Source organism: Solanum stenotomum, chromosome 1 (genome assembly GCF_019186545.1).
Source record: "Solanum stenotomum isolate F172 chromosome 1, ASM1918654v1, whole genome shotgun sequence".
Taxonomy (NCBI): Eukaryota; Viridiplantae; Streptophyta; class Magnoliopsida; order Solanales; family Solanaceae; genus Solanum; species Solanum stenotomum.
The window spans coordinates 51,079,655-51,151,743 of record NC_064282.1 but is presented as its reverse complement, the minus strand read 5'-3'; the positions used below and the strand labels follow the sequence as shown (position 1 = coordinate 51,151,743).

Below are 72,089 nucleotides of genomic sequence, written 5' to 3'. Positions count from 1 at the left end.
AGATGAGCTTAACTTTTAATGGATGACATAGATGAACTTTTTTTCAAAGTTCGATGACATAATTGAGTTTTTTTCCTATTATATATAATGTTCAATTTTTAACCTATGTATTTTACATATTTATATTTAAGTTCATTAGAATAACATAAGTTTGTTGTAAATAAAAAAGCTCATAGAATTTGTACAAGTCTAAGGGTAGATGAAAGGTCTTTTCAATTAAATTTAATACATAATTAATTTTAGAAATATTCTGTTGAAAAAAAAATAGAGTATTAATCCCTTTGTCCCTAATTACTTGACCACATTTTCTTTTTTAGTTGTCCCTAATTACTTGTCCGTTTTGACAAATCAAGAAATGATAATTTTTTTACCTATTATACCCTCAATTAATTACTTTGAAAAAGATAGAATTTCTTGAATATCTTAAGTTTTTAATTCATCTACTTCATAACTAATAGGGGTAAAATGGTAAACTTACTATGCCAATAATTGTTTTCTTTATAGGTGTGTCAATTCAAAAGTGGACAAGCGATTAGGGATAGAGGGAGTAAGTTTCAAAAATATTTGTCGTTGGTATCATATTGAGACAATAACTAACATGAATGGTCGATATCTTTATTTTACCAAGAATATCTCATACACAAAAAAAATGTTTTGAAGAAATTATCAGCTTTATCTTCTGATCTATATTATCCGAAAATTACTATAGTTAAAGTATACTCTATTATAAATCAAGAGTTTACTAATTTAAATACTTTTGTGTCTTAACATGATCGAATCGGTCATCCAATTGGATCAACAATGATGAAACTAGCCATTGAAAAGTTAAATGGGCGTCAATTAAAGAACCTCAAGATTTTTACAAGTGACGAATCTTTATGTGTTAATCATTGGATCCTCTAATTTTTAAAAATGTATTCATAGAATATATGTGGACCTATTCATCCATCTAGCGAGTTATTTAGATATTTTATGATATTTACAAATACATCATAAAGATGATCTTCTGTGTTTCTGTTATCATTTCGCAACTTGTCATTTAGAAAATTATTGATACAAATAATATGATTGTGATTGCAATTTTCATATTATCCTATTAAGACTATTTGCCTCGATAAAGCTTAATAACTTATATCCCAAACTTTACTTTTGATGAATATCGTTATCAATTAAAATAAAAATTGAGCATCTTGTAGGTCATGTACATATTCAAAATGCCTAGTAAAATCATTTATCAAGCACATGTACTTGATAGCGAGATCATTAGTAAGGAAAATTAAGTTGCACACTATAATTTAGAGTAACCCATCTTGTCAATTATCTAAGTTAATTTTATCAGAAAACCTTGCAATTAAATAAATTTGTAATTGAATAAATCTACAATTTAGAGTCACCCATCTTTTTTCTAATGTATTTATATCTTATAACACCTACAGATAAAAGAAATTCAAAGAGTATGGACTAGTATATTTTTTAATGGCACTAGGAATTTTTTCTGTAAGAAATAAAACCAACAAAAAAGCAAAGAAACTTTCATAAACACGACGGAAACATGTGACAGACAAATCATACAATTTCCACTCAATCACTACTTCTATATTTTTATTGTTTATTTTTCTGTTTTCATAGAGGATCTGTGTGTTACCTGGATTGACATGTTGAAAAATATTTCCGTGTCAGTGAAAAGGTGTTCTCTTCCTACTATTATTTACTAGTATACGTGCATATGCGTGTCACGATCCGAAACGAATTATGAGTGACATTTACACTTAACTTCCTAGGTGGGCGAACCAATGAATCCAATCCCAATTTATATTTATTGTTCAACTTACAAAATACTAACCATAATGCGGAAGCTCAAATCTATTAAATATCATTTCTCAAAATCTGAAAGTTATCACATCAAAGACATCTAATCCCCAAATCCTATGTCTAAGAGTATCAAAGACACCAAAATAAATTAACAAAGTAGGTTGTGTCAAATACTAAGGACATTGTGCCATGATAGAGAGAATCCAACACGAGCTAGAATTAATAGCTCACCTTGGGACCTGATGTGCTGGAGACTGGGTAGAGTTGAGGGCGAGTCGAAGTCGCTGGTACAGTACTAGTTGCACTCCACAAAAGGAAAACGAAGGAAAATACAAGTAGGAGTCAGTACATGGCAGCATGTACTGAGTAGATATCATCAGCAGACCCAAAATAAAAACTAATATGCAATAAGTAATAGTATAAAATCAACTATAACACTTAGCAGGTGGCAAGCAACAAACAACATGAACAAGTGACAACAACATCAGAGCAAGTATGTAATTGGTACAATATCAAGAACACACATGAGGATACATTCCTCCACACCATGCTCTTTTGAGAAATTTGTTCTTTGAGATGGAGTACATTAAGTTAATTTAATATGTTTTCCTTTAATGTTACCATGTTGAAACGTGACACTCGATCCAATAATATTTTGTTGGAACGTGACACCCGATCTAATAATATCGTGTCGGCTCGTGGCACCCGATCCAAATATATCGTGTCGGCTCGTGGCACCCGATCCAAATATATCGTGCCGGCTCGTAGCACTCGATCCAACAACATAGTTAATTTCTTATTCTTTATCATCACTTTACACTTCATGAACAATATTTCATCAAGCCTTCTTTATTCAAGACATCACTTTAATAGAAGAAATTCAAGATTATGGATTTCGCAGTCTTGAGATTTCAGACCAATCACAAACAACACATGAATTATCCAAATTAAACCACCACAATCAAGTACATAGAAAATTTCACAATATCACTCAATGAATATCAATCACTATTAAGAGACTCTCTATCACATAGAATAAACCATAACATACCTCCATCGAAGAATCGAAGTCAAGCAAGCTAATTCCCCAATGTTTTTCCTTTCATCAATGCATCAAAACGTTTTCAATCTATCAAGTATACATTATTCATAAGCAAACAAATTCGTAGACATATATTTAGTCTATATTCATTAACTCACCCAAATCTATAATCAAATTCCTTGATTTTGATATCAACTAATTAATATATCAAGTCTCATAAGTTCCTAATTTTTCGAGCCTACGGTTAACTCTCAATTCCTCCAATTACCATAACTTTAATGAAATTCGTATAGTACAATACACCTAATATTTAATTACCTATCTTAATGTATTAAAATTTAAATAGTAACGTGATAACTAAATAAAATTAATAAATTCCGAATATCAGTGGCATATCATAAAACAATTGGCATGCTATCATACTTCTAATAATGAAGCAATACCTAAACGATATTCTCATTCAATCTACTACCATTCTTAAGGCTAACTCATGATTGTCAATCATTAATTCACCACTCAATTTTATCTTTATTTGTATCCAATCAAATTTCACCAATTCATTTTCCTTTCAAACCAATATTATTAACATAATATTATCCATATAAAGAGCAATCAATGCATGCATATCCCAACATTAAAGTTTAGTTGAAAGATTTTTACTTGAAGCCTTTGTACTCTCTATTCCTCTTTGTGTCTATATGCCACTGATGCACGAGTGAGTTTTTGTTGTTCTCCATTTCTTGTTATAATTAAAATAATAAAAATCTTCTTTACTTATTCTAATAAATGGGTCATTGGTAAGGGTATTAAATAAATTATGAATTTAGCGTATTAACCACTAGTTAATAAGAAAATGTTATTTAATAAATACCACCAGCTAAAATACTGTAGTTACATAAATAGTTAAAGATTCTCATTTAAAATTTATGGGAAGGGTCAAAATAGTTCTAGTATTCAAAATGATCTAATGGTTCGTTACATTAGATACCAATTTACCCATCGTTTGTCCTCGAATGGTCAAAAGAAATCGAGGGTAAGAAAAGGTACCTGAATCGATAAAAAGATCTGGATATCTTCTATGCATATCAACCTCTGTCTCCCAAGTGGACTCTTCAACCGGACAATTCTTCCGCTAGACCTTGACATATGCAATCTCCTTTGACCTTAACTTGTGTACCTCCCTATCTAGAATATATATGGGGTCTCCAAGGTTTTCAATTTCAAATGATCATATTAGGGTTCTTCTTAATTCTCCACGGGTGCTATTCAATTATGATTCAATGATTGTTTTTTAATTTTCTATTGCATGATTAAATGTAATTCCATAATATTGAGTTGAAATCATATGAACCCTGGCATGATTCATGATTTTTAACTATGAACTTGTGAAGAACTCCTGAACTTATGAACTGTGAATTTTGAAGGATGATGCATGTCTAATGAAAATAATGTTTATGATGATAAGGTGATTTTAGATAAAAGTATTTATGTTGTTGTGAAAGTTTTTATGACATACGAATATAATCATGATTGTGAAAGGTATTTCTCACATATGCATTCACATTGGTAAAAGATTTTTTCTCACTAATGCTTGAATTGTGTTTTAAGGAGATATTCTATGTTTTGATTTTAAAGATGTGTATTAGTATTGATTATTGACTTTCCTATGTAATAATGATATTTAACTTTTATCTATTCTGTTGGAATTTAAACATAGCACCGAGAGGATTTGAGGTGGAGACTCAAATATGATAGTCTCTTTTAGCAACCTCTAGTACCTAACTATGTTCCTATGTACAAATGTCTTAAATGACCTACCTAGTAGATATACTTTAGCAAAATATGAGATGTACGGATGCTACCTTGGCAAGTAGGATCCCCTTTTTTTGTAATAAGGATATACCAGATTCCATGATACCTATCATGGTCTTATTGTTAGTTAAAGCTAATATCCCACAAAACGTGTATGTTTCTTCAAATGTTTTCTTATGTCTCTTATTTTAAATATGTTGACCATATTGTATAAGTTATATGTTTTCCTTAAAGCTTCAAAATGTTCAAATGTTGGTCATGCAACACATGTGTAAGCTACCTGTGTCATCATGTCTATTTATTTGTATTGCCCCATACTTAGTACATTCCATGTACTAATGCATATATTTGCCTATAATATTTCACTAATGTATGGTCCGACGCTCTTACTTCTCACAATTGTGGCTAGTTGAACATTCTATTAGATTCAAGAGTTGGTGAGCCCTCATGTTCCGAGGATCGATACACATTTACTTGATTTATTTATTTCTTTTGTTTCAAATGATATATATGGTGAATGAGTTACGCCCAACCACTTCTTTTGATGTTTAGATGGCTTGTTAAGACTAAGTTAGACTTCCATTTTTTCAAACTCTTTTTATGATATGAGAATGCTTCTTTTGAAATCTTTATTCCTATTATATTGTATGATGTATGCTAAATGGCTTGTATATGGCCTTTTAGGGTTCTATAGGCCATATTGCACCTAGGATATACTTTGGGTCATGACAAGTGAGTTTATTGACCTTTGTTAAGTTTATAGAATCTCGTATTCCGTTGTTGTATGTGTGAAGGAGTAATGGGATATGAGGATGGATTTGGTTTATTCATATGCCATGTTGCTAATGAGGAAACTGGTAATAAAAAGAGGAAACTTGATGGTGTATTGATGTATGATTGTTGAGAATGGTTTGGTTTAATTGTGGTGACTCATTTGATAATTTAACTCTATTATGTTGATGTGGGTTGTGTATTTATATGTAAATTGTCATTTTTCATATTTTTGTAAATAAGCATACTTGTATTGGTGCTAAAGCACTGTGATGAGATTGTTGTGATGAAAATGCCGATGGAAAATGGTTTTTACAAGTTCTATACTGAGGGGTCGAGCCACACGCTCCATGCATGTTCTATATTGAGGGGTTAGGACATGCGCTCCGTAGCAGATGCATGTACTGATAACTCTTCCATAGGTTCCGATCTGAGTCTAAACGGATGTGTATCGTAGGAAAGAAATGCATCACCTTACATTATATGTCATTTTGTTGCATTGCACATCATTACCATCTATGAACTTATGTGTGTTATTGAAGAACTTGTGATTGTTGATCATTGTATCTATGTTTATGACATCTTCCTAGTGAATGTGGCTATTGTGCTATATATTATACGAATAAAAAATTGTTAGGTTGGGATGAATTTTTATGCAGGTTGTAGTTATGAGGAGGTTCAATTAGAGTGTTAGGAGTACCCGTATTCTATAATACTTTGCTTTGCATTTAGGAGTTTGCTTGTTGAGTACCATTTTGCTTGTACTCATCCCTTGCTTCTACATTTGTGTAAGTTATGATCCAAGATCTTTGTGATTCTCTCCGTTCTCTCTTTGTCTGAGGCTTTCTGTGGAGATTTTGGAGGTAGTTGTTCATCATCCCAGCGGACCCTCTTACTCCCATAGATTGTTCTACTTTAGAAATAATGTCATTTGAGACTTATATTTTCTTTCTAATCAATTGTAACAAATTAGATTCTTGTACTCGTGAAAACCAGATTTTGGGGGTTTATGTCACGCCCGAGGCTAGCCCCTAGACATAACACGGGACCCAGGATCGCAAGTGACCCCAAGCTAACCCTGAGTCTAGCATATAACAAGCATAAGAAATAACTAAGTAAATCATGTACTTGTGAAAGCTAAAAATAGTGTTTATCTGGAATAAGGAAAAGCCAACTAGTCTGAATATATAAGATAAAAGTTTAATGATGAGTGAAACAACACTTAACAACTCGAGCTGACTCTACTACTATGTCTGAAAAAGCCTGTAACTGAATTGAGTTGTTGGGATATGCCCCTAGCTTACTCTAACAAGACTGAAAACTGAAATAAAGACTAAAAAGTAAGCATGTCTATTATCCTCGAAGTATGAGGACTCACCACTGAAGCTGTAGAATTCAGATTGGGGTTGAACTAAGCGTGATCTAGATTTGGAACACCTGAACCTACATAAAAAAATGATGTAGCACAAAAGTATGTGTTAATACTTTGAATGTACTGAGCATCTAGGAGATAGATATACTAAGTTGAACTATATATAAATACGCTGAACAAAGAAATAAACTGTACTAAAGTATAACTAAAAATTAAGCTGAATGCAATGATAAAGTACTAATCATGAAGATAACTTGTTGAATTGCATAGTGATGTAAATGCTGAAAACATGGTTAATGCAATAAGAGTATGACTGTGGGAGGTCCTATTAACCGACATAAACCACATGAGCTAACCATAGAGTTCAATGTATACGCCCCATCGAGAGGTCCCAATATAGCTTGCCAGGGGTATAGAGGAATGACTCTGGAGTGATCATTAAAACCGATACCCAATAGAGGGGACTTGTAAACCTACACGGGCATGTAGTTCTAAGACTTAAGGGTACGCTGAACCCTAGTCTAACTAGGTACAATGCCTACTCTCAACTGAATATGAAAAGCTAAAATGCATTGAAATATGGAGTAGCTCGAAGTACTAATATACTAACTGAGAATGCAACATATATATACCGAAGATATGACATTTGAATTTTGAAGCATGATTTTCTGTCTTATTTGCCTAGCTAGTATAATTCATGAAATATCATAAATTTACACAAGCTAGGGTTCTAAGTTCTATGCATGGAACTACACTAATTCACAAAGAAACAAGTTATTTATATCATAGAAATTATAATAGCTAAAATCACAACAAATCTTCAAAATGTAGAAACCCTAGGTATGAACAGTTTATGAGAAATCAAAGAATTGACTAAATTTTAGGGACCTAATGGATGAAAGGAACCCACTAGTTAAATCCCACATACCTGGTGATGAAAACTACGAAGAAATCCTTTGTATATCGGGGTTGAACTTGAAGAAAACCTCTGCTTGTTCTTGGGAGAAATTGTTGCCTCTTTCTGACGTTTTCTTTTTAAGATAGATGATTTTAGGAGAATGAGGGTTCTAGTTTGTTTCTGACTAGAATATTAGGCTAAGAACGAGTTAACCAACGTAGTTTAGGCATCAAATGACATAGTTTAAAAGCTCAACTCATAGGGGAAAAGACCAAAATGACCCTAACTTAAAACCTGACAGACCTCATTCACGGGCCCATTCACAGACCGTGTGAAGCACCACGGGCCATATGGGCAATCGTGGTTCCTCACAAAAGTTGGGGTGGTACTGGTCATTTTTCATGGGCCACTTAACGGCCCGTGTGGAGTTCCATCGACAGTCTAGTGGTCCGTGGTTCCTCACAGGGCATTGGGTGGTTCTGGTTTGTTTTCACTGTCAACGTGAAAGCCCATGTGGAGTTCCATAGCCTGTGTAGGGGTTCGTGGTCCTCCACCTTGTTGCTAGTTGTGTGCCACGATGAGGGTGACGAGTTGTGGTTCTATTATTGGTCTGTGGGCCCCTCTGTGGTTCACCCTTTTTCCTGTTTTTTTGGTATTAGTTAGATTTCTTAGGTGTAACAATATCTCCCCCTTGGGATCATTCGTCCTCAAATGAAGACTAAACAAGCTGAGTATGGAGGGAAAGAGCTACAATCCCTACCACTGAGCAATAAAAACATATATCTAACTTAAATGAGTTCCATGAACATGCAAAAATGCTGAAATGCAAGGATAATTGAGGGAATAAGTTAATGAGACCGAATTACACAAGAGTAAACTGAGAGACTGGAGAAGAACTATTACCTCAAATCTAAAACTTAATCAGAAGGAGTGAGGTGAGGATACTTGACCATTATGGATACGTTGGCTTCCCAAGTAGCTCCCTCTATGGACTGACTCTTCCACAAAACCTTTACAGAAGCGACTTCCTAATTTCTAAACCTACGAACCAGACGCACAAGAATTTCAACTGGAACTTCTTCATAGGTGAGGCTATCCTTCACAACAACATTCTCCAAAGGTACTATCAATGTCGGATGACCCACACAGTTTTTCAACAAGGAAATGTGAAAGACTGGGTGAACTGCTGCTAGTTTTGCTGGCAACTCTAACTCATAAGCCACATTACCAACCCTTTTCATGATTCTGCAAGGACCTACATACCTGGGACTGAGATTTACTTTCTTGCGAAATCTCATCACCCCCTTCATGGGTGACACTTTCAGGAAAACCAATCATTGATTTCAAACTCTAAGTCTATTCTCCTTACATTTGCATAGAACTTCTGACGACTTTGAGTCTTCTTTAGTCTATCTCTGATGAGTTGAACTTTCTTTATAGCCTCATGATCTGAATTTGGCATCATCAAGACTGTTTCTCCTACTTTGAACAAACAAACACGGGACCTGCATCTACACCCATACAATGACTCATAATGGCTCATTTGAATACAGGAATGAAAACTATTATTAGAGGTGAATTCTATGAGAGGTAGGTGATCATCCCAACTACCCTTGAAATTGATAATGCAAACTCTCGACATGTCCTCTAAGATCTAAATGGTACGCTCTACTCGACCATCCATCTGCGGATGAAATGTTGTACGTAGATTTACTTGAGTACGAAAACCTTTTTGAAATGATTTCCAGAAATGAGAGGTAAACTGAGGACCCCTATTTGAGATGATAGAAAAGGGAACCCCATGAAACCTTAGTATCTCACTGATTTAAACTTTGGTGAAATCCTCAGCTGAATTTGTAGTCTTGACATCCAAGAAGTGAGTTGACTTAATGACTCTGTCAACTATCACACAAATGGAGTCATGTTTCTGCCAGTACGAGGTGAACCCGTAACGAAATCCATGTTTATCACTTCCCACTTTCATGTAGAAATGTTAATATCTTGAGTCACACGTCCTGATTTTTGATGTTCTACTTTAACTTGTTGACAGTTAGGACACTTAGCCACAAAATCTGTGATGTCTCTCTTCATGTTGTTCCATCAAAAGACTTCTCATAGATTACGGTACATCTTAGTGGCACTTGGATTAATAGAATGCTTGGAATTATGTGCTTATGTAAGGATTTGCTTCCTTACCTTACCCAGATTAGGAACACATAAGCGACCCCGGTAACAAAGCACACCATCTCCCTCTTGGGAGAAAACCTCAACTCTTTGCTGATGAACTACACCTTTCAACTGAATTAATATAGGATCAATATCATGTTTTTCCTTAACCTCCGCTAACAATGAAGAATTTGACATATTCTGAACTATCACACCACTATCTTACGTATCCTTAAGTCAAATTCCTAAGCGAGCAAGCTAGTGAACATCTTTGGCTAATTATTTCTTCTCTTCCTCAATATGTGCTATACTATCCATTGATAGTCTGCTGAGAGCGTCAGCCACTATATTGGCCTTACCCAGATGATAGAACACATTCATGTCATAGTCTTTGAGGAATTCAATCCATCTCCTCTGACGAAGATTCAAATTTTTTGGGTGAACACATACTGGAGGCTCTTATGATCTATGAACACATACTGGAGGCTCTTATGATCTGTGAACACATCAACATTAACACCATACAAGTAGTGTCTCCAAATATTTAGGGAAACCATTACGGCTGCAAGCTCAAGGTCATGAGTCGGGTAGTTCTTCTTGTGGACCTTAAGTTTTCAAGCATAATCTATGACCTTACAGTACTGCATCAACACATAATCTAGGCCGACCCTGGATGCATCACCATAAACCACATAACCGTTTAACCCATTTGGTAAAGTCAAGACAAGAGTTGTCGTCAACACAATCTTCAGTTATGAGAAGCTTTTCTCACACTCATATAACCACTAAAACTTGACCTTATTCTAAGTCAACTTGGTCAATGGGGAAGCTATGGATGAAAATCCTTCAATAAACCTCCGGTAGTAACCGGCCAAACCCAAGAAACTTCTGATATTAGTCGGAGAGGTGGGTCTGGTACAATGTTGTACTGCCTCATTTTTTTGAGAATCCACTCGGATCCCTTCGCAGGATACTACATGACCAATCAAAGCTACAAACTGTAACCATAATTCACAGTTGTTGAACTTAGCGAATAGCTGGCGATCTTTGAGGGTTTGTAGAGCAACTCTGAAATGAGTCACATGCTCTTCCTCACTCCAAGAATAAATGAGGATATCATCGATAAAGACGATGATGAAAAAGTCTAAATAGTGTTTGAACACCCTGTTCATTAAGTCCATGAAAGTTGCGAGAGCATTTGTTAGTCCTACTAAAGACATAACTACAAATTCATAGTGACCATATCGAGTCCTGAAAGTTGTCTTCAGGATTTCACTATTTGTGACTCTGAGTTGATGATAGCCGAATCAGAGGTCTCTCTTAGAAAATAAACTAGCACCTTGAAGTTGGTCGAACAAGTCATCAATTCTAGGGATGAGATACTTATTCTTGATTGTGACTTTGTGCAAAAGCCTATAGTCAATGCACATTCTGAGAGAATCGTCTTTACTTTTCACGAACAACATTGTAGCACCCTATGGATAGATAATGGGTCTGATGAAGACCTTATCTAAAAGGTCTTTAAAATATTCTTTTAATTCCTTTAGCTTAGCTGGAGCCATTCTATAAGGATAAATCGAAATAGGCTGGGTATATGGAAGGATATCTATTCTAAAGTTGATTACCCTTTCGGGAGGGTTTCCAGGAAGATCTTCTGGAAACACTTCTGGAAACTCATTTACCACTAGGACTGACTCAAGAGTTGGGGTTTCAGAGTATTAATCCTTAACCCGAAAAAGATTATAGATATACCCATTAGAAATCATTTTCTTGACATTAAGGTAATAGATAAATCGACCTACAAAAAATTATTTACTACCCTTCCACTCAAAGACTAGCTCATTTGGAAATTGAAATTGAACGATCCTAGTTCTACAATCGACTGAGGCATAACAATAATGTAACCAATCCATGCCTAGAATGATATCAAACTCTACCATTTCTTACTTTACCTCACTGGGAAACTATGATAATGCAATTTTTGTATACCTATCGAGCCATAACTAGGTCACCAAATGGAGTAGAGACTGATAAGAATTCTGAGAGAGTTTCTGGACTGACACCAAAGTTTACTTCTATATAAGGAGTTACAAAGGAAAGTGTAGCCCGTGGATCTAACAATGCATAAAATTCTAAATGGAAGATTTGCAATGTACCAGTGACCACATAAGGAGAATCTTCTTGGTCCTCACGAGCTTGAAGAGCATACAACGTGTTCTGGCACTGCCCACCATCTATACCAGATGAAGCACCTTACTGATTGGGGGGACCCGCTGGAGCTGCTGAAGTTGTGACAGAGCCATGTTACCTCCTTGTCCTTTACTTGAAGAAGGGCAATCCTTCAACCTATGACCAGACTAACCACACCCAAAGCACCCCTCTTTGCCTACAAGACACTCTCTTGGATGATTCTTACCACACTTTGGACAAGTTGGAAAACTTTGGTTACCTGAAGCACTCCCCTATGACTTAGATCCTGATGCTTTCCCTTTCTGATCCTGTCGAAACCTGGGGGACGGAGCCCTAGCTTATGAAGGTGCTGGGGTTGTAGACCTCTGCTGAAACTTTGAGTGATTTCCACCACTCGACCTCTGCTGAAAGTATTCATAGTTACTCGTCCTAGCCTTTTTGGTATCCTTGGCCATTTCCCTAAGCTTATCTCCCTAAACCTGCTGAGCATGAACCATTAGTCTGGAGATATTCATATCTCCAAATAACATGGCATTCCTGCACTTAGTCTTCACTAGATCGGATACTTCAAACAATAACTTGCTCATTTGTGCTCTTAAATCGGCAAACATATGTGGAGCATACTTGGAGAGCTGAGTGAACTTCAACCTATATTATTGGACTGACATTGAACCCTCCCTCAACTCTCTCGGGAAGAACCTATCCAAAAAAGCTCCAGCATAATAGTCCTATGTCACAAGAGTTGCATTTGCACTCATGTTGTCTTTCCACTATATGAACTAGATATGAGCCACATCCTTAAGATGGTAGGATGCCAACTCCACCCTATCAGGTTCTATAACTTACATTACCTAAAGAATCTTTTTGGCCTCATCAATGAAGTTATGTGGTTCCTCACCTACCTGCGACCCTAGAAACTCACGAGGATTCGTAAGCACAAAGTCTCGAACTCTGGCTGTAGTTGATCAACCAGTGGGGTTTCCAGGAACTGGGTCTACGGATTGTTCTAGTTTGCTACGGTCTAAGCCAAAAGCTGGATCTCATTTTGGAATTTTGCATTTGTAGCCTCATGGTTCGGGACTGGAGGAACTGCGTTAGTATTTCAAGTGTTAGCTCTGCGAGGAGGCATGATCTGAAATGCATAACAACGGATTAGAAAAGAGAAGTTGAATCACACTTCACGCACAATAGGAATAACAAAAGAAGCGAAATCTTCTTAGAATACCTAGTAACCTCTCCCTCATAGGTGTGGTGCGCTACACACCCTTCAAATAAGCTCTGCTTAGTGCGACTCTCAGACACCCTAAGACTTTTGAACGTGATTCTCTCATATGAAGTTTGTCATGCCGCAAGGCTACCCCATAGACATAACACGAGGACCTATGATCATGAGTGACCCCAATTTAACCCTGAGTCTGACATATAACAAACATACTAAAAAAATAACTAAATAAATCATGTATTATGCAAAAGCTAATAATAGTGAAATGACCTTAAAAATGTGCTTCGGAAGTTACCGGAAACTTGTTTAGCTATATAAAAATAATCCGTTTTGTTTTTCAAAAATCCGACTTCATATTCTTGTTTAGGGGGTCAAATTGAGTGGGAAATGGGTCTAACCCAAATTTTAGAGCAACCGTATCAAAATCCGAAATTTCCAAGTGAAGCCTTTTTCGAGGGTCTACTTTGGAGGGTCATATCTCCTAGCACACAAATAATTGGGTGGCCCATAACATATCCATGGAAAGCCCTTTGAGTTAGCTACCTAACGCACTTCGTTTCACCTCATTCGGAGTTCGGACGAAGAAGTTATGCCCATTTTCGTAAAATCTGTCCGGCAGGAAATGCAATTTCCAGTGAGCGTTTTTACTGTTCACCCGCCTCATTTTTTTTTCTAAGTGTTGGACCATTTTTCCAAAGGGCATATGTTATTTCCTATATACCATTAGTTCAATTCCCATCTCTAAAACATTTCCCAAAACACCTCTCCCATACTTAGACACATTTTCTCTCAAGTTCTCTCAAGAACCCTAATCCAAAACCTTCCTCAAGATTGAAGAGACTCTTGCTCCAAGTTCCAAGCTTCCATTGAAGACACTCTCAAGACCTTCATAAGAACTCAAGGTATGTGGTGTTGAACTCATGGGTCCTTCCACCCATAGTGCCTAGACTCTATTCTACTCACTAATTCATGGTTTAAGTTAAGATTCATAAATTAGTCTTGTTCTTTGTAATAATTTCCTGCACATTGAATTTTAAACATGAAAAGTGATTGTTTTGAGCATGTTGTGACTCTAGAACTTGAATCTAAATTTGGAATGGATGTGGAGATTTTCATGTGGTATTGTGGGTGTTAAAAGGTGTTGTTGTAGGTTGTTCACTGGTTTGGCTGCATAATTACTACCCTATTTTCCATGCTCTTTGATTCCATTACATGCCTTCAAGGTGTTTGACAAAATGTCCAACTATGGAGAATTGATGAATCGATGCTTTAAAGCTTGAGTTATGAGATGTATGGCAATCCAGAGATGTGTTGATGACAAACTAAGCTTGTGTATATGTTCATTCCATACGTGAGATTGCATTAGAGCCTAATGGGAATTTCCTATATAAAGTGTTGCATGACCATGCCCGGTCCGGGGGAAAAGAACCGGACAACCATGTGAGAGGTTTATATCTCACCACCTAGGATGCTTGGGGTGTGACCAACATCAACCATGTGAGAGGTTTATATCTCACCACCTAGGATGCTTGGGGTGTGACCAACATCAACCATGTGAGAGGTTTATATCTCACCACCTAGGATGCTTGGGGTGTGACCAACATCAACCATGTGAGGGGTTTATACCTTGCCACCAGGGTGTCCGGGTGTGAACGGCATCCCCCATCCTAAGTTGGGGTTATAGATTGGTTGGATCATGCATACACATATGATATCTACTATTAGTATAGATTTACTTAAACATGTTTTGACTTCACTTTGATCATGCATCCTCATATTGTTATTCATAATGCCTATGAAACTATTTCTTGTATTTCGATTGTGTCCTTGTCTATTGTTGTGTTGCACCCCGCATACTTAGTACATTCCAAGTACTAACGCATATTTTGCCTACATGATGTCACCATGTAGGGACCGGAGCTACTCTTGATCCTTCTCTCCATTCACGTGGCTAGTACGGTGCTTATCCGAGTTTGTTGGTGCGTCCTCAATGATTCGAGGGCTATGTTATGTTTCCTACTCCTATGTTTTGAGACTTTAGCTTGCAATTGTATTTTGACTATGAGGGGAGCCGGTAGTATGTCATGGCCCCCGTCCTATCTATGTATGTAGAGGTGTGCGTTGGACAAGTATTTTGTAAATGAGCTTGACTCTGTTCTATGACGTCATTTTGAAATGGTTTGCCCTTAGTCCCTATTTCCCGTTAATTAATGTTGATTGTACTTTCGCGACCGATGAAGTGTGATGACAAGTTTGAGAGGCTTGTTTGGGTCCCCTTCGGGTTCCTCATTCGCCATGTCACGTCTAGGCCCTAGGCTTGGGTCGTGACAAATAGTGGATTTTTGAATGGGGAAAATCCAACTAGTCTGAATATATAAGACATTATAAGAGTTTAGTGATGACTGAAACAACACTTAACAACTCGAGCTGAATCTACTTCTATTGTCCGAAAAGCCTCTAACTGAATTAAGTTGCTGGGACATGCCCCTGGCTAACTCTATCAAGACTGAAAATTGAAATAGAGATTGAAAAGTAAAGAATGTCTATTGTCCTTGAAGTATAAGGACTCACCACTAAAGCTGCTGAATTCAGACTGGGAGGCGAACTAAAAGTGATCTGGATGCTGAATTTCTAAACCTACATCATAAAACGATGTAGCACAAAAGTATGCGTCAGTACTTTGAATGTACTGAGCATGTAGGATGTATATATTCTAAGTTGAACAATATATATATATATATATATATATATATATATAAAAGCTGAACAATGAAATAAATTATTTTGAAGTATAATTAAACTAAACTGGATGCAATGATCAAGTACTAATAATGAAGATAACATGCTAAACTGTATATTGATGTAAATGCTAAAATATGGTGAATGCAATAAGAGTCTGACTCTGGGAGGTCCAATTAACCAACACAAACCATGTGAGCTTAATATGGAGTTAAATGTATACGCCCTATCGAGAGGACCCAATATACCTTGCCAGGGGTATAGAGGAATGACTGTGATGTGATCACTAAAATTGATGCCCAACAGAGGGGACTTATAAACCTATGTGGGCACATAGTTTTGGGACTTAAGGGTACTTGAACCCTAGTCCAACTGAGTTTTAAGTCTACTTCCAGCTAAATATGAAAAGCTAAAATGCACTGAAATACTAAGTAGCTCAAACTACTAGTATGCTAAATGAGAATGCAACATATGTATACTGAAGATATGGTATTCGAATTTTGAAGAAAGATTTTTTGTCTTATTTGCCTTGCAAGTATAATTCATGAAGTATGATAAATTTACACAAACTAGGGTTCTGATTTCTATGCATGTAACTATACTAATTCACCAAGAAACATTTTATTTAGATAATGGAAACTATAACAGCTAAAATCAAAACAAATCTTCAAAATATGGAAACCTTAGGTCAAAAAAGTTTATGAGAAATCGAAGAACTAACTGAATTCTAGGTACCTAATAAAGTGAAATCCAACATACTTGCTGACGAAAACTACGGAGAAATCCTTTGAATTTCGGGGCTGAACTTGAAGAAAACCTTTGCTTGTTCTTGGGAGAAATTGTCGCCTCTTTCTAACCTTTTCTTTTTAAGTCAGATGATTTTAAGAAAATGAGGGTTCTAGGTTACTTCTAACTAGATTATTAGGCTTAGACTGAGTAAAACGACGTAGTTTAGGCATCAAATGACGTAGTTTAAGTGCCCAACTCATAGGGGAAAAGATAAAAATGACCCTGACTTAAAAGCTGACAGTCCTCTTTCATGGGCCCATTCACGGACTACCACGGACTGTATGGGCAACCGTGGTTCCTCACAGAAGTTGGAGCGGTACTGGGGTCATTTTGCACAGGCCACTTAACGGCCCGTGTGGGGTTCCACGGACCGTCTAGTGGTTTGTGGTTCCTCATAGATCCTTGGGTGGTTTTTGTTTGTTTTCAATGCCAACCTGTGGCCCGTGTGGAGTTCTATGACCCTTGTAGGGGTTCGTGGTCCTCCACCTTGTTGTTGGTTGTGAGCCACAATGAGGGTGATGGGTCGTCCTATTCACGGTCTATGCCCCCCTTGTGGTCCACTATTTTCCTCTTGTTCATTCTTAGTTAGATTTCTGAGGTGTTATAGTTTATTTAAGTTTCTTATGATTTTTGCATTACATTATGGTGCTAGACTTGTATTCTTTCTTTACTTTCGATATTTATCATTATCTTTGGTTTTAGGCACTCATATCTTGGTGGGATAAAAAGAATTCCATCAAACACATTTTTTGGTTCATGACAATGTTTACAACTATGTATATATGCATGTCGACTATTTCGTAGTATCATTTTTGCAATTCATGGTAGGGAGACATATGAAATGATATCATGTAGGTAATCTGATGTAATGAACTTGTGATTTTCAAGTGGCATTATGCTATGTGATTGTTGATGAATGTTTGTGATTACTGGTTGGCTTGGGCACCCTGCTGGTATGCTAACAATGAATGACTCGGGTACCACACTGGTAAACTAACTATGTATGCTCGGGTACCATGTCGGCACACTAACAACCAGGGTTTGGGTTCCGTGAGAGAACCATATATGTGATTTTTAGTTTCTTGAGATGATACGATATTTGCATTGTGATCATGTGGGACATGTAGTTATGCATTATTTGACCCAAGTGTTATTGTTTCATGACACGTGACTTAGAGTCTATGTGGTTGATAATTGTTGTTATGTTATACATTGTTCTATGTTACTAAATTGTAGTGACCATTTATATTCATATCTCTGGCTATGTGATCCTACCAGTACTCTATGGTTTGTGTACTGGTATTGCACACATTTTTCTTTTATGTTGAGTACAGGACATTTTCCGGTGGTTATTTCAAGACCTCTGTGGAGAGACATCTAATTTCGAGTCCAAGGGTGAGCTCCATCTTTCAGGCTACCATGGATTCTTATGCATCTTCTTGTCCATTTATTCAGGCATAGACTTATAGGTTATAGTTGATGTTCAGTTTCGGGGTTGCATCTCAAGTTTAACTATTTAGAGTTTTGGTATGATGACTTTGAGTTCTTGGGGTAATTTCCGCGTCACAATTGTTTTAATTATCTAATTGAGTTTATGACGATTCCAACAGCTCCGGAAGGGTCATTTTAGGCTAGTAGCATGGTCGACATGACTCCTGAGATTTTCAGTGTGAGTCGGTGCAATTAGGCATTTTAACTTTAAGTTTAAGCCTAAGTTTGACTTTGGTCAACATTCTGAGTAAACGCGCTCGGATGAAAATTCTGTCAGCGCGGTTAGCTCCAGAATGTAGAGTTTGATCTAGATTGACCCTTCTTTTGTGTTCCAAGATTTTTGATATCTTTCTGATCCCTTTTGTGTGTTTTGACTTAAAATGGCCTTTGGGAGTGGGACCCACTTTTTATCGAGATGACCTTTGATGGAAATTTCGACTGCACCGTTGAGTCCAGAATATCAAATTTCGTATGGTTTCATATCTCGTTTGCGTGCACGGGGTCCCGAACAAGTTCGGAGTACCCCGTCGGAGTTTTTAGTTTTGGAAAAAAAAATTGCAGCAAATCTGCTATTTAATGCAGAAAAACAGCAACCTTTTCCAAACCTTCAAACTCTCATAACTCTCTCATCTTTTATCCGAATTAGGTGATTCTAAGTGCGGGAGCTTCGTATTTTCGGTGGCTTTGCTGTAGAGTGTTCGGAAGTTGTTGGGTGCACGTAGTTCGAGGTAATTTCGTGATTTACCTGACTGCTGTACCCCTTTTTGAGACTTTGTTTTTAACATTCTTGTTTTGATCATATCTCTCTCATTTTAGCTCGATTTTGGGTGATTCCAAGTCTCACGTGTTGAGAATTGTCAGGACTTAGTCGTAGAGTGTTCAAAGAGTGTTGGGCACCTTTCAATTTTCATTTATTCCTTTTGGACTGCTGCTGCTTTCTTTTTTTAGTGATTAAAGTGTGGTTTCTTGCTTGTTGGTTTTTTCTATGTTTTTGAGCCTCGAATTGTGTTCCATTTTGGAACATAAGTTTGGGGTGCTGTGTAAGGTCTGTTGACGGAGTAAATTCGGAAACTTCGCTGCGGGTCCCACGATTCTTGTTTTGACTACAAAATTGACCCGTCTCCGTTTGTTGTGATTTTGGTTTCTAAACAACCGTACTAATGTTGTGACCCTATATTTGATAGAGTGACAACGTTCAAAGGTTGTTTGGGAAGGAAAAGCTCCGGTAAAGTAATTTGGAGAGCGCGCGATCGACCTTAAGGTAGGCTACAACTTCCTTTCTTTTAGATTGAGCTTAATTGGGTAAAAACATGTCGATTGGAGTGAATTGGAGGTGGGTACCAGTTTACTACCTTACTTTGATTAGATACCTCATGTTAGGATCGATTGGCCACATTTCGGGTATTGTATCAAGTTAACCGGCTTAGTAGAGTTGCATGCTTATGTGCTAAATGCTATTATATGCTTGTATGCTATGTATTGTATGCCTTGTTCATCCTTAACCGTAAGCATGATGTCCTTAGTCTAGGTTAGGCTAGCATTGCCTTAGACTTATGACCGTGTGGGTTGGATAGCCTTGACTTGCTGCCGATGTCGTTCGGATGACTTAGCTCCTTGTAGACTGGAAAAGCAGACTTGGGTCTGATAGTTTGAGACTTAGATTAGGCATTATCGCTACTTGCTGCACTTCGGTATCTTCTCCCACTCATTATGCAGTTTCGACGCATTTTCGAAGGTTTGGTGCATCACTTGAGGCGTGGGATTGAGATAGTATAGGCTTGGAGCCTTTTCTGTGATGTCTTAGAGTGGACGGCGTTCCGCAGTGGTTGTTGTTGGATTGAATCCTATTGGAGATACCATCACCCTCGGGGTCGTTCTTTTTAGCTGGGCTGGGAACGTATCACTGGCTGGGTAGACTCGGTGATATCGGCGATCAACCCCGGGTCTCTCTTTGTAGCTTGGCTGGAGTGTGCTGCTTGCTGGGTATCCCCGGGTCGCTCTTTCTAGCTGTGCTAGGAGCTGACTGGATGGTAGGACGACTCGCGATACCTACCTCACTCACGGGTCCCTCTTTCTAGCTGGGCTAGGAGTGGACTGTTTGGTTGGGTGCCCCCTAGGGTCACTTTTTCTAGCTGGGCTGAGAGTGCAATGCTAGCTGGGTGGAGTCTGATGGATTATCTTAGTTACTTTCGGTTGGGAGCTCGATTTTCTTCTTTATCAGTAGACTTAGCTTTTCTGTGTACTAGTCGAGCTTATGGGGGTTCGTTTAGGTTTTATTTGAGCTTGTGCACGAGTGTACCTTCTGGGCATATGGGGTCCAGTTAGGTTTAGTTTAGTTGTACTTAGTTTGTTTCTGTTATGCTTGAGTGCTTTCTTTTTTTATCCGCTTTGACTTCTCTGTGTCTAGATTCTATCATTTCTTATTGTTTTTACCCTTTTTGTTCAGTCAGCCTATGATGCCTACTGAGTACCTATTGTGTTGGTACTCATGCTACGCTCTGCATCTATTTCATGATGTAGGTCCCAGTACCAGTTACCAGTTACCAGCGGTGATTAGTTCCAACCTTCTTTTGCAGCTGTGATTCGGAGACGAGGGCGAGCACTTGGCGTTTTGGGGTTTGTTCTGTCTCCTTCTTTTGTTTTAGCTAGTCTTGTTGCCTTTGAGACACGCTCTGTTGTGGTCCACTTTTGGGACTTGTACTTTTTATTAGATACCTCTGTACTAGTGACCTCCAGGTTCTAGGAGGGATTTCTATATATATTTATTTTGCGTTGCTTCCGCCTTGTTATTCTTGTTTACATTATTGTTATCGTTAGTTTATGCCCTTTTGCTTATTACTTAATGTTTTGGGTTACGGGTTGGCTTACCTATTGGTAGGGTGCTGTAAGTGTCATCATGACTCGAGAAATCGGGTCGTGACAAGTTGGTATCACAGCCTCAGGTTCACCGGTCTCACTTGTATAGAGCAAACGTCTTGTAGAGTATTGCGGATCGGTGCGGAGACGTCTGTAACTTATCTTCGGGAGGCTACAGGATGTCCTTAGAAAGATTTCCTCTTTTGTTTCACTTTCGTGCAACATGTGTCTTATTGGTTCCTTAAGATCTCACTTGTTTCACTCTTTCGCAGGATGGCTCGCATGCGAGGTGGCACGACTGGGGGTGATGCACCCAGGCCTGCACATAGATCCCCAGCTTGGGGTAGACGCCGACCCCGAGGTCGAGATGGGGCCGCAACATCAGACAAGGAGAGAGAGGAGGATCCAGAGCCAGTGACAGACCCTTCAACACTTCATATACCAGATTAGCCGGTGGGGCCGGGGTTAGCCCAGCCGCCACCCGAACTAGTTTTGACTCCAGATCTCCAGGCTGCTATTTCTCAGCTCTTAGGTGTGCTTGGGGGATAAGTAGCCACCCGCCCCAGCTACACCAGCACTAGTACCGCAGGATCAGCCTACAGTGTGGGCACCTCAGGTCCAGGTACTACCTAAGGGAGTACAACCCTTGGCAGCGGATAGACCTATGCTGCTTGAGGACTAGAAGTTGCTTGGTGTGTTTCTCAGGTTTACACCACCAAGGTTTTCTGGGGCTGTGGGTGAAGATGCCCACGAGTTTCTTACTACTTGTCGTGAGAGGCTTCACACTTTGGGCCTTGTGGAGTCTAGAGGGGCCGACTTCATTACTTACCAGCTAGATGGGCCAGCCAGGAAGTGGTGGTGCACTTTATTCAGAACAGGCCAGTTGGATCTCCACCGGTATCGTGGGATGAGTTTTCTGAGGCCTTCATGTCCAAGTTTATCCCTCGTAGCATCAGAGACCACCTCAGGGATCAGTTGTGCAGATTGGAGCAGGGCTCCATGTCGGTGGCAGAGTACGAGACTAGGTTCCACGAGCTCTCCCGTGATGCCGAGATGATATTACCTATAGAGGAGGAGCGAGTTAGGTGCTTTTTTCGTGGGTTGAGATTGCAGCTTCGGCTTGAGACCCAGTCCTTAGTTTCTGCGGGTCGATCTTTTTTAGGCGTAGTTGACCATGCTAGTACTATGGAGCATCTTTGTCGCGAGGCCCAAGGGGTCAACGAGAAGAGGGCTAGGCATGAGGGCAACTATAGTGACTCCCGCCCCAGGTCTAGAGATTATGATGATAGGGCCGAACGACGGTTTCGATAGGGTCAGTCTGGCAGACCTACACAGGCCTCTCTTCAGGCATTAGATGGTGGTCGGAGTGAGGCTAGTTCGAGTCAAGGCCGCGAGGTGTTTCAGTCGGGTTCTTCAGGCCATGGTAGTCGTTCTTCTGGTAGTCGCCCTCGACACGGTTGCTATGAGTGTGGTGAGATGGGTTATTGGGCCAGGGACTACCGTCAGCATTGTCGGATTGCTTCCGCTCCTCATGCAGCTCCTCCAGCTTTACCAGCACCTCGAGTTAGAGGCTGTGGTCAGGGTCAGGACCGTAGAGGTGGGCAACAGGGTATAAGGGGTGGTCCCCGAGGAGGTAGGACAGGTGGTAGGTTTGGTGGTCACGATAGAGGCAGACATGACCATTTCTATGCAGCTTCAGTGAGGGCGGAGGCTGAGGCATCGGACGATGTGATCACAGGTACTATTCTTTTATATCAGCAGCCCGCCTTGGTTTTATTTGATCCAGACTCTACTTTTCTTATGTTTCTACATACTATGACTCTCGATTGAGTATGATGTCTGAGCCTTTGGTAGCTCCGTTGCGTGTGTCGACCCCCGTGGGTAAGTTTTTAGTAGTGGATCAGGTATTTCGATCTTGCTTAGTTACTATCCAAGGGCGTGACACCCGGGCTGACCTTATATTGCTTGACATGGTTGATTTCGATGTGATTCTGGGCATGGACTAGTTAACTCTTATCGCGCTATTTTAGATTGCTTTTCTAAGACCGTTTCCTTAGCCATTCATGGTATCACTCCGGTGTTGTGGGAGGGATCTCGTGGTAGCACACAAGTTGGGGTTATCTCTTTTATTCGTGCTAGGAGGCTAGTGGCTAGTGGATGCTTATCATATTTGGCCTATGTGCGTGATGTGAGTGGGGAGGTTCCTCTGGTTGAGTCAGTTCCTATTGTTCATGACTTCTTAGATGTGTTTCCTACTGACCTACCTGGCCTACCCCCAAAGCGTGATATTGATTTTCCGATTGAGCTTGAGCCAGGTACTCGACTTATTTCTATTCCACCATATCGGATGGCTCCTGTAGAGCTCAAGGAGCTCAGTGTTCAACTTCAGGATCTCTTGGGTAAAGGATTTATCAGACCTAGTGTATCACCTTGGGGCGCTCCCGTTCTTTTTGTTAAGAAGGAGGACGGTACTATGCGCATGTGCATTGACTTTAGACAGTTGAATAAGGTGACAGTGAAGAATCGATATCCTCTACCTAGGATTGATGACCTATTTGACCAGCTACAGGGAGCTTCAGTGTTCTCTAAGATTGATTTGAGGTCCGGTTACCACCAGTTGAGGATTAGGACATCAGACATCTCTAAGACTGCATTTAGGACTCGGTGTGGCCATTATGAGTTCTTGGTGATGTCATTTGGGTTGACTTATTCCCCTGCTAACTTTATGAACTTGATGACGCGCGTGCTCAGGCCTTATCTTGATTCCTTCGTCATAGTCTTCATTGATGACATTTTGATATACTCGCGGAATAGGGGTGATCATGAGCAGCATTTGAGAGTTGTGCTCTAGACTTTGAGAGATCAGCGGCTTTATGCCAAGTTCTCAAAGGGCCAGTTTTGGTTAGACTCAGTAACGTTCTTGGGGCATGTTGTATCTAAGGAGGGCATTATGGTAGATCCGGCGAAGATTGAGGCTATTCGTGATTGGGCTAGACCCACCTCAGTTACTGAGATTTAGAGCTTCGTCAGACTAGCAGGCTACTACAATCGATTTGTGGAGGGTTTCTCTACCTTGGCAGCACCTCTGACCCGGTTGACTCGTGTTGATGTTCCCTTTGTTTGGTTAGAGGAGTATCAGGCGATCTTTTTGAGGCTCAAGGAGTTATTGACCACCGCTCCTATATTGACTCTTCATGTTGAGGGCGAGGGCTTCACGGTTTATTTTGACGCATCCGACGTTGGTTTGGGTTGTGTATTGATGCAGTAGGGGCGGGTTATTGCTTATGCGTCGAGGCAGTTTAAGATTCATGAGCACAACTACCCCACCCATGACTTAGAGTTGGCGGCGGTAGTTTTCGCACTTAAGATTTGAAGGGACTACTTGTATTGAGTTCGATGTGAGATCTATACCAATCACAAGAGTCTTCAGTACATCATGAGCCAGAAGGATCTTAATTCGAGGTAGCGTCGTTGGATTGAGCTCCTGAAGGACTCTGACCTCTCTATTCTCTGTCATCCGGGCAAGTAGAATGTGGTAGCGGACGCCTTGAGCCGAAAGGCGGTGAGTATGGGTAGCCTAGCCTTCTTATCTGTTGAGGAGCGACCCTTAGCAATGGACATTCAGTTTTTAGCCAATAGCATGGTTCGGTTGGATATCTCAGATCCTAGACGTGTCTTGGCCCGTTTGGGAGTTCAGTCTTCCTTGCTTGATAGGATCTGTGGTTGTCAGTTTGAGGATGAGGCCTTGGTGGCCCTTAGAGATCGACTGTTAGCAGGTGATGGTGGTCAGGCTACCTTAGATCCTGATGGATTATTGAGATTCGCCCGCCGCATTTGTGTTCCGAGAGTTTGGGATTTGATACAGTTGATACTTTCTGAGGGCAATGAGTCTAGATACTCTATCCATCCGGACACAGCGAAGATGTATCGTGATTTGAGGCAGCATAACTGGTGGAGTGGCATGAGGAGAGATATTGCTGACTTTGTTTCCCGTTGCTTGTGCTGTAAACAGGTTAAGGCCGAGCATTTGAGGCTTGGTGGTGAGTTTCAGAGATTACCCATTCCGGAGTGTAAGTGGGAGCGTATCACTATGGACTTCATTGTGGGGTTGCCTCAGACTTTTAGAGGTGTTGACAACATTTGGGTTATCGTTGATCGATTGACCAAGTTAATACATTTCCTTCCTGTTCAGTCTTCACATAGCGCTGAAAGGTTGGCTCGTATCTACATTCGGGAGATGGTTCGACTTCATGGGGTGCCAGTTTCTATTATGTCAGATCGGGGTTCTCAGTTCACGTCTAGCTTTTGGAGGACCTTTCAGAATGAGTTGGGCACTCGGATTGGCCTTAGCACAACTTCCACTCGCAGACAAATAGCCAGTCAAAGCGTACTATTCAAGTCCCTGAGGATCTGTTGCGGACCTCTGTCATGGATTTCAGAGGTCAGTGGGACTAGTTCTTACCTTTGGCGGAGTTTCCGTACAACAACTACCACTCTAGTATTCAGATGGCCTCATTCAAGGCATTATTTGGTAGGTGTTGTTGCTCTCCAGTTGGTCGGTTTGAGTATATAGAGCCTAGGCCGCGTGGTACAGATTTGCTTTAGGAGACCCTGGATCAGGTGAGGGTGATTCAGGATAGGCTCAGGACAGCTTAGTGTAGGCACCAGAGTTATACGGATCGGAGGTGCCGACCTTTGAGATTCTCTGTTGGTGATCGGGTATTCCTCCGTGTGTCGCCCATGAAGGGCGTGATGAGGTTTGGGAGGCGGGGCAAGCTTAGCCCCAGGTACATTGGGCCATTTGAGATACTCCGGACAGTTGGGGAGGTTGCTTATGAGTTGGCCCTACCTCCAGCATTTTTAGCCATCCACTCGGTTTTCCATGTCTCGATGTTGCGGCGAGATGTTTTTGATGAGTCCAAAGTGCTCCAGTATGATATAGTCGAGTTGGATGATAGTTTGACATTTGTAGAGGAACCAGTTGCCTTTCTAGCCAAAGATGTGAGGAGATTGCGCTTGAGAGCCATTCCTATTGTTAAGTTCCGTTGGAGGCATCGCCCAGTCGATGAGGCTACCGGGGAGACCGAGCAGGAGATGCGAGAGCAATTTCCCAGCTTGTTTGAGCCTTCAGGTACTACTTGACCCTTACTTTCGCGGACGAAAGTCCTTTTTAGTAGTGGATATTGTAATGACCCTCCAGGTCATTTCTTTGTCTTGCCTTCTGTGTGTCGTTTAGAGCATTCCTGTAGCAACCCCAAGTCATTTATGATTTGCTGGGACTGACAGTTCGGTCACCTAGTAATTCGTTTGGTCTTGGTGCGAGTTTTTGTGTTTTGGAGCTTATGAACCTTGAACAATTATTTTCGATCAAAAGTTCAACAAGATGATAACGGATTCCAATTCTGACGATTCCATCAGCTCCGAAAAGGTCATTGTAGGCTAGTAGCATGGTCGACATGACTCCCAAGGTTTTCAGTGTGAGTCGGTGCAATTAGGCGTTTTAACTTTAAGTTTAAGCCTAAGTTTGACTTTGGTCAACATTCTGAGTAAACGCGCTCGGATGAGAATTCTGTCAGCGCGGTTAGCTTCGGAATGTGGAGTTTGGTGTAGATTGACCCTTCTTTTGTGTCCCGAGGTTTTCGATATCTTTCCGATCCCTTTAGTGGGTTTTGACTTAAAATGGCCTTTGGAAGTGGGACCCACTTTTTATCGAGATGACCTTTGATGGAAATTTCGACTGCGCTGTTAAGTCTGGAATATCGAATTTGGTATGGTTGCATATCTCTTTTGCGTGCACGGGGTCCCGAACGAGTTCGGAGCAACCCGTCGGAGTTTTTAGTTTTGGAAAAAAATTTGCAGCAAATCTGCTATTTAATGCAGAAAAACAACCTTTTCCAAACCTTCAAACTCTCGTAACTCTCTCATCTATCCAAATTAGGTGATTCTAAGTGCGGGAGTTCGTATTTTTGGTGGCTTTGCTGTAGAGTGTTCGGAAGTTGTTGGGTGCGCTTAGTTCGAGGTAATTTCGCAATTTACCTGACTGCTGTACCCCTTTTTTGAGACTTTGTTTTTAGCATTCTTATTTTTGTCATATCTCTCTCATTTTTGCTCCGTTTTGGGTGATTCGAAGTCCCACGTGTTGAGAATTGTCGAGACTTGATCGTAGAGTGTTCAAAGAGTGCTGGGCACTTTTTGATTTTCATTTATTCCGAGTTTGGACTGCTGTTGCTTTCTTTTTTTAGTAATTAAAGTGTGGTTTCTTGCTTGTTGGTTTTTTCTATGTTGTTGAGCCTCGAATTGTGTTCCATTTTGGAACATAAGTTGGGGTGCTGTTTAGGGTCTCTTGACGGAGTAAATTTAGAAACTTCACTGCGGGTCCCACGATTCTCGTTTTGACTCCAAAATAGCCCATCTCCGTTTGTTGTGAGTTTGGTGTCTAGACGATCGTACTAACGTTGTGACCCTATATTTGATAGAGTGATAGCGTTCAAAGGTCGTTCGAGAAGAAAAAGCTTTGGTAAATTGATATGGAGAGTGCGCGATCGACCTTAAGGTAGGCTACGACTTCCTTTCTTTTAGATTGAGCTTAATTGGGTAAAAACATGTCGATTGGAGTGAATTGGGGGTGGGTACCAGTTTACTACCTTACCTTGATTAGATACCTCATGTTAGGATCGATTGGCCACATTTCGGGTATAGTATCATGTTAAACGGCTCAGTAGAGTTGCATGCTTATGTGCTAAATGCTATTGTATGCTTGTATGCTATGTATTGTATGCCTTGTTCATCCTTAACTGTAAGCATGATGTCCTTAGTCTAGGTTAGGCTAGAATTGCCTTAGACTTATGACCGTGTGGGCTGGATAGCCTTGACTTGCTACCGACATCGTTCGGATGACTTAGCTCCTTGTAGACTGGAATAGTAGACTTGAGTCTGATAGGATGAGCATTAGATTAGGCGTTATCGCTACTTGCTGCACTTCTGTATCTTCTCCCACTCATTCTACGGTTCCGACGCATTCTCGAACGTTTGGTGCATCACTGAGGCGTGGGATTGAGATAGTATAGGCTTGGAGCCTTTTCTGTGATGTCTTAGAGTAGACGGCGTTCCACGGTGGTTGTTGTTGGATTGAATCCTATTGGAAATACCATCACCTCCGGAGTCGTTCTTTCTAGCTGGGCTGGGAACGTATCGTTGGCTGGGTAGACTCGGTGATATCGGCGATCTCCCCTGGGCCTCTCTTTCTAGCCGGGCTGGGAGTGTGCTGCTGGCTGGGTGTCACCGGTTCGCTCTTTCTTGCTGGGCAGGGAGCAGATTGAATGGTAGGACGAATCGCGATATCTACCTCACTCACGGGTCCCTCTTTCTTGCTGGGCTGTGAGTGCACGGCTGGCTGGGTGGAGTATGATGGATTATCTTAGTTACTTTAGGCTGGGAGCTCGATTTTCTTCGGTCTCAATAGACTTAGCTTTTCTGTGTACCTGTCGGGCTTATGGTGGTTCGTTCAGGTTTTATTTGAGCTTGCGCATGAGTGTACCTTCTGGGCATATGGGGTCCAGTTAGGTTTAGTTTAGTTGTACTTAGTTTGTTTCTGGTATGCTCGTGTGCTTTCTTTTCTTAACCGCTTTGACCTCTCTGTGTCTAGATTTTATCCTTTCTTATTGTTTTTACCCTTTTTGCTCAGTCGGCCTATGATGCCTATCGAGTACCTATTGTGTTGGTACTCATGCTACGNGGGCTGTGAGTGCACGGCTGGCTGGGTGGAGTATGATGGATTATCTTAGTTACTTTAGGCTGGGAGCTCGATTTTCTTCGGTCTCAATAGACTTAGCTTTTCTGTGTACCTGTCGGGCTTATGGTGGTTCGTTCAGGTTTTATTTGAGCTTGCGCATGAGTGTACCTTCTGGGCATATGGGGTCCAGTTAGGTTTAGTTTAGTTGTACTTAGTTTGTTTCTGGTATGCTCGTGTGCTTTCTTTTCTTAACCGCTTTGACCTCTCTGTGTCTAGATTTTATCCTTTCTTATTGTTTTTACCCTTTTTGCTCAGTCGGCCTGTGATGCCTACTGAGTACCTATTGTGTTGGTACTCATGCTACGCTCTGTATCTATTTCGTGATGCAGATCCCAGTACCAGTTACCAGTGGTGATTAGTTCCAAACTTTTTTTGCAGCTGTGATTCAGAGATGAGGGCGAGCACTTGCTATTTTGGGGTTTGTTCTGTCTCCTTCTTTTGTTTTAGCTAGTCTTGTTACCTTTGAGACACACTCTGTTGTGGTCTACTTTTGGGACTTGTACTTTTTATTAGATAGCTCTGTACTAGTGACTTCCAGGTTCTGGGAGGGATTTCTGTATATATTTATTTTGGGTTTCTTCTGCCTTGTTATTCTTGTTTATATTATTGTTATCGTTAGTTTCTGCCCTTTCGCTCATTGCTTAATATTCTGGGTCACGGGTTGGCTTACCTATTGGTATGGTGTGGTAGGTGTCATCATGACTCGAGAAATCGGGTCGTGACAAGTTGGTTTCAGAGCCTTAGGTTCACCGGTCTCACTTGTACAGAGCTATCGTCTAATAGAGTCTTGCGGAGACGTCTGTAACTTATCTTCGGGAGACCACAGGATGTCCTTAGAAAGATTTCGTGTTTTGTTTCACTTTCGTGCAGCATGTGTCTTACTGGTTCCTTAAGATCTCTCTTGTTTCACTCTTTCGCAGGATGGCTTGCTCGCGAGATGGTGAGCTGGGGGTAATGCACCCAAGCCTGTAGACAGAGCCCCAGCTTGGGGTAGACGCTGACCCCGAGGTCGAGATGGGGCCGCAACATCATTCCAAGAGAGAGAGGAGGATCCATAGCTAGTAGCAGACCTTCAGCACTTCGTATACCAGATCAGCCGGTGGGGCCGTGGCCAGCCCAGCTGCCACCTGAACTAGTTTTGACTCCAGATTTTCAGGCCGCTATTTCTCAGGACTTAGGTGTGCTTGGGGGGATGCAACAGCCACTCACCTCAACTACACCAGCACTAGTACCGCAGGATCAGCCTGTGAGGGCACCTCAGGTCCAGGTACCACCTGAAGGAGTACAGCCCTTGGCAGCGGATAGACCTATGCCACTTGAGGACCAAAAGATGCTTGGTCTGTTTCTCAGGTAGACACCACCGAAGTTTTCTAGGGCTGTGGGTGAAGATGCCCACGAGTTTCTTACTACTTGTCGTGAGAGGCTTCACACTTTGGGCCGTGTGAAGTCTAGAGGGGCTGACTTCATCGCTTACTAGCTAGATGGGCCAGTCAGGAAGTGGTGGCACACATTCATTCAGACCAGGCCAGTTGGATCTCCATCGGAATCATGGGATGAGTTTTTTGAGGCCTTCTTGGCAAAGTTTATCTATCGCAGCGTTAGAAACCGCCTCAGGGATTAGTTCTGCAGGTTGGAGCAGGGCTCCATGTCGGTGGCAAAGTACGAGACTAGGTTCCACGAGCTCTCTCGTCATGCCGAGATGATATTATCTATAGAGGAGGAGCGAGTTAGGTGTTTTGTTCGTGGGTTGAGATTGCAGCTTCGGCTTGAGACCCATTCCTTAGTTTCTGCGGGTCAATCGTTTCTAGACGTAGTTGACCATGCTAGTACTATGGAGCATTTTCATCGCGAGGCCCAAGGGGGCAGCAAGAAGAGGGCTAGGCATGAGGGCAACTACAGTGACTCCCACCCTGGTCTAGAGATTATAATGACAGGGCCGGACGACGGTTTCGATAGGGTTAGTCTAGCAGACCTACACAGGCCTCTCTTCAGGCATTAGATGGTGGTCGGAGTGAGGCTAGTTTGAGTCGGGGCCGTAAGGTGTTTCAGTCGGGTTCTTTAGGCCATGGTAGTCGTTCTTCTGGTAGTCGCCCTCGACAGGGTTGCTATGAGTGTGGTGAGATGGGTTATTGGGCCAGGGACTACCGTCAGCATAGTCGGATTGCTTCCGCTCCTCATGCAGCTCCTCCAGCTTTACCAGCACCTCGAGTTAGAGGCCGTGGTCAGGTTCAGGACCGTAGAGGTGGTCAGCAGGGTATACGGGGTGGTCCCTGAAGAGGCAAGACAGGTGGTAGGTTTGGTGGTCACGGCAGAGGCAGACATGGCCATTTCTATGCAGCTCCAGCGAGGGCGGAGGCTGAGGCATCAGACGATGTGATCACATGTACTATTCTTTTATGCCTGCAGCCCGCCTTGGCTTTATTTGATCCAGGCTCTACTTTTTCGTATGTTTCTGTTTACTATGCCTCTCAATTGAGTATGATGTCTGAGCCTTTGGTAGCTCGGTTGCGTGTGTCGACCCCCGTGGGTGAGTCTTTAGTAGTGGATCAGGTATTTCGATCTTGCTTAGTTACTATCCAAGGGCGTAACACCCGGGATGTTCTTATATTGCTTGACATGGTTGATTTCGATGTGATTCTGGGCATGCACTGGTTATCCCCTTATCGCGCTGTTTTAGATTGCTTTTCTAAGACCGTTACCTTAGCCATTCCCGGTATTCCTCCGGTGGTGTGGCAGGGATCTCGTGGTAGCACACCAGTTGGGGTTACCTCTTTTATTCGTGCTAGAAGGCTAGTGGCTAGTGGATGCTTATCATATTTGGCCTATGTGCGTGATGTGAGTAGGTGTAACGACTCGGAAAATGATAGAGTGAAACTAGAGCCTCACATGTGAGTTTAGAGTCGAGAACTTAAGGAAATGATTATATTTGAATTTGAATCAAAAGTTCTTAAAAATGTGCTTCGGAAGTTACCGGAAACTTGTTTAGCTGTATATTAAAAGATCCGTTTCGTTTTTCGAAAATCCGACTTCATATTCTTGTTTAGGGGGTCAAATTGAGTGGGAAATGGGTCTAACCCAAATTTTAGAGCAACCGTATCAAAATCCGAAATTTCCAAGTGAAGCCTTTTTCGAGGGTCTACTTTGGAGGGTCATATCTTCTAGCACACAAATTATTTGGGTGGCCAATAATATATCCATGGAAAGCCCTTTGAGTTAGCTACCTAACTCACTTCGTTTCACCTCATTCGGAGTTCGGACGAAGAAGTTATGCCCATTTTCGTAAAATCTGTCCGGCAGAAAAAGGCAAATTCCAGTAGCTGATTTTACTGTTCATTTACTGTTCACCCGCCTGAAATTTTTTCTAACTGTTGGACCATTTTTTTCGAAGGACTTATATTATTTCCTATATACCATTAGTTCATTCCCATCCCTAAAAACATTTCCCTCTCTACAATCCTCCATTTAAGAAGAAGAAGAAGTGGGAGCTAGGGCTTTGGATTCAAGGCTTTCTTCATCAAATTTCGTGGGAGATCATAGCAAAGGTATGGTGGTCTTGATCCTTGTCTAATTTTCCATTCAAGGAGCCAAATCCAAAGTTATTTCAAAGTATGAAAAATCTAGGTTTTCACTCAATCTCATGGGTTCTTCCACCAAATGGTTTTAAAAGGTTTCTAATGGCACTTTATGGTTATATTGTTGTTGTATTGACGATTTAAGATGAAAATACTCCATGAACCCATGATTTCTCTCTATTCCTAGTTTATGCCTTTATGAAGTGGGTTGCTAGATAATGAATGTATATGAATCAAACTTGTTTAAAGGTCTTTAGATTGTTGAAGTATGTCATTACCCATGCTTATTTTATGGTGTATTGTTGGTGTATTGGTATGTGAGGCTTATGGCCTTAAAGGCATAGTATGAGAAATTGGAGTGTTATCATGACATTATACGAATGAGAATTCAATGAAGATAATGTGATCATGTTATGAATGTAAAGGTGTTGTTGTAGGTTGTTCACTGGTTTGGTTGCATAATTACTACCCTATTTTCCATGCTCTTTGATTCCATTACATGCCTTCAAGGTGTTTGACAAAATGTCCAACTATGGAGAATTGATGAATCGATGCTTTAAAGTTTGAGTTATGAGATGTATGGAAATCCAGAGATGTGTTGATGACACTCATGAATGTTGATGATATAATATGAAGGATTCTTCAATATAAAGTATACCTTGAATTGGTAGGGCTTATGCATCATTTTCTTGTATAAATGATTATATTGTTGATTGTTGAATCCTTGGATCGGTAGGCTTATGGCACCCTTCCACACATGCTTATAATGAACCTTGGATCGGTAGGCTAATGGCACCCTTCCATTAATGATAAGTAATGAACCTTGGATTCGGTAGGCCTATGGCACCTTTCCATAAAGGTTAATGATGAGACTTGAATCGGTAGGCCCATGGCACCCTTTCAAGAGGAGTTAATGAGCTTTCCTAAATGTACCTTGAATCGGTAGGCTTATGGCACCCTTTCATGTGTTAAATAATGTACCTTGAATCGGTAGGCTTATGGCACCCTTTCATGTGTGATGATGTCAAAGTAATGAACTATTCTATGGGAATGTAGGCTAAGCACCGAGCGGATTTGGTTAGATGGAAACTCCCCCGACAGTTAGGCATGAGTTTCAATGATCGTCTACCTTATCCCATAAACTATGTGCCCGCATAGGAAGCTAGTGGATCCATTAAGCTATATATACCGGTCTTCCTTAGGCAAGTAGACCACCTCTTTTCGGTGTGGGGACTCATGACACCGGATTCCATGACAAGCTCTCATGGTCTATGTCGGTTAAACGCTTACTTCCCATCATGTGAGATTTCATTATGGTTTCTTGACAGGTTCTACAAAGTGTAGGTAGTAGTATGGGATGCTACCTATACATTGCACGAGTAGGCTTGGAGAGGGTCATAGTGAGTTTCTCTAAATCCTAATGACTGTGACATGAATGTACCCTAAATGAGGTTATTAAAGAATGTTGGCTCTTAAATGCTTAATATGTTATGCATGTTATACTTGGGTTATATTACGAGTTATTTTCCCTTGTCATGTCTTAATTAATGATATACCTCTTATGTATGAATATTGTGCAAAGGTGAAAGAAAGGAATGATAAGTTACTTTAAGTGACCTAAATGTGGTGCCTTAGTATGGATGGTGGTATGGGACGTCATCCATACATTGCACGAGGTATAGCATAAGGGTTTCTTGAGGTGAAGGTCCAAGGTAAAGGTTTTCATGTTGATATTGTTTAAAGGTGATATTATGACTTACTTGATGTTATGCTTGTCTTGTATGTCTTTTATGCTATTGTTCATGATATTTCAAAAAGGTGGCATAATGCATGGTTTCTAACTAAAATGTCCCTTTTTAAGCATGTTTTGCATGGTCATCATACTTAGTACATTTTGTGTACTAACCCATATTCTTCATATTTTTACTATAAGTGTAGGTTCCGGCAAGTGATCCCTCCTAGCTAGTTTGAAGTGTTGGATTGCTTTCCTCCAAGACTTGGTATGTCCTCATGGATTCGAGGACAAGACTTTTAAGTTCTTTTGTTCATGTAATAGACTTCTTTTGATTGTAAAGGGCCGTGTCCCTACTTATGTTTTGCGACTGTGTCTAAGATGGCCATGTGAGACTTAGACTTCCGCTGTGTGTTTTTAAAGTTGTTTTAAGAAGTTTAAATGTGTGGATGTAAATAAGTTTTTTTTTTTTTTTCCGCACTATTTTCATTATTGAATGCAATGAATGACTATGTGGCTTGTATAAGACCCCTTCGGGGTCGAGTACGCCTTGTTACGACTTGGGGGTGCTCCCGGGTCGTGACAAACATGGTATCAGAGCATAAGATTTTGGAAATGTTTTTTTTTAGGATCGATGTCTCACATGCCACATCTAGTAGAGTCTTGTTCATCGGTGTGAGTCGCGACACATCTATGAGCGAGAGGCTATAGGATGCTAGAAGTTACACTTCTTTCATATTCTTAAAGTCGTGCCTTAGAGTGTGGTTCTATAAGTGTTCTTATCCTTATCCTTCTCTTGTGTTTATAGGATATGAATACAAGAGGGAGACCCGCAAGGAGAGTAGGAGAAGAGGATGTGAATGAGGAAGTTCCTCCCCAAGTTGTGCAAAATGGTCAAGGTGTGCAATGCAATCAAGTTCCTATAGGTGAGCAAGAGAATGAGGTTCCGGTGGTTCCCCCGGATATGACCAATGAAGAGATTAGGTCGGCTTTCTTAATCTTGGCCCGAGCCATGGCGGCTCAAGCGACTAGAGATATGGGGCCTAGGGTGAATGCTAATGAGGGTACTATGGCTTCTAAGTTGAGAGACTTTGTGAGGATGAATCCTCCGGTGTTTCTAGGTTCTAAGGTGGGAGAGGATCCCCAAGAATTTTTGGATGAAGTGTATAAGGTAGTGAGTGCTATGGGGGTGACTTCAAGAGAAAAGGCGGAGCTTGCCTCCTATCAATTGAAAGATGTTGCCCAAATTTGGTTCACTCAATGGAAGGCTAATAGGCCGGTGGGAGCGGATCCTATAGAATGGGAGGAGTTTAAGGAAGCTTTCCTTGGTAGGTACTTTCCCCGTGAGATGAGGGAGTGTAAGGTTGAGGAGTTTATCAATCTTCGGCAAGGTAATATGAGTGTGCAAGAGTATTCCTTGAGGTTTACCCAATTGTCTAAGTATGCCCCATCTTTGGTGTCAAACCCTAGGGATGAGATGAGTAGGTTTGTGACCGGCGTATCCGACCTAGTCAAGGAAGAGTGCCATACGGCAATGCTCCATAATGACATGAACATTTCTAGGCTCATAGTGTATGCTCAATCCATTGAGGAGTCCAAACTTAAGAGGATGAATAGGAATGTGAAGAGGGGTAGATCCGATGAGCAAAGTCAACCTAGGTTCAAGAAGAGGGCTCAAGATCAAGATTTTTCAAGTGCTCCTAAGGTTAACCAAGATAAAGGTGGTGGATCTCAATTTTCTAAACCTACTTGCACCACTTGTGGCAAGAGGCACTATGGGAAGTGCCTAGCCGGTACTAATGGATGCTATGGTTGTGGGAAGAATGATCACAAGGTGAAAGATTGTCCTACTTTTACGGCTAGAGGAAGGGAGGCAAAGCAAGCTTCTAAAGATGGAACGGTTCCTATTCCTCCAAATTATGGTCGTTTCTATGCTCTCCAAGCTAGCAAGGACAAGGAAGCTAATCCGAATGAAGGCGCCGGTAAGTTTTAGTTCCTTATGGTCATGAATGTCTTGATGAGGTTTCTATGGTGTTGTTTTTCATGTTTGCCTTAATTGGGTTTTCTTCTAAGTGGGGGATGGTAGGTTGAATAGCAAGGTTGTTGAGAGTGTTGATATCCTTATCTCATTCCTTCTATTCTTATTCAAGCTTGAGGCCAAGAGTTCCTAGTAGCTTGTTTTATGTTTTGGAGTCTTGGGTGAAAATGAGTTTCCATGGTCTCCTTATGTTATGCATGTCCTATTTGAATTCTTGTTAAATGATAAAATGAGTTTTCATAAACGTGTTCCTCGTGTTGATGTGCATTTAGTTGAGTTGTCTATATGCTTCATGAGGATAAATGTTGAACATGCTTAAATGTTGCATGAGTTGATTTATTAGGCATGCTTAAATGTGTTCTTGAGAATGTTGCATAATTGTACTTTTGTGAGAAAATTGCATAATGTGCCTAATAATTTTGGGATGAGTGTGATGTAAATTGGAGAAGGAAGTTCATCCAATGAAATGAGAAATGGTAAAGCTTGATGCATAAGGAATTGGTAGATGTATTCCTAATTTCTTGAATTGCATGAAGTTGTTTGAGCCTCATTGATGTGGAGTTGATGTTTCCTCCGATATTTATGTACTTGTATTGATGTTGTATGCATGTTGATGGGCTGTATACTTGAGTTGTTACCCCTTATGTGTTTAAAGTGTCATTCGAGGACGAATGTTCCTAAGTGGGGGATAATGTAACGACTCGGAAAATGATAGAGTGAAACTAGAGCCTCACATGTGAGTTTGGAGTCGAGAACTTAATGAAATGATTATATTTGAATTTGACCCAAAAGTTCTTAAAAATGTGCTTCGGAAGTTACCGGAAACTTGTTTAGCTGTATATTAAAAGATCCGTTTCGTTTTTCGAAAATCCGACTTCATATTCTTGTTTAGGGGGTCAAATTGAGTGGGAAATGGGTCTAACCCAAATTTTAGAGCAACCGTATCAAAATCCGAAATTTCCAAGTGAAGCCTTTTTCGAGGGTCTACTTTGGAGGGTCATATCTCCTAGCACACAAATAATTGGGTGGCCCATAATATATCCATGGAAAGCCCTTTGAGTTAGCTACCTAACGCACTTCGTTTCACCTCATTCGGAGTTCGGACGAAGAAGTTATGCCCATTTTCGTAAAATCTGTCCGGCAGAAAATGCAAATTCCAGTAGCTAATTTTACTGTTCATTACTGTTCACCCGCCTGAAATTTTTTCTAAGTGTTGGACCATTTTTTTCAAAAGACTTATATTATTTCCTATATACCATTAGTTCATTCCCATCCCTAAAAACATTTCCCTCTCTACAATCCTCCATTTAAGAAAGTCAAGAACTTGGAGCTAGGGCTTGGTTTGAAGGTGGTGTCTTCATCAATTTTCGTGGGAGATCATAGCAAAGGTATGGTGGTCTTGATCCTTGTCTAATTTTCCATTCAAGGAGCCAAATCCAAAGTTATTTCAAAGTATGAAAAATCTAGGTTTTCACTCAATCTCATGGGTTCTTCCACCAAATGGTTTTAAAAGGTTTCTAATGGCACTTTATGGTTATATTGTTGTTGTATTGACGATTTAAGATGAAAATACTCCATGAACCCATGATTTCTCTCTATTCCTAGTTTATGCCTTTATGAAGTGGGTTGCTAGATAATGAATGTATATGAATCAAACTTGTTTAAAGGTCTTTAGATTGTTGAAGTATGTCATTACCCATGCTTATTTTATGGTGTATTGTTGGTGTATTGGTATGTGAGGCTTATGGCCTTAAAGGCATAGTATGAGAAATTGGAGTGTTATCATGACATTATACGAATGAGAATTCAATGAAGATAATGTGATCATGTTATGAATGTAAAGGTGTTGTTGTAGGTTGTTCACTGGTTTGGTTGCATAATTACTACCCTATTTTCCATGCTCTTTGATTCCATTACATGCCTTCAAGGTGTTTGACAAAATGTCCAACTATGGAGAATTGATGAATCGATGCTTTAAAGTTTGAGTTATGAGATGTATGGAAATCCAGAGATGTGTTGATGACACTCATGAATGTTGATGATATAATATGAAGGATTCTTCAATATAAAGTATACCTTGAATTGGTAGGGCTTATGCATCATTTTCTTGTATAAATGATTATATTGTTGATTGTTGAATCCTTGGATCGGTAGGCTTATGGCACCCTTCCACACATGCTTATAATGAACCTTGGATCGGTAGGCTAATGGCACCCTTCCATTAATGATAAGTAATGAACCTTGGATTCGGTAGGCCTATGGCACCTTTCCATAAAGGTTAATGATGAGACTTGAATCGGTAGGCCCATGGCACCCTTTCAAGAGGAGTTAATGAGCTTTCCTAAATGTACCTTGAATCGGTAGGCTTATGGCACCCTTTCATGTGTTAAATAATGTACCTTGAATCGGTAGGCTTATGGCACCCTTTCATGTGTGATGATGTCAAAGTAATGAACTATTCTATGGGAATGTAGGCTAAGCACCGAGCGGATTTGGTTAGATGGAAACTCCCCCGACAGTTAGGCATGAGTTTCAATGATCGTCTACCTTATCCCATAAACTATGTGCCCGCATAGGAAGCTAGTGGATCCATTAAGCTATATATACCGGTCTTCCTTAGGCAAGTAGACCACCTCTTTTCGGTGTGGGGACTCATGACACCGGATTCCATGACAAGCTCTCATGGTCTATGTCGGTTAAACGCTTACTTCCCATCATGTGAGATTTCATTATGGTTTCTTGACAGGTTCTACAAAGTGTAGGTAGTAGTATGGGATGCTACCTATACATTGCACGAGTAGGCTTGGAGAGGGTCATAGTGAGTTTCTCTAAATCCTAATGACTGTGACATGAATGTACCCTAAATGAGGTTATTAAAGAATGTTGGCTCTTAAATGCTTAATATGTTATGCATGTTATACTTGGGTTATATTACGAGTTATTTTCCCTTGTCATGTCTTAATTAATGATATACCTCTTATGTATGAATATTGTGCAAAGGTGAAAGAAAGGAATGATAAGTTACTTTAAGTGACCTAAATGTGGTGCCTTAGTATGGATGGTGGTATGGGACGTCATCCATACATTGCACGAGGTATAGCATAAGGGTTTCTTGAGGTGAAGGTCCAAGGTAAAGGTTTTCATGTTGATATTGTTTAAAGGTGATATTATGACTTACTTGATGTTATGCTTGTCTTGTATGTCTTTTATGCTATTGTTCATGATATTTCAAAAAGGTGGCATAATGCATGGTTTCTAACTAAAATGTCCCTTTTTAAGCATGTTTTGCATGGTCATCATACTTAGTACATTTTGTGTACTAACCCATATTCTTCATATTTTTACTATAAGTGTAGGTTCCGGCAAGTGATCCCTCCTAGCTAGTTTGAAGTGTTGGATTGCTTTCCTCCAAGACTTGGTATGTCCTCATGGATTCGAGGACAAGACTTTTAAGTTCTTTTGTTCATGTAATAGACTTCTTTTGATTGTAAAGGGTCGTGTCCCTACTTATGTTTTGCGACTGTGTCTAAGATGGCCATGTGAGACTTAGACTTCCGCTGTGTGTTTTTAAAGTTGTTTCAAGAAGTTTAAATGTGTGGATGTAAATAAGTTTTTTTTTTATTTTTCCGCACTATTTTCATTATTGAATGCAATGAATGACTATGTGGCTTGTATAAGACCCCTTCGGGGTCGAGTACGCCTTGTTACGACTTGGGGGTGCTCCCGGGCCGTGACAGTAGGGAGGTTTCTCCGGTTGAGTCAGTTCCTGTTGTTCGTGACTTCTTAGATGTGTTTCCTACTAACCAACCTGACCTACCCCTAGAGCATGATATTGATTTTCCGATTGAGCTTGGGCCAGGTACTCGACCTATTTCTATTCTACCATATCGGATGGCTCCTGCAGAGCTCAAGGAGCTCAGTGTTCAACTTCAGGATCTCTTGGGTAAAGGATTTATCAGACCTAGTGTATCACCTTGGGGCACTCCCGTTCTTTTTGTTAAAAAGAAGGACGGTACTATGCGCATGTGCATTGACTATAGACAGTTGAATAAGGTGACAGTGAAGAATCGATATCCTCTACCTAGGATTGATGACCTATTTGACCAGCTACAGGAAGCTTCAGTGTTCTCTAAGATTGATTTGACGTCCGATTACCACCAGTTGAGGATTAGGACATCTGACATCTCTAAGACTGCATTTAGGACCCTTTATGGCCATTATTAGTTCTTGGTGATGTCATTTGGGTTGACTTATTCCCCTACTGCCTTTATGGACTTGATGACGCGCGTGTTCAGGCCTTATCTTGATTCCTTCGTCATAGTCTTCATTGATGACATTTTGATATACTCGCGGAGTAGGGGTGATCATGAGCAGCATTTGAGAGTTGTGCTCCAGACTTTGAGAGATCAGCGGCTTTATGCCAAGTTCTCAAAGTGCCAGTCTTGGTTAGACTCAGTAACGTTCTTGGGGCATGTTGTATCTAAGGAGGGCATTATGGTAGATCCGGCGAAGATTGAGGCTATTCGTGATTGGGCTAGGCCCACCTCAGTTACTGAGATTCAGAGCTTCGTCGGACTAGCAGGATACTACAGACTATTTGTGGAGGGTTTCTCTACCTTGGCAGCACCTCTGACCCGGTTGACTCGTGTTGATGTTCCCTTTGTTTGGTTAGAGGAGTGTGAGGCGAGATTTTAGAAACTCAAGGAGTTATTGACCACCGCTCCTATATTGACTCTTCCAGTTGAGGGCGAGGGCTTCACGGTTTATTGTGACGCATCCGGCATTGGTTTGGGTTGTGTATTGATGCAGCAGGGGCGGGTTATTGCTTATGCGTCGAGACATCTTAAGATTGATGAGCGCAACTACCCCACCCATGACTTAGAGTTGGCGGTGGTAGTTTTTGCACTTAAGATTTGGAGGCACTACTTGTATGGAGTTCGATGTGAGATCTATACCGATCACAGGAGTCTTCAGTACATCATGAGCCAGAAGGGACCTTATTTCGAGGCAGCTTCATTAGATTGAGCTCCTGAAGAACTATGACCTTTCTATTCTCTATCATCCAGGTAAGGCGAATGTGGTAGCGGACGCCTTAAGCCGAAAGGCGGTGAGTATAGGTAGCCTAGCCTTCTTATCTGTTGAGGAGCGACCCTTGGCTTTGGACATTTAGTTCTTAGACAATAGCATGGTTCGATTGGATATCTCAGATCCTAGGCGTGTCTTGGCCTATATGGGAGTTCAGTCTTCCTTCCTTGATAGGATCTGTGGTTGTTAGTTTGAGGATGAGGCCTTGGTGGCCCTTAGAGATCGAGTGTTAGCGGATGATGGTGGTCAGGCTACCTTAGATGCTGATGGTGTGTTGAGATTCGCCCGCCGCATATGTGTTCCGAAAGTTGGGGATTTGATACAGTTGATACTTTCTGAGGGTCATGAGTCTAGATACTCTATCCATCCGGGCACAGCGAAGATGTATCATGATTTGAGGCAGCATTACTGGTGGAGTGGCATGAGGAGAGATATTGCTGACTTTGTTTCCCATTGCTTGTTCTGCAAGCAGGTAAAGGCCGAACATTTGAGGCTTGGTGGTGAGTTTCAGAGATTATCTATTCCAGAGTGGAAGTGGGAGCATATCACTATGGACTTCATTGTGGGGTTGTCTCGGACTTCTAGAGGTGTTGACAACATTTGGGTCATCGTTGATCGATTGACCAAGTCAGCACATTTCGTTCCTGTTTAGTCTTTATTTAGCGCCGAGAGGTTGGCTCGTATCTACATTCGGGAGGTGGTTCGACTTCATGGAGTGCCAGTTTCTATTATATCAGATAGGGGTTCTCAGTTCACGTGTAGCTTTTGGAGGACCTTTCAGGATAAGTTGGGCACTCGGGTTGACCTTAGCACAGCTTCCACCCGCAGACGAATGGCCAGTCGGAGCGTACTATTCAGGTCCTTGAGGATATGTTGCGGGCCTGTGTTATGGATTTCGGAGGTCAGTGGGACCAGTTCTTACCTTTGGCAGAGTTTGCGTACAACAACAGCTACCACTCTAATATTCAGATTGCCCCATTCGAGGCATTATATGGTAGGCGTTGTCGCTCTCCAGTTGGTTGGTTTGAGTATACAGAGCCTAGGCGGCGTTGTACAAATTTGCTTCGGTAGGCCCTGGATCAGGTGAGGGTGATTCAGGATAGGCTCAGGAAGGCTCAGAGTAGGCACCAGAGTTATGCGGATCGGAGGCACCGACCTTTGAGTTCTCTGTTGGTGATAGGGTATTCCTCCGTGTGTTGCCCATGAAGGGCGTGATGAGGTTTGGGAGGTGGGGAAATCTTAGCCCTAGATACATTGGGCCTTTTGAGATACTCGTTACAGTTGGGGAGGTTGCTTATGATTTGGCCCTACCTCCAACATTTCCAGTCATCCACCCTGTTTTCCATGTCTCGATCTTGCAGCGATATGTTCCTGATGAGTCCCATGTGCTCCAGTATGATACAGTCGAGTTGGATGATCGTTTGACATTTGTAGAGGAACCAGTTGCCATTCTAGATAGAGATGTGAGGATATTGCGCTCGAGAGCCATTCCTGTTGTTAAGGTTCGTTGGAGGCAATGTCCAGTAGATGAGGCTACCTGGGAGACCGAGTAGGAGATGCGAGAGCAGTTTCCCAGCTTGTTTGAGCCTTCAAGTACTTCTTGACCCTTACTTTCACGGGCGAAAGTCCTTTTTAGTAGTAGATATTGTAATGACCCTCCAGGTCATTTCTTTGTCTTGCCTTCTGTGTGTTGTTTGGAACATTCCTGTGATCGCAAGTCATTTATGATTTATTGGGACTGACAGTTCGGTCACCTAGTCATTCGTTTGGTCTTGGTGCAAGTTTCTGTGTTTTCGAGCTTATGAACCTTGAACAATCATTTTCGATCAAAAGTTCAACAAGATGATAACGGATTCCAATTCTGACGATTCCATCAGCTCTGGAAAGGTCATTATAGGCTAGTAGCATGGTCGACATGACTCCCGAGGTTTTCAGTGTGAGTCGGTGCAATTAGGCGTTTTAACTTTAAGTTTAAGCCTAAGTTTGACTTTGGTCAACATTCAGAGTAAACGCGCTCGGATAAAAATTCCGTCAGCGCGGTTAGCTTCAGAATGTCTAGTTTGGTCTAGATTGACCCTTCTTTTGTGTCCCGAGATTTTCGATATCTTTCCGATCCCTTTTGTGGGTTTTGACTTAAAATGGCCTTTGGAAGTGGGACCCACTTTTTATCGAGATGACCTTTTATGGAAATTTTGACTGCGCCGTTGAGTCCGGAATATCGAATTTGGTATGGTTGTATATCTCGTTTGCGTGCACGGGGTCCCGAACTAGTTCTGAGCACCCCGTCGGAGTTTATAGTTTGGGAAAAAAATTTGCAGCAAATCTGCTATTTAATGCAGAAAAACAGCAACCTTTTCCAAACCTTCAAACTCTCATAACTCTCTCATCTTTTATCCGAATTAGGTGAATCTAAGTGCGGGAGCTTCGTATTTTTGGTGGCTCTACTGTAGAGTGTTCGAAAGTTGTTAGGTGTGCGTAGTTCGAGGTAATTTCGCGATTTACTTGACTGTTGTGCCCCTTTTTCGAGACTTTGTTTTTAGCATTCTTGTTTTGGTCATATCTTCTCATTTTAGCTCGGTTTTGGGTGATTCGAAGTCTCACATGTTGAGAATTGACGAGACTTCATCGTAGAGTTTTCAAAGAGTGTTGGCACCTTTCGATTTTCGTTAATTCTGAGTTTGGATTGCTGTTGCTTTCTTTTTTTAAGTGATTAAAGTGTGGTTTCTTGCTTGTTGGTTTTTGCTATGTTTTTGAGCCTCGAATTGTGTTCCATTTTGGAACATAAGTTTGAGTTGTTGTTTAGGGTCTCTTGACGGTGTCAAATTTGCAAAGTTCGGTGCGAGTCCCACGATTCCTGTTTTGACTCCAAAATTGACCCGTCACCGTTTGTTGTGATTTTGGTGTCTAAACGACCGTACTAATGTTGTGACCCTATATTTGATAGAGTGACAGCGTTCAAAGGTCGTTCGGGAAAGAAAAGTTCCGCTAAAGTGATTTGGAGAGCGCGCGATCGGCCTTAAGGTAGGCTACGACTTCCTTTCTTTTAGATTGAGCTTAATTGTGTTAAAATATGTCGATTGGAGTGAATTGGGGGTGGGTACCAGTTTACTACTTTACTTTGATTAGATACCTCATGTTAGGATTGATTGGCCACATTTCGGGTATAGTATCATGTTAACCGGCTTAGTAGAGTTGCATGCTTATGTGATAAATGTTATTGTATGCTTGTTTGATATGTATTGTATGCCTTGTTCATCCTTAACCGTAAACATGATGTCCTTAGTCTAGGTTAGGCTAGCATTGCCTTAGACTTATGACCGTGTGGGTTGGATAGCCTTGACTTGGTGCCGACGTTGTTCGAATGACTTAGCTCCTTGTAGACTGGAATAGCAGACTTGGGACTGATAGTTTGAACCTTAGATTAGGCGTTATCGCTACTTGCTTGACTTCTGTATCTTTTCTCTCTCATTCTGCGATTTCGATGCATTCTCGAAGGTTTGGTGCATCGCTTGAGGCGTACGATTGAGATAGTATGGGCTTGGAGCCTTTTCTGTGATGTCTTAGAGTGGGCGGCGTTCCACGGTGGTTGTTGTTGGATTGAATCCTATTGGAGATACCATCACCCCCGGGGTCGTTCTTTCTAGCCGGGCTGGGTAGACTCGGTGATATCGGCGATCGCCCCAGGGCCTCTCTTTCTAGCTGGGCTGGGAGTGTGCTACTGGCTGGCTATCCCCGTGTCGCTCTTTGTAGCTGGGCTGGGAGTTGACTGCATGGTAGGACAACTCGCGATATCTACCTCACTCACGGGTCCCTCTTTCTAGCTAGGCTGGGAGTGGACTGTTTGGTTGGGTGCCCCCTAGGGTCATTCTTTCTAGCTGGGCTGGGAGTGCACTGCTGGCTGGGTGGAGTCTGATGGATTATCTTAGTTACTTTGGGCTGGGAGACCGATTTTCTTCTTTCTCAGTAGACTTAGCTTTTCTGTGTACCTGTTCGACTTATGGGGGTTCGTTCAGGTTTTATTTGAGCTTGCGCACGAGTGTAACTTTTGGGCATATGCGGTCCAGTTAGGTTTAGTTTAGTTGTTCCTTAGTTTGTTTCTAGTATGCTCATGTGCTTTCTTTTCTTATTCGCTTTGACCTCTCTGTGTCTAGATTATATCCTTTCTTATTGTTTTTACCCTTTTTGCTCAGTCGGCCTATGATGCCTACTGAGTATCTGTTGTGTTGGTTCTCATGCTACGCTCTGCATCTATTTCGTGATGCAGGTCCCAGTACTAGTTACCAGCGGTGATTAGTTCCAGACTTCTTTTGCAGCTGTGATTCGGAGACGAGGGCGAGCACTTGGCATTTTGGGGTTTGTTCTGCCTCCTTCTTTTGTTTCAGCTAGTCTTGTTGCCTTTGAGACATGCTCTGTTGTGGTCCACTTTTGGGACTTGTACTTTTTATTAGATAGCTCTGTACTAGTGACTTCGAGGTTCTGGGAGGGATTTCTGTATATATTTATTTTGGGTTGCTTCCGCCTTGTTATTCTTGTTTAGATTATTGTTATCGTTAGTTTCTGCCCTTTCGCTCATTGCTTAATGTTCTGGGTTACGGGTTGACTTACCTATTGGTAGGGTATTGTAGGTGTCATCATGACTCGAGAAATCGGATCGTGACACATAGAGTACTTGACTTACTATTATTAATCCCGTCAAACTACATTATAGAATAATATATTAAGATATAAATTAAATTGTGTGGCCATTGAAACTATAATTTCTTTACAAGAATAGAAAGTAAAATTTCTTTCTATGTGAAGATGCTAGAAAAGTTACTAAGAAGTTTGAGTTTCTCAAGAGATTAAAATCATTGCACTTGTTATTGAAATCATAAGACTTATAGAAAAAACATCTATTTCTTTATCTATTGTGATATTCTAAAAGTTTTATTAATTTCATATTTTCTACTAGAAAATGGATAAGCACCACAAAGTTGATCATAGAGATGCAATAATGGCTATTTCCATATCTTCTATTGCACCACAAGCTGGTGTCTCATTGGTAAGCTTTGAAATTTTTTTCTCTATTGTTTAACATAATTATTATAAGGTGTTTAGTTTTTTCCAATTAAGACATGTACACAAATCTTTTGATCTATTCGGTAATAACTTTTTTATTTCATATTTTCTAATAGAAAATGGACAAGAACCACAAAGTTGATCGTACAGATGCAATAATGGCAGTTCCAATATTTTCTATTGCACCACAAACTGGTGTCTCGTTGGTAAGCTTTGAAAAAATCCTTTACTGTTTAACATACTTATTATAAGTTATTTAGTGTTTTCTTCTATTAAGACATGTGCACAAATCTTTTGATCTGTTCGGCAATAACTTCTTAAATATTAGTTATCTTTTGAAACAATGATAAAAAAAATCTCAAGCTAAAATATCTAAGTCGCAGAACAACAACAACGACAACATTTAACTGTCTTCCTCTTTTTCTTTAATAAAACATTATCAACATACCATGATTTTTAATAATACTAATATGATATAGGGCTTCCGATAAACCATTATACTTTTGCCTAGGAGAGATAAAGTCATCATAGATAATGTTATATTTTCTCCTAAGTTTCGGAGAAACTTGTTGATTTTAATGATATTCGTAAAAATGATTATCATATCAAGAAAATGGATGAAATGAATCTTGAATATTTTCATATCACCAAGAATGTCTATGGGAAAACATGTGTTTTATAAGTTCTCTTCTTTAACTTCTAGCTTGTATTGTACAAAGATTAGTGCAATTGAGGCACATTTTATATTGAATAAAAAATTTACTAATCCCAATACTTTTGTAGTTTGGCATTATTGTGTGTGACATCCTGGATTTATAATGATGAGATGAATTATAAGAAAATCAATTGGGCATTCATAACGTGAAGATTCTTTTAAATGGTGAATTTTCTTATTTGTTATCAAGAAAAGTTAATTATGAGAATATCACCAATAAAAGTTGTGATTGAGTCCCCTACGTTTTTATAACGTATACATTGTAACACCCTATAGCTTAGTAGGCAAACCAGGGTTAAGTGTGAGGGAAACATGAGTCAAGGCAAAGGGCAAGAGCCAAGGTCAAGGGGCAAGGCCCAAGCCAAGGGCCAAGGCTTCCTAAGAACTTCCGACCACCACCACGGCTCGTGGTGTGGCTTGTGGTGGCTAAGGCAGTAGCTAGGTTGAAGTTGCCTCAAAGTGGCTTACCTTCACGATCCACTTCACGGCCAGTGGTGAAGACCACGACTTGTGGGAAGGCTCATGAAGGTGCCTTCATCTTGTGAAGGACAAGACACCAAGGCCAAGACACTGCCCAAGGACCACGGGCAGGACCACGGCTCGTGGAGCTTGCTGTGGTTCCTAGGAGTAGGCTGCCTAGTGAGGGGCATTTAGAGAAATTTCTTTTTAGGTGGTTATTAAGTGAGGTCATTTTGTATAGTATTAGTACACCTATATAAGCTATTTTAACCCTTTAACCACACCAATTAAGTCATTATTTCCAAAACCCCAAAAGATCCCAAAGTTCATCCTCTCAAAAATTCTCTCTCTAGAAAACTCAAGAAGAAGAAGAGGGTTAAGCTAGGTCAAATTCCTCCAATCTTCCACGATTTGTGAGGACTTTATAATCAAGGTATGATACCTTATTCATTCATGGATTCTTCCATCCATAGAACCTCCTAGAATTCCCCAATTCAAGTTAGGGTTTCTTCAATGTTGTGGGTTATGTTGTATGTTGACCCAATTGAGTGGGTATTGATTGTTTATGATAGAATTAGTAGTGAATAATTTTATTAAGATGATATTACCTATTTTCTATGCCTAACCCTAGTTTAATTGATGACATTAAAGTAATGTGGTTTATGCCTTGTGAAGGGAAATTGATGATTCATAGATGATCTTCTAGAATTGATAACTTGTATAGTAATTGTTCATGAATAGAATCATGTAGACATGAATTGAATTAGAATAATGTATATGTGATGGATCATGACTAGTAAAGTTTGAGATTGAACCTTTATGATGATATATGACTAGAATCACTTAAGAATGAAGCATGCCATTAGAATCCCTTGAAATCTAGGTATGAATGATGGTTGTAAGAAGTAAAGCTTTAAGGGTAAGGCTTGTAGTCATGATTGTTGATTGCTAGGGCTTTGAGAGTAAAACTAATAAGTTGAGTTATGTATGTAATGGCTTTGAGAGTGAAGCCTATATAGGAATGGTAGACTAGTGAGTATCATTGTTGTGGAAGGACTTTACCCACCTCTTCTACCTTATGAATGTTTTAATGCATAAAGTGATAGAGTCAATTGAAAGATGGATTGGTTGTCAAGGACATACCTCCATTAGTCATGAGTTAAGTAAGGCTTTAAGGGCTGTATGCTTGGCCTGAATGGATATTTACAATGAGATGGAAGTTCACACATAGTTGGGTCCGGGTCTCCAAGAGAAAGGATGCTCACACCTAGTTGAGTCTGGGATTCCAAAGTAAAGGGTGTAATCTAACATAGTAGAGTACGGGTTTTCCCAAAAGTAGGTCTCACAGGATGGAAGCCTTCACATAGAGAAGTTCGGGTTTCTAGTTGCAATCTCTGTATCCAATGAACTAAGACATACTTGAAAAGGTATCTCCAAGTATTCAAAAGCATTAATGAACTAAGACTTGCTTAATAAAGTATCTCATAGTGTTCAAGTTAATAATGAACTTAGACATACATGAAAAAGTACATCATAGTGTTCAAAAGTAAAGAAGGGGGACTAAGATGTGTTTAAAAAAGTATCTCCTAGTGTTCCAATGCTTTAAAAGGGGGATTAGCCCTAATCAAGAAGTATGATTATGATGACCTAAGGTGGTACTTAGTATGAATGGGATTATGGGGTCTTAATCATGCATTGCACACGTATGACTTAAGGTTACCTAGAAAGTGTTTACTTGTATGATGTATGTTTAGATATGATTGTACTATAGTTGCCTTCCTTATTATGATTGAATAAAGGTGAGAGATTCCCTTGTCTATGAAAAATAAGCTAAGGATGAGATCAAAGATGGTATGTATGTATGATGGCCTAAGGTGGTACTTAATGTAGGTGAGATTATGGGGTCTTGTCCGTGCATTGCACAAGTATGACTTGAAGCTACCTATGAAGTGTTCCTCTTATGATATGAAGAACTAAGGGTTGACTAATGCTTATATTATGCTTATGTTGGAGATTATACCTATGACTATGTTGTTGTCTCTTATGCTTATAGTTTAAGTTTCATGAACTATCTCTTGTGATTATGGCGTATGACTTATGTTGACTAACCCTTATGTTATGCTCTTATAATGTTATGCTAGCTGTCATATTTAGTAATTTTGTACAAACACATGCTCTTGCCTACATTCTCATCAAATGTAGGGTCCGGCGATTTTGAGTTCCATTCTTGTGGCTAGGTTTCTAGAAGTGCAAGGAGTTGAAGACTTGGTGAGTCCTCATAAGATTGAGGATTTGATCACCTTTCCTTTTATGTTTTAGACTATATATTGTATGGGCTTGGTCCCTAAGAACATGTTCTAGAAGGTTTGAGGCAGGTGTAATAAGACTTCCGCTTTGCTTTTATGAAGACTTTGATTGTATGGAAAATGTTTTAAAATTTCCAAACTTTTTTATTATCTTATGTTATGATATGCTAAGTGGCTTACATGGAGTCACCCAGGGTTCTATGTGCCATGTTACATCTAGGGTGTACCCCAGGGTTGTGACAAACTTGGTATCAGAGCATAAGGTATATAATGGCTCTACGATGTCTCAAACCAAGTCTTGTAGAGTCTTGTTCATAAATGTGAAGCGTGCCACATTTGTGAATAGGAGGCTATTGGATGTTTAGGAAACTTCACTTCTTCATTCTCTAAGTCGTGCCATAGAGTTTGGCTCTTTTAGGTCTTTCTCCTAATCCGTACCCGTTGGTTTTCAGGGTATGGCTAATATAAGGGCAAATGCTAGGAGGAATAAGGAAGATATTATGGATAAAGAGGTTCCCCCCAAGCTCCTCCTCAAGCTCCGACTGATCCTCTAGTTGAGAATGTTACTAATACGGAGTTTAGGTCGGCTATCCAAATGTTGGCTCAAGCCGTGACGGCTCAAGTCAATAGAGAGATGGTATCTCCGGTGAATCCTAATGAGAATTTCACCTCTTTAAGAGTAAGGGATTTTATGAGAATGCAACCTCCAGAGTTTTATGGCTCCAAAGTGGAGGAAGATCCTCAAGGGTTTATAGATGAGGTGTATAAGGTGCTAGCTATCATAGGGTGACTTCGGTAGAGAAAGCGGAGTTAGCCGCTTACCAATTAAGAGATGTAGCACAAGTATGGTATGAACAATGGAAGGATGGTAGGCCGGTAGGAGTGGGTCCAATAGAGTGGGAAGTGTTCAAACTAACATTCCTTGATAGGTTCTTTCCCCGAGAGTTGAGGGAGGCTAAGGTGGAAGAGTTCATTAACCTTAGGCAACGTAGTGTGAGTGTTAAGGAGTATGCCTTGAAATTTACCCAACTATCCAAGTATTCTCCATTTATGGTGGTGGATCCGAGAGATAAGATGAGTAGGTTCTTGACGGGTGTGACCGACTTGGTAGCAAAAGAATGTCGTACGACAATGCTCCTTCATGATATGAATATCTCACGTCTTATGCTTTACGCCCAACAAATTGAGGAGTCAAAACTCAAGGAAAAGAATAGGGAGGTAAAAAGGGCTAGGACCAGTGATGGTAACTTCTCCAATGCTAAGTCCGATGGACAAGGTAGACCTAAGTTTAACCAAATGTATTCCGGTCAAGATTCTCCCATTACCCCTAGGTTTAACCAAGAGAAAGGTGGTGGGTCTCCATTACCTAAGCTTACTTGCACAAGGTGTGGGAGGAATCACCATGGTAAGTGCCTAGCCGACATTGAGGGTTGTTATGGTTGTGGAAAGAGTGGCCACAAAATGAGAGATTGCCCAGTGCTTAAGGCTAAGGGAAGGGAGGATAAGCAAGTTTCCACTAGTGGTTCGGATGGGGAGCCTCAAAAGAAGAATAGGTTTTATACTCTTCAAGTTAGAGATGATCAAGAGTGACCTCCAAATGTTGATACCGATATGTATTTATGCTTGTAACACCCTGTATCTGAAAACAACCCTCAATGCAGATTTCCAGAAGTTGCAGGTGCAACCCACAGTTGCCACCCACGGACCGTAGGGTGACCCACAACTTGTGTTGGTGGTCTGTGGTTTGCATCTGCAACTCTCCCTAGACTTGCCACCAAAATTTGGTCAAAGGGTCGACCTACGGCCGAACCCACAGATCGTAGGTCAGACCATGGGTCGTGGTCCGCATCCATGGATTAGACCCCTAGATCCCAGCTTCCAGTCGCGAACAACAGTTGACTAGCACGGACCGTCGGTCCAGCCATGGTCCGTCGATCCCGTCCGTCAGTGGCTCCCGACAACAGTTAAGTCAGGGGTCTTTGGGTCTTTTCCTTATGCATTGGACCCCTAAACTACGTCGGTTAAACCCTAAACTACGTAGGTTTGGTCAGTTTTAACCTAGAAACATAACTAGAACTTACATAAATCAGATCCTTCATAAAAACATAGAAAAATTAGAGCGTAAGAGAAGAAAGAGGTGAAGAACCCTAGTTCAAGAACGCAACAAGATTCCATCAGTTCCATCCCCGACATCGAAAGATTTCTCCATGGAATTCATCGCCAGGTATGTGAGATTTCCCTAGTGGATTCCTTTCACCCATTAGGTCCCTAGATTTTAGTCAGAATCTTGATTCCCTTAATATTATCTAGACCTAGGGTTTCTTGAATGTTAGAAATTGTTGGGTTGCAGCTGTTAGAATGATCCAAGTCAGATTATCATGAATTCAGTATCTTTTGGTGTAGATTCCTTCATAAATTCAGAACCCTAGCTATGTAGTTCTTTTAGTTCATGATTTACACATGCTAGGTCAGATATTTCAGATATATACATGCATGCCTCAGTTTTCAAATGTCCATTATCAGTATATTAATGTTGCATTCTCAGTTTGTATGCCAGTATTTTGAGCTATCCAGTATTACAATATTTCAGTCATAAAATGTTAAGTACTTAATCAATTGGGAGAAGCTTAATACTGAGTGGACTAGGGTCAGTCACCCTCAAGTCCCAAAACTACATCCCTCGAAGGTTAAGTCCCCTATGTTGGGCATTACATTTTAGTGATCACGCCATCATGTCTCTATACCTCTGACATGGTATATTGGGTCCTCTCGATGGGGCATATACATTGGACTCTATATTTAGCTCATGTGGTTTTATGTCGGTTATTAGTAACTCCCTTACAGTTCAATTAGATTTGATTGCATTGACCATGTTATCATTATAGTTCAGTATTCAGTCTTAGCATGTTATAAACTTGGTAATTCCATTCAGTTTAGCCATGTTCAGTATTTCCAGTATCCTTATCATGTTCAGATTATATCATTGCTTTATTGCTTGTTTAGTTTTGTTATTATTCAGCTTTACTCTATTCTGCATGCTCAGTACCTTTCAAGTACTGACGCATACTTTGCGCTACGTCTTTTCGTGATGTAGGTTTAGGTCCTCATTTGTCACATCACACATAGATGGATTCCCAATTTTTGGTTCAACAACATCAATGGTGATTCTCGATTTTTCGAGGACTAGTGACATGATTATCTTTATTGCTTTTAGCTTTAGTTTTAGTTTTTCTAAATTTAGTTGGGGGCATGTCCCAGTATTTATAGTCAGTAGAGGCTTGATTTTAGACATAGTTAGTTTCAGCTTTAGTGTTAGAGTTTGACTTTTCATTTGTATTCAAACTCCCAGTTTTCTTTATTCAGATAGTATATGGGTATTCCCCATCATTTTAGATTTTCATATGATTTAGCTTCTGAACAGTGTTTCTTGTTTCAATTTATCTTTAAGTATGCTTATGATATGCCAGCAGGGTTAGCTTGGGGTCACTCGTGATCCTAGGTCCCGTGTCCGCGTCCTGGGGGTAGCTTTGGGGTGTGACAAACTTGGTATCAGAGCATTAGGTTTAAGTGTCCTAGGATGTCTGAAAAACCGCACTAAGTAGAGTCCTTTTTATGGGTGTGAAGTGCACCACATCTAATGAGAGGGAGGCTACAATGTATTTTAGGAAAACTTCATTTTCTTGCTACTCTTATCGTGCGTGATGTATGATCCAACTTCTTGTTCTTATCCTTCGTTATGCTTTTCAGATCATGCCTCCTCGTAGACTCACGCAAGGAATGCGAATGCCAGGAATATAAACGGAACTTCTCCAGTCCCAGATCAGAAAGTTTCAAATGTTGAATTCCAGAATGCTATCCACTTATTGGCTCAGAGTGTGACCAACCAGAATAACCAGCAGGCACCAATTCCTGCAAATGCTAATGTTGGGTCAGCTGCAACTAGAGTGCAGGATTTTGTTAGGATGAATCCGCCTGAGTTCTTAGGATAACAGATTGGTGAGGATCCCTAAAATTTCATTGATGAGGTCAAGAAGATCTTTGGAGTGATGCAGGTAACTGTGAATGATCAGGTTGAGTTGGCATCTTAACAGCTTAAGGATGTAGCTCATATCTGGTATACTCAATGGAAGAAGAACAGGGGTATAGATGCAGCTCCTATCACTTGGAAATGATTTAGTGAGACCTTTCTGGACAGGTTCTTCCCAAGAGGGTTGATGGAGGCAAAAGCTTAGGAGTTTATGAATTTGAGGTAGGGTTCTATGATGGTTCAAGAGTATGGACTCAAGTTTGCCCAACTCTCCAGGTATGATCCTCACATGGTGGCCAATTCCAGGGCCTAAATGAACAAGTTCATGTATGAGGTATCCGATCTTGGGAAAACAAAGTGTAGGAATGCTATGTTGCTAGAAGATATGAACAACTCTAGGCTCATGACTCATGCTTAGCAGGTTGAAGGAGATAAGCTTAGGGAATAGGCCAAGGAGAACAAAAAGGCTAAGACTGGGAACTATGAGTATTCTCAACAGAAATCGGGTGGTGGAAATCGCTTGCAGGTTCAGCAAAAATCTTCAGCCCCAGCACCTTCATCAACTAGTGTTCCATCCTCTAAGTTCAGAATCATCAGAAAGGTAGGTCATCAATCTCTAAGTCACAGGGAGGTGTATCAGGCACCAGAACCTACCCAACTTGTCCTAAGTGTGGTAATAACCATCCGAGCGAGTGTCTTGCTGGAAAGGAAGGATGTTTTGGGTGTGGTCAGCCTGGTCACAGGTCGAGAAATTGTTCTTCAAAACAGGGTCAAAAAGGCAATACTAGTAGAGCTCAGTCTACAACTTTAGCAGCGCCAGCAAGTTGCTCGACTCAGCAGGGTAACTCATCAGGTACAGGTGGCGGTTAACACCAAAATAGGCTCTATGCTCTTCAGGCTCGCCATGATCAGGAAACTTCTCCTGGTGTAGTCACTGGTACGTTACAAGTTTTTAATCTCGATGTTTATGCTTTGTTAGACCCAGGGGATACTCTTTCATTTGTAACTCCTTATATAGCAGTCAAGTTTGATGTTAGTCCAGAAACTCTCTCAGAACCTTTCTCAATCTGTACCCCAGTTATAGCTAGACGGGTATACAAAAATTAGCCTATCACAATCTCTCTGAAAGTCACCTCAGCAGATCTTGTAGAGTTAGAAATGGTAAACTTCGATGTCATTCTAGGCATGGATTGGTTACATTCTTGTTATGCCTCAGTCGATTGTAGAACTAGGATTGTTCGTTTTCAGTTTCCAGACGAACCAATCTTAGAATGGAAGGATAGTAGCTTAGCACCTATGGGTTGATTCATTTCTTACCTTAAGGCTAGAAAAATGTTCTCTAAGGGTTGTCTCTATCATCTAGTTCGGGTTAAGGATTCAAGCTCCAAAACCCCAACTCTTGAGTCAATTCTAGTAGTCAATGAGTTCCCAAAAATGTTTTCAGAAGATCTTCCCGGTGTCCCTCCCGATAGGGAAATCGACTTTGGAATTGATCTCCTTCCAGATACCCAGACTATTTTTATTCCTCCATACAAAATAGCTCCAGCTGACCTTAAGGATTGAAAAGCAATTGAAAGACTTTCTAGATAAGGGCTTCATCAGACCTAGTATTTCCCCATGGGGTGCACCAGTGTTGTTCGTGAAGAAGAAAGATGGTTCTCTCAGGATGTGCATTGCCTATAAGTAGTTGAACAAGGTCACAATCAAGAATAAGTATCATAATCCCCAGGATTGATGACTTGTTTGACCTACTTCAGGGTGCTAGTCATTTCTCAAAGATAGACCTCAGATCTGGTTATCATCAGCTTAGAGTCAAAGATAACAACATTCCAAAAACAGCCTTCACAACTTGGTATGCTCATTATAAAATTGTAGTTATGTTATTTGGACTAACCAATTCTCCTGAAGCTTTCATGGACTTGATAAATAGAGTGTTCAAGTAGTATTTAGATTTGTTCATTATCGTCTTTATTGATGATATCCTCATTTACTCTAGGAATGAGGAAGAACATGCGAACCATTTGAGGGTTGTCCTACAAACTCTCAAGGATTGCCAGTTATTTGCTAAGTTTAGCAAATGTTAGTTTTGGTTACATTCCGTTGCTTTCCTTAGTCATATTGTATCTAGCGAAGGATCCAAGTGGATTTTCAGAAAATAGAAGTAGTGAAACAATTGCCCAGACCTACCTCTCCTATAGATATAGGATGTTTCTTGGGTTTAGCAGGTTATTACAGAAGGTTTGTGGAAGGGTTTTCATCCATAGCCTCTCCATTAACTAAGTTGACTAAAAAAAGGTCAAATTTCAGTGGTCAGATGATTGTGAGAAAAGCTTTGCAGAACTAAAAACTAGGTTAACTACAACTCTTGTTTTGACTCTACCAGAGGGTTCCGACAGTTATATGATCTACTGTGATGCATCCAGGGTCGACCTAGGTTGTGTATTGATGCAATGAGATAAAGTTATAGCGTATGCTTCTAGACAACTTAAGGTGCATGAGAAGAACTATTTGACTCATGACCTCGAGTTTGCAACAGTAGTGTTTGCACTTAATATTTGGAGACATTACTTGTATGGTGTTCACGTAAATGTGTTCATAGACCATAAAAGCCTTCAGTATGTCTTCACCCAAAAAGAGTTCAATCTTGGCCAGTGTAGATGGCTTGAGTTCCTTAAGGATTATGACATAAGTGTGCATTACCATCCTGGTAAGGCCGATGTAGTAGCAGATGCCCTTAGCAGACTATCTATGGGTAGTGTAGCACATGTTGAGGAAGAAAGAAAAGAAATAGCAAAGGATGTTCACAGACTTGCTCGCTTACGAGTTCATCTTATGAGCATATCAGATGGTGGGGTAACAGTTCAGAATAAATCAGAATCTTTATTGGTAGCGGAGGTTAAGGAAAAGCAAGACAATGATCCGATATTTCTTCAACTAAGAGGTGCAGTCCATGAATAGAAAGTTGAGGTATTCTCCCAAGGGGGGGATGTTGTGCTTCGCTATAAGGGTCAATTATGTGTTCCTAATGTAGGTGAGTTAAGACATCATATTTTTATAGAAGCCCATAACTATAGGTATTCTATTCATCCATGCACCACTAAGATGTACCGTGATCTACGAGAAGTCTTTTGGTGGAATGGCATGAAGAGGGATATAGCAGATTTTGTGGCTAAGTGCCCCAATTGTCAGCAAGTGAAGGTAGAACATCAGAGACCAGGGGGTATGACTCAAGAGATCAATATTTTCTACTTGGAAGTGAGAAGTGATCAACATAGACTTCATTACAGGTTAACCTCGTACTCGCAAACAACATGACTCAATTTGGGTGATAGTTGATAGAGTTACTAAGTCTCTGCGCTTTCTGGCTATTGAGACTATAGATTCGGCGGAAGGCTACACCAAGATATACAATGAGATAGTCAGGTTGCATGGGGTTCCTTTGTCAATCAGCTCAGATAGAGATCCTCAGTTTACCTCTCATTTCTGGAAGTCATTTCAGAAAGGTCTTGGTACTCAGGTTAATCTTAGCAGAACAATTCATCCCAGACGGATGGTCAGTCAGAGCGTACCATCCATACCTTAGAGGACATGTTGAGAGCTTGTGTGATCGACTTCAAGGGTAGTTGGTATGATCACCTTCCTCTTATAAAGTTCGCCGACAATAATAGTTACCATTCCAACATTGGGATGGGCCCTTATGAGACATTGTTTATCATAGAATTAGTAGTGAATCATGTTATTAAGATGATATTACATGTTTTCTATGCCTAACCCTAGTTTAATTGATGAAATTGAAGTAATGTGGGTTTATGCCTTTGAAGGGAAATTGAGGGTTCATAGATGATCTTCTAGAATTGATGACTTTTATAGTAATTGTTCATGAATAGAAGCATGTATACATGATTTGAATTAGAATAATGTATATGTGTTGGATTATGACTAGTAAAGCTTGAGATTGAACCTTTATGATGATATATGACTAGAATCACTTAAGAATAAAGCATGTGATTAGAATGCCTTAAAATCTAGGTATGTATGATGGTTGTAAGAAGTAAAGCTTCGATGGTAGGGCTTATAGTCATGAATGTTGATTGCGAGGGCTTTGAGAGTAAAGCTAATATGTTGAGTTATGTATGTAATGGCTTTGAGAGTGAAGCGTACATGAGAATGGTAGACTAGTAAGTATCATTGTTGCGGAAAGACTTTACCCACCTTTTCTACCTTATGAATATTTGAATGCATCAAGTGATAGAATCACTTGAAACATGGATTGGTTGTCATGGACATCACACTATGATTCATGAGTTAAGTAAGGCTTAATAGCTACCCTAAGGGGTGTATGCTTGGCCCGAATGGATATTGACAATGAGATGAAAGTTCACACATAGTCGGGTCCGGGTCTCCAAGAGAAAGGATGCTCACACCTAGTTGAATCCGGGCTTCCGAAGGAACTCTCACATAGTAAAGTTCAATTTTCCCAAAAGTAGGTCTCATGGGATGGAAGCCTTCAAATAGAGAATTCTGAGTTTCTAGTAGCAATCTCTGTATCCAATGAACTAAGACATACTTGAAAAGGTATCTTCAAGTGTTCAAAAGCATTAATGAACTAAGACATGCTTAATAAAGTATCTCAAAGTGGTCAAGTTAATAATGAACTCAGACATACTTGAAGAAGTATCTCATAGTGTTCAAAAGTAAAGAAAGGGGACTAAGATGTTCTTAAAGAAGTATATCCTAGTGTTCCAATGCTTTAAAAGTGGGATTAGCCCCAATCAAGAAGTATGAGCATGATGACCTAAAGTGGAACTTAGTATGGATGGGATTATAGGGTCTTATTCATGCATTGCACAAGTATGACTTAAGGATACCAAGAAAGTGTTTCTCTTATATGATGTATGTTTAGATAGGATTGTGCTATAGTTTCCTTCCTTGTTATGATTGACTAAAGGTGAGAGATTCCCTTGTCTATGAGAAATATTCTAACGATTAGATCAAAGATGGTAGGTATGTATGATGGCCTAAGGTGGTACTTAGTGTGGGTGAGATTATGGGGTCTTATCCATTCATTGCACAAGTATGACTTGAAGCTACTTATGAAATATTCCTTAACTAAGGGTTGACTAATGCTTATATTATTCTTATGTTGGAGATTATGTCTATGACTATATTGTTCTCTCTTATGCTTATAGTTTATGCTTTATGAAGTATCTCTTATGATTATGTCATATGACTTATGTTGACTAACCCTTGTGTTATGCTCTTATGATGTTATGCTAGCTATCATATTTAGTACTTTTGTACTATTGCATACTCTTGTCTATATTCTCATCAAATGTAGGGTCCGACAATTTTGAGTTCCATTTTTGTGGCTAAGTTTCTAGAAGAGAAAGGAGTTAAAGACTTGGTGAGTCCTCATAGCATCGAGGATTTGATCACCTTTCATTTTATGTCTTTCTTTTATGTTTTAGACTATTGTATGGGCTTGGTCCCTAAGATGTTCATGTTTTAGATGGTTTGATACAAGTGTAATAAGACTTCCGCTTTGCTTTTATGAAGACTTTGATTGTAAGGAAAACGTTTTAAAATTTCCGCACTTTTCTATTATCTTATGTTCTGATATGCTAAGTGGCTTACATGAATTCCCTCGGGGTTCTATGTGCCATGTTACAGCTAGGGTGTACCCTTGGGTTGTGACATACATGAGGATATTTGTGGACTTATTCATCCACCTGGTGGATCGTTTAAACGCTTTGTGATCCTAATAGGTGCTTCTTCTAGATGGTCGCATGTCTGGCTATTGTCATCTCACAGTTTGGCCCTTGAAAATATATTGGGACAAATATGAAGATTATAAGTATAGTCTGGTAATAAGATCTAGTTTATTTGCCTTGATAACGCTGCGAAGCTTTCATCCTATGTTTTTAAAGATTATTGCCTATTAATTAGATAAAAATTGAACATGGTGTAGCTCATGCACATACTCAAAATGACCTTGTTGAGTTATTAATTAAACATCGGTAGTTAATATCAAGACCATTTTTTATGAAAACTAGATTGTCCATATTTATGTGGGGTCACGCAATTCTACATGTAAAACACTTGTTTGTCTTAAACCGATATATTATGATATGTTTTCTTTAATGTTGTTGATTTTTAAATGAAAAACTAGAATGGAAGGGGGGAATTCTATGCTTAGAGGTCAGTTTATTTCTTATATGTGTAACGACCCATTCTCATTGTTATGGAAAGCCAATGAGGAAGGAATTTGGGCTAGAAAACATTTGAGTTGTAACTTGGAAATTTCTTGCCTAGGCCAGACTTGGACGAAATTTGAGTCAGGTGAGGTCTAGGGAAATATGGTAATGTATTGGATGAGGAATTTAATTGTGAGTTTGATCATGTGAGTGGATAGTTAAGACGCTAAGGAGCCTGTACAACTTTACAGAATTGAATTTGGGCGAGTAGAACTCCCGAAACTAATCTTGGTGTGAAAGGGTAGCTTTAAAACGTCCCGATTTGAAGGTGTGTTGTGAAATAGGAGCTTGGAACTCAAATTCTGAGGTTCTGTCTCCGTCCAAGCCGCTGGAGCAGGATTAATGTAACCAGGGTGGGGACGCTGTGCCGGGCCATTCCCTACTTAAATTGGGGAAAACCCCCAAAATCGTTATTTTCTGCAAAACTTTGTTCATGAGAGCTAAGGGACGACCCAAGGTAGTTTCATATCAGATTTCCATGATTTCTCTCGCTAAAGGTTAGTTAATTACTCCCCTAATCCGTATTTCAATTCCTAGAACTTAGAATCCTCGTTAATTATAGTAAGGGAAGGGTTTTCGCCTGAAGAATAATGGTGGGAAAAGCCCTAGTTGAACATTATGATCATGGGTTTCGCCTTGGGTTGATATATTGATATAATCCGGGTAAATTAGTCCTTGTGTATTGATCCCTGCGCTAATTACTTGTTTATAGACCAAGAACAAGCTGAAAGACTTCGGAAAGGGAAGGCTCAGGTGTCTTATGAGTATTCAAGCTTGGTTTTGAGGTAGGTGATGGTTTGACTTCTTGTTGTGTTATATATGCTTGTTCATTGCTTCATTGTATGTATGCATGTATGTGAATAGGAAACACGAACCGAATCAAATGAAATGATTACGTGTGAACAATTACATGCCATGAACCTATTGCTTGAATGTGTGACTATGTGCACTGTTCATTTTGGTGTGATTGTGACTATGGTTGTTTTGATTGGACCGGGTGTCACGTTCTGACATATATATTGGACCGGGTGTCACATTTTGACACATATATTGGATCGGGTGTCACGTTCTGACACATATATTGGACTGGGTGTCACGTTTTGACACATGTATATTGGATTGGGTGTCACGTTTCGACACACTAACCGTTTGGGTATGGGTTACATGAGAGAACCACTTGTGATTGTTACATTTATAATTACATGTGGTTTTTGGGAAATTGTATGTTTCTCCTAAAATGATGATTGAATATGCATTATGTATATGTGTGTTTACTGTGTTGTAATGACTTGCTTGTATTACGCTATTGGAGTAGCCGCGTGATCCTTCCAGCACACCGTGGTTTCATGTACTGATACTGCACTTGCTCTTTCTTTGATAAGTATAAGGCATCTTAAGGTTGCTACCAACAGACCTTAGTTAGGAGATCTTTGATTGAGACGGGATTCAAGGGTAAGCCAGTTCTTTCAGGCTGCCATGGATCCATCACTAGTTTAGTCCATTCCTTTCGGACTCAGTTTATATGTTTAGGTTGTTTATGTTTAGTTTTTGGGGTCGCACCCCCTTTTCTTAGACGTGTTGGTTAATAGAGTTTTGGTACAATGACTAGGGGTTGAAATTCCATATGAGTGTATTTGTTAGACCTTCGAAGTTTATGGGAACTCTGTATTGCTTCCGTATCTTTAAATGCTATAGTTTTCTTAAACTTGCTTAGTTGGGTTGTAGTAGTGGTTTTCCCATCGGAGGGTTGGTGTGGGTGCCAATCATGGTGGCCTGGGTCGTGAAAAAGTTGGTATCAGAGCCCTAGGTTCATTGATCTCTTTGTACCAAAACCAGTCTAGTAGAGTCATGTGGAACGGTATGAAAACGTCTAAATTTTTATTCGAGAGGCTACAAAACTTTAGGAAATTTCTCTGTCTTCTTCTCCTTTCGTGTTATTACTTGATTACAATTGGTATTTGGTGATCCAAATTGGTATCAAATCTCCTTAACTCTTTTGTTCGCAGATGGTTAACACGCGATACAACGACGTCAGGCTCGTTGCTCTCATCAATGAGCCAGCAGAGGAGTCCGCAGCCAGAGGTCGTGGTCAAGGCTGGGTTAGAGGAAGAGGAAGGGGCAGAGGCTGAAGAAGAGTGCCACCCACCAGGGGTGGAGCCCCAGCTGAGAATGTACCTAGGGAAGAAGCCCCTCCTTCAACCCAAGAAGAGGTAGAAGAGAATATGGAGATCGAAGACGAGGAGCATGTTGAACCAGAGTAGGATGTGCAGGCTAGGAATACCGACATTTCTTCCTTAGACCTAGTGTTAGCTCAATAGATCAGGACTTTTCTAAAGGGATTGGTTGGCCGTGGAGTCCTTCGCACAGTGCAAGCTTCTTAACCTTCGAACAATCAGCCTGTTACTAATACTATTCCAAGGTTTGATGGAGCATTAGGCACAATGCCTTCTTTGTCCCTTATTGGGTCTTGTGATAAGTAGTACTGAGCATGAGATGTTGACTAAGTTTTTCAAGCTGAAGCTGCTTGTGTTCCATGGTTCTGAGAGTGAGGATGCGTATGAGTTCATTCTAGATTGCTATGAGAGGCTTCACAAGTTAGGAATTATACACTAGCATGGAGTAGAATTTGTGACCTTTCAGCCTTCAAGGTGAGGCTAAGCAGTGGTGGAGGGCCTACGTGGAATGCAAATCTCCAGTCTTTGCCCTACTTACTTGGACACAGTTCCATGCTTTGTTCCTGGAGAAGTATGTGCCCCAGACTCTGAGGGATCGCAAGAAGGATGAGTTTATGGCTTTAGGATAGGGTGAAATGAGTGTAGCTGCCTATGAGGCAAAGTTCCATGCCTTGTCCAGATATGCGACCCAGTTGGTGACTACAGATGATGAGAGGATTCGTCTATTCATCAAAGGATTAAACCCCGAGTTGCAGGTATTGTCTTTTCACATGGCCTCTGTAGGTAAAATTTTAATGAGGTGGAAGACTTTGTAAAGAAAGTGGAAGGAGTTCAACGTGATAGGCAGGCCAAGGCTTTGGCTAAGAAGCCCAAGATCATAGGTAACTTTCATCGTTCCTAATCCAGAGGTTCAGGTAGGCCGACGATCGCAGCTTAGCCAATTCAATCAGCCCTGCCCGCTTCTACAGGTGGTTACTCGAGAACTCCACAGCAAAATTACATTCAGGATAGTTAGGGATCCGCACCTGCGTCGGCATCAGACCATCAGGCATCAGACCATCTTTTGACCGCAATTGCTACAATTGTGGAGAACCTGGGCATATGAGGAGAGATTGTCCCCATCCTTGCATGAACTACCCCGTGCAGCAACAGACCAGAGCAGTGGCACCAGCGGGCAGTGGTAGTAATTGTTGACACCCAATTTTTGACCTTCACATTATAGATTAATCATCGAGCTTCTTCAATTTCAAACGATTTAAAATAATTAGTTTTATAATTTCAAAATAATAATAATAATAATAAATATAGTTTGCAAGTTATTTTAAATAGTTATATCATTTTTATAATTTTTAAATAATATTTGTGTTTTATAATTATGTATATTATTAGTATATTTTAAGAATGTTCGAAAATCATCTCAAAAGATTTTTGCTTTGATTAAGTATTTGTTTGATTAGTTTAAGTTATGTTTATATTTTTGAGCAACTTTGTTTACAAGTAAATTAATTGTTTTATTTCGTTAAGATTAAGAAGCTCATTAATTAATTTATATTAACTCATCTTGTTTAAATTTTAGCCAAATTCACCAATTAAATTCTATTCGGCTATAATTGAAATCCATTTACCCCATCTTTTAAGAACAATTTTGGGCCACTTCCTAAAGACCCAATTCCAATCTCCTATACAACAAATAATTTCCAGCCCATTCCAAACAACAGCTCAACATCAATTCCAATTCAATACCCATTCCCATCAAAACAATACATACAACATACGTACAGTACCCGACCCAGCCCATTTTATTTCACAGAAGCAACAACAATACATCATAGTACAATACCAGTACACGACCCCTGCGTTTTCTTCCTCCTTCACGAAACCAGACGACCCCACCCCGTTATTCTTCATCTAGACGCAACCCAGCAAATCCAAAAATCTCATCCAACTACCCTGCAGAACCCATAACCCTAGCAACCTTATTGATCAAATCGTTGTTCCCTTTCCCCCATTTTCAAAGATCTTCAAATCTCTTTCATCGTTCCCTTTGGAAATGAAGAAAGAAATTCAAAATTTTTGTTTGAATTTCTCCAACGCATTTCCCCGCTAAATGACCCCAACTTCCCATATAAATAATCCTTTACATTCAAGTAATAGGGGGGAGTTGAAAATTTTGATTTTGACATGTTTTGGAGTTCGGTTCTTTGGCAATAGTCATTTTACACTTACGAATTTTTTATTTAGCTCTCTAATTCTAAGATTTGAGAAGGTCGCTGCTCAAACTTTCTTAATTTGCTGTTTGTATTTGGATTTTGTGGTGGAAGAATCACTGCCCTCTCCTGCTCGTCTAGTCTCAGCTCGCTGCCCTCCGAAAGGTAAAATTCTTTCTCCTTAATATGCTTTTGGTCTTTTTCTTTCGTCTCCGAAATAAGGTTATTGTTTGCTGGTTGTTAAATGTTTACTGTAAGTTCTGTCTTAAGTGCATTCAGCTCATCGTGTTAGTGTAATTTTCTCTCATTTTGCTTCCTTCGAATCATGATAGTGAATAGGGGTCGAATGTTAGCAAAGTTCTTACTTAGTATGTTATGTTGTTGGTTTGATCCATTAACTCATTTGTTATATTCACATAATAATTTAATCCGCTCTGCTCTGAATTATTAGCGTTTTGTTAGATTAGGAATGCATTAGTTATGATTGTTCTGGATTTTGTCAACATGTGGTAAAAGTAGTGATTGTCCTTATTGTGTGCCCTTTTTTTGGCAACAACTCTTATCATTTCCCTTTTGATTTTGTATAATAAATATATTTAGCCCCTCCTCTCATCTGATTGAGATGACCGCTTAAGCCTTTTACTCGTAGTTGTCGTTCCCCCATTGGCATGGTTTTTCGTGTCTCTGATATTTTGTGTGTGTTTGTTAGTTCATGTCTTTAATTTGATCATGAGTAAAGAAGGCATATGAGTTCGTTTGTTATAGCAATTTGAAAGGTTTGCTAGTTCGCTAGTTTAGGTCTAGGTATGGAGCTTTCCAAATGGGTATTTAGATGGCTGGTTTCTCCTTCTCCCTCGAATATTATTTTTTCTTATAGTGTCGCATGTTCAAGCTTTGTTTGAGATTTGTTGCTTTTCTTTAACTTTTTTGAAAATAATAGGTGTCACCGGCTAATCTCTACACCTTCCAAATAGGTTATGTTTCGATTCGTTGTTAAGTGTATTTCAACATGTAAGGCATGTGTCAGGTTCGCCATTCTAAATAAGTATTTGTTGCCTCCGATAGATGATGTTTTTGACCAGTTGTAAGGTGCATCAGTTTTCTCTAAGATTGACCTAAGGTCTGGTTACCATAAGTTAAAGAGTAGGTTTGAGGATGTACCCAAATGGCATTCAGGACCCACTATGGACACTATGAGTTCTTAGTGATGTCGTTTGGCTTGACCAATGCCCCTGCAGCCTTCGTAAGTTTGATTACGGTGTGTTCAAACCCTTCCTGGATTCTTTTGTTATCGTCTTTATTGATGACATCTTGGTTTATTCGAAGAGTAAGGAAAAGCATGTCAACCATCTTCGTATCGTTTTGGCTGTCGTTGGATAACATAAGTTATATGCAAAATTTTCCAAGTGTGAGTTCTGGTTGACTTCAGTTGCCTTTTTGGGGGATGTGGTTTCAAATGAAGAGTTAATTGTAGATCCCCAAAAGATTGAAGCATTCTAGAATTGGGCCCGGCCTAGCTCTATGACTGAAGTCAAGAGTTTCATGGGGCTCCCCAGCTACTATCGTCGATTTGTGAAAAAGTTTGCTTCTATTGCCACGCTTTTGGCAAGGCTGACTAAAAAAGAGGTGCCTTTCGAGTGGACTGACAAATGTGAAGAGAGCTTCCAGAAACTCAAGACTTTTCTGACCATAGCACCTATTCTAACACTACCGGTAGAAGGTAAATAATTTATTGTTTATTGTGATGTTTCACATTCAGGCTTGTGTGTTGTGTTGATGCAGGAAAGAAGTTTCATAGCTTATGCATCGCGACAGCTGAAGGTGCATGAGAGAAATTACCCGACATATGACTTAGAGTTGGCAGCGGTAGTGTTGGCTCTCAAGATTTGGCGGCATTACCTTTATGGTGTCAAGTGTGTGTTTACTGATCATCAAAGTCTACATCATATATTCACTAAAAAGGACCTGAATCTAAGGCAGAAAAGGTGGATGGAGTTACTCAAGGATTATGATTTTACCATCCAGTATCATCCGGGTAAGGCTAATGTGGTGGCAGACGCACTAAGCCGGAAGACAGTAAGTATGGGTAGTCTAGCTTGCTCAGATGTGTCCAAGCGATCCTTGGCCAAGGTGATTCAGACCTTGGAGTCTAAGTTCATGCAACTGGGCATCTCAGATAAAGGTGGGGGTATTAGCTAGCATTGAGATTAGGCTCATATTCATTGTGGAGATCAAGTCCAAGCAGTTTGAGGATGAGAGTTTGAATGAGCTCAGAAAGAAGACAGTGTCTGGTAAGGCAAAAGATGTGGTTCTTGATATAGGAGGTGTGCTCAGTTTTAAGGGAAGAATTTGTGTTCCCTAGGTGGATGACTTGATTCAGAAGATGTTGACAGAATCACATGGTTTGCGGTATTCCATTCATCTAGTTGTGACCACGATGTACTGAGATTTGAAACGACTTTATTGGTGGTTTGGCATGAAGAAAGACATAGCTAAGTTTGTGGCTAAGTGCCAAAACTGTCAGCAAGTAAAGTATGAGTACCAAAGGCCTGCAGGTTTTCTTCAGCGAATTCCAATTCTGGAATGGAAGTGGGAAATGATAGTTATGGATTTCGTTGTTGGTCTTCCCAAGACCTTGGGAAAGTTTGATTCCATTTGGGTGGTGGTTGACAAACTGACTATGTCAGCCCACTTCATTCTAGTCAGAGTGGACTAGTTTATGTGAAAGTGATAGTGAATTTGGATGGGGTTCCCCTTTCTATCATCTTAGACCTTGGCATGCAGTTCACGTCCAAGTTTTGGGAAGAATTGCATGAGGAGTTGGATACTCAACTCACTTTTAGCACTACTTTCCATCCACAAACGGATGGGCAGTCAGAGAGAACTATTCAAGTTTAAGAGGACATAGTGAAGGCTTTTGTGATTGACTTTAGAGGGCATTGGGATACGTTCTTACTTTTGTGTGAGTTCTCCTATAATAACATTTACCACTCCAGCATTGACATGGCACCGTTCGAGGCATTTTATGAGAGAGGATATAGATCACCCATAGGGTGGTTTGAGGCTAGAGATGTGAAACCTTTGGGGGTTTATTTGGTGAAAGATGTTCAGGATAAGGTAAGAAGCATCCAAGGTAAGCTTTTAGCAGCCCAGAGTCGACAAAAAAAGTATGTAGACTGCAAGGTAAGAAACATGACATTCCAGGCTAGTGAGCAAGTTCTTAAAGTGTCACACATAATAGGGTGATGATATTCGGCAATAAGGGCAAGCTTAGTCCTTGATACATCGGGCCATTTGAGATTCTTGACTATGTAGGGCCAGTGGCTTATAGGTTGGCTTTATCGCCTAGCCTATCTGGAGTCCATCTAATGTTCCATGTGTCCATGTTGAAGAAGTATCACTGAGATGGAGATTACAGCATAAGGTGGGACTCAGCTTTGTTAGACAAAAACCTTCAATATGAGGAGTAATCGGTTGCAATTCTTGATCGTGATGTTCGAGAGTTGAGGACCAAGGAGATAAAGTCCGTAAAGTTTAATGGAAGCATCATCTGGTCAAGAAAGCTACTTGGTAAACCGAGAAGGACATACGAGACAAGTATCCCCAGTTATTCGACGATTCATGTACTACTCTACTCTTGCCTTAGCTTATTTCTCCTAGTTTGTCACTCGGGAATGAGTTATGGGTAAATTGGTATCTATTGCAACAACCCATTCCCGTCGTTATGGAAAAGCCAATGGGGAAGGAATTTTGGCCAGAAAATTTCTGAGTGGTAACTTGGAAATTTCTAACCTAGGCCAGACTTGGATGAAATCTGAGTCAAGTGAGGTCTAGGGAAATCTGGTAATAGATAAAGGATTTAATTGTGAGTTTGATCACGTGACTAGATAGCTAAGACGTTAAGGAACTTGTACGACTTTACGAAATCAAATTTGGATGAGTAAAACTCCCGAAACTTATCTTGGTGTGAAAGGGTAGTTTTAGAACGTCCCAGTTTGAAGGTGTGTTGCGAAATGGGATCTAGGAGCTCAAATTCCGAGGTTATGTCTCCATGCAAGCCGCTGGAGCGGGATTAATTCTACTAGGGCAAGGCCGCTGTGGCAGGATGGGGCCCGCCGTGGCGGGGCAGTTGCGACTTAAATTGGGGAAAAACCCCCAAATCATTTTTTTCTGCAAAACATCATTCTTGAGAGCTAAGGGACAACCCAGAGTAGTTTCTTATCATATTTCCATGATTTCTCTCGCTAAAGGTAAGTTAATTAATCCCCTAATCCGCATTTTGATTCCTAGAATTTAAAATCCTTGATAATTATAGTTTGGGGAGGGTTTTGGCGTGAAGATTAATGGTGGGAAAAGCCCTAGTTCAACATAGGATCATAGGTTTGGTCTTGGGTTGATATTTTGATATAATCCAAGTAAATTAGGCCTTGTTTACTGATCCTTGCATTAATTACTTATTTATAGATGATGAGTCCACGATTTGGACTCATTTAGGGCTTTATTTGGATAGATTTAGTATCTTCAAATGCTTATTTTGTGCCAACAACTGATGTAAAATCCTTATTTTCCAGGTATTTAGATTGAGGAACAAAGCATGGACACTAACGAGCAAAAAGGAACAAGGCACCTAAAAGAATGAAGAAATGAAGGCATGTTGATCACCTAATCCATTGGGCTAATCGTCGAGTGGCTATTACCTCGCTTAAAGTTCCAGTGTGCCAAGCCCCGAAGGAGAAAATCAAGTCGGCGAGAGAAATGAGCAGTCGGCGAGTCTCCGAACGGTTCCGCGATGCAGTGTTGGATGGTCCAAAGCTATAAAACTTGAGGATGCTGAAGGCCAAAGCAAAAAGGCGATGGAATTGACCAAAGGGCGGATCGTTGAATTGATCGGCAATCCTGACTTACTACGCCAAATGGTCCTTTGCATCATATTTTTGGTGACTATAAATACATTTTGAAACATTATGTTTAGTATCGAATTTTATTCTGAACATTCATTAGAGTAATTTTTGAGTTTGAACTGAGAGTATTGAGACAATATTTTCCTTAGGTTTGAAGAATTAAAGTTTTCCATTTTTAAGAAATTAGAAGTGGGTCTTTGATATTCTTCTACTTGGACCTTTGTAAAGATGAAATTAATTGTACCCAGTTGATGGAATCACAATTTGGTAACAATTTCTATCTTTTTATGATGTCTAGCTAAATCCTCAATTCTTGGAGTGTGATTATGTGATTATGGGTTGAGCTAGCTTATGGGTATTGCTAATTGATAGTTTATGTTGTTTAAGAGTGATTTCAATCAGTAATTGTGGTTTAATTTAAATGGTTGTAGTTGCAAATGCAACTCTACCTTAGTGTTTTTGACTTGCTCGAGAGAGAGGTTTTAAAACCAAGATTACTGAATTGATGGTTTGTGGGTATTGGGTTGACATGGGTTCAGCTCGAGAGAGTGAATCCTAAACCCTTTTCCACAGATTTAGCTCGAGAGAGTGAATGGACTAAAGCGTAGGATGTTCTTACTTGCTGCTTGTTGGTGTTCGAGAGAAACCAACTTGATTCGAGGTAAATTGTTCAAGAGAATGTTTATCCCCACTAAAGTCTAGCTTATTCACTGATTTACAACTATTTACTAACAATTGTAATTACCCATTTTTCTACCTTAGCCTATAATCCAATCACATCCCAAGAACACTTCTCATTAATTGTTAATTCGTGCTATTTGCTGCTATTATAATTGATAATTACAATCAAACCCCCCTGTTATTTGACAATTGTATCACCCTTTAATTTGAAATATGCTTTAATTCGTAAATATCTATTCCTATGATTGACTTGAACATATTCACACTTGGCTCTTGATTCTCAAACACGTACCACTCCCTGTGGGATTCGACCCCAACTCATTTAGTTGGGTTATATTACTAATTAATGAACGTTGATGCTTAGTATTGGATGAAGTGTCTTTGAAACGTTATCAATCAAAATGGCGCCGCTACCGGGGAGCGGTGTCGGTTGAGAATTTTTAGCTAAGTTTAGTTTTGTTCTTGTTAGTCATAATTGAACTTACTTTATTTTAGTTTTGTTTTTCTTGTTTGTGTTGTGAAACAAGAAGTATGAGTGTGAACGGAAGCAATGGTAGCCAAGTAGGCCACCAAGATAACATCGGAAACCTCAACGATGTCAACGAGCCTAATGCTAATGACCCCATCTTATGGGTGGAATTGGTGCCATTCGCTTGCCTACGACCAAGGGGAACGCAGTGTTCCATATTACAAGTACTATGTTGCCACTCTTGCAATTGAAGGGGCTGTTCAGTTGTTTGGCTCATGAGGATCCACATGAGCATATTAGAAACTTCTTGGATATTTGCGGACCGTTCTCCTTCAAGAACATATCCCAAGAGTCGGTTAGGTTGAGGTTGTTCCTGTTCTCTTTGATGGGAGAAACATGTAAGTGGCTCGCTGAATTGCCATATTAATCAATCACTTCGTGGGAAGAGTTGGTCACCGCATTTGAAGTGCGATTTTTCCTTCCTTCGAAGATGATGACTCTTCGGGACAGCATTCAAAGCTTCAAATGGCTGGAGTGTGAGCTAATTCATGAAACTTGGCTGCGATTCAAGAAGTTGGTGCTCCAATGCCCAACTCATGGCTTGCCTGACAACGTGTTGCTGTAGTATTTTACCAAAGTCTTGATTCGGTAAACAAGGGTGTTGCTGACCAACTTACTCCTAGAGGTTTGATGCAGCAACCTTATGTGATAGTAGCTCAGATCTTGGATGGCATGACTACAATCAATCGGGCTTGGTACACCCGCGAAGATCAGGTTTCCCTGCTCACTTTTAAATTGACCAAAGAGTAGATGGAAAAAGACAATGAGAGGGACCAAAAGATGGCAAAGATCATGACACAACTTGACATTTTGTCTAAAAATGTCATGGAAGGTGGTGCTCAAAGTGTCAATGTCGTGGGCATCGGGTGTATTAATCCTTATGAGGCCAAGTTTGAGGCTTTGTACAACGAAGAGGTGAATTTCCTGGCCAACCAAGGTAGTGGTTATCGTTCAAACTACCTGAGGCAGAGTGGTAACCAAGGCTGGAACAGGGATGAAGGTTGGAAAGATCGTGATCAAGAATGGAGGGATCGAAATCCCAATTGGAAGGATGGTAGGAACTATAGGTATGTGCCTCCAAAAGCCAAAGGATTCTGAAGGTGGTCGGTCAGAAGATATGCTTTCTCGTATCCTCAACAAAGTTGAGGGGTCAGGCAAGATTTTAAAGGAAATTAAAGATAATGTGGCGACCCTCATCCAACCGATTACCTCCCATTCAGTATCGATAAAACAGTTGGAGACCCAAATGGGTCATATCTCATCTCATTTAAACTAGAGACAGTAAGGGGGGTTGCCTAGTGATATAATGGTCAACCCCAAGAATGAGCTTTAAGTGTGGACTTGCATCGTGCCGCGACTTTAACTAAGGCACTACTTGGGAGGCAACCCATGTTTTTGT

At 40.4% G+C, this 72,089-nt stretch overlaps 1 protein-coding gene and 1 pseudogene across 1 annotated transcript; both read left to right on the top strand.

Moving 5' to 3' along the window:
* Positions 1 to 17,729: 17,729 nt before the first annotated feature.
* LOC125854081 (uncharacterized) lies at positions 17,730 to 31,226 on the top strand (annotated as a pseudogene).
* Positions 31,227 to 35,067: 3,841 nt separating this feature from the next.
* Positions 35,068 to 39,708, top strand: LOC125854064 (uncharacterized). The gene is made up of 2 exons (XM_049533679.1): positions 35,068 to 36,238; positions 39,651 to 39,708. Exons 1-2 carry the CDS (start codon positions 35,068 to 35,070, stop codon positions 39,662 to 39,664), a joined length of 1,185 nt encoding a protein of 394 aa, XP_049389636.1. The 3' UTR covers positions 39,665 to 39,708.
* Positions 39,709 to 72,089: the final 32,381 nt, after the last annotated feature.

Coding starts and splice junctions, on each gene's coding strand:
- LOC125854064 (XM_049533679.1), top strand. CDS start 35,068: ATGAATACAAGAGGGAGACCCGCAAGGAGAGTAGGAGAAGAGGATGTG.